Consider the following 68,232-nt stretch of genomic DNA (forward strand, 5'->3'; position numbering starts at 1 on the left):
TGGATCCACGTTGGAAAACAATTTGGCATTATCTAGTAAAGTTCAAGATGTATGTACCCACTATCCATCAATTCCACCCTTGAGAAGGGCTTTCCCAGAGAAACCCTTCTACGAAAATCAGGACAAGAATATTCACTATAATACATCTGTAATAGCAAAAATGTATAAAATATCCAAATGTAACTGAACAGAAGAATAAATCCTGGTCATTATAAAGAAATTACACAGCAGTGAAAATTCATGAACTAAAATTAAACACACAAACATGGATGAATTTCACAAATTTGAATGAAAAATTACACTGCAGAAGAAAAGTACAGTACTGTCTCATTTGTGTAAAGTTTGAAAGCATGTAAAACTAAACACTATTTTGTTTGCTTTTGTGGCTATGTATTAAAATATAAAAGAGAAGCAAATAATTACAAAAACAAACACCTCAATAGAATTAGAGAACAGAGGCATGGAATCTGGGAAGAGAAATAAGAGCTTTCAAATGTTCTGGTAATATTTTATTTCCTGTGCCAAGTTGTTTTTTTAAGTGATCATTCTTTGGTATGTTATCAAGTTATTATCTATATATTCAAAGTCAACCTCACTGAACAATTAAACAAGTAAGGAGAAATCTATGGAAAGATATACAGTAAGCTGTTAACATTACATACCTGAAATGAGGATGAGATGGAGGAAGAAAAAAGCGAGGAAAAAAAATCATCAAAAAATACACTATTTAAAATAAATAGTTACAGAGAGCAAAAGCAAAAAAAGGAGGTTATCTAAAAGAAACATTAGTAAATGAACAAGCTAAAATACACCAGAAAGAGCTAGAAAGTAAAGTGTTTTTCAAAGCAGTGCCTAGTTCCAGAATCATAAAGATAGTAATTACAAAAGAGGTATGTATTATACAAAAAGATAATTAGATAATTAACAGCCAGAAGGAGTGCCCAGTCTTGAGTTAGAAACTGATGCTCAAATTAATGGCAAAGGACATTTTTGAAACAACTGTGAAACTTTGCATAAAAACTAAATAGTAGATAAGATGAAAATGCATTGATGAGAAAGGATGATGATCATTAATTGAAAAAAGCTTATCAAACAGAATTTCAAGAATATTGTTTATAAAAAAATAATGTGTGTATATATCTACACATTTATATATGGAGAGAGAGAGGGATCTAGAAAGACCTTCACTAAGGTGTTAACAGTGATAATTGCTTTCTGGCAGTGGTATCATATTTTTATTTTGTTATTTTTTTTTCTAACTTTCTAAAATATCAGTGCATTGCTTATATGAGCAAAACCGACATAAAGTATTTTAAATGAATACAAAATAGCTTAGTTATATTTACTGAGTTAGGATAAAAGCTTTTTTCCCCGATACCATAAAGTGTCTTTGCTCAGGAACATGAAGCAACAACATGATGATTATAAGTCTGCGGAGGGATCACGTCAAGAAGGTGCAGAGAGGGCGTAAAAAAGCCTCATCCCTTTGCGATGTCAGTGTGACCATGGGCACCAGGCTCCTCGGCTGTGCAGCCCTGTGTCTCCTGGCAGCAGGTGCGCCCCGACCACAAAAGAAAAATCCTTGTCCTCAGCTTGCCAATCCCCAAATACAAGCTTTTGTTTTGTTTTGTTTGTTAAGCTCTTTCCTGGACTGTTTCTACAGCATCTGTTTCTTTCTCTTACAGGCTCTTTTCATGCCAAAGTCACACAGACTCCAGGATATCTGGTCAAAGGAAAAGGACAGAAAACAAAGATGGATTGTACCCCCGAAAAAGGACATACTTTTGTTTATTGGTATCAACAGAATCAGAATAAAGAGTTTACATTTTTGATTTCCTTTCAGAGTGAACAAGTTCTTCAAGAAACGGAGCTGCACAAGAAGCGATTCTCATCTCAATGCCCCAAGAACCCACCTTGCAGCCTGGAAATCCTGTCCTCGGAACCAGGAGACACGGCACTGTATCTCTGTGCCAGCAGTCAATCCACAGCACTGAAATGTCAGTTCCTCTTAGCACACAAACTTGTCACAGGCCCAGTTCAGGAAGCAGGTGATGTATTAGGTTGGAAGGGAGTAATAGAAAGTAACTGGAGCCAATTTAAGCCACAGTGGAATTTAACACAAGGATAAAGGGTGTTTAGCAAAACTCAAGAGGCGATGGACAGCAGTTCTGAAAAGGCACGCTAGGGCTGGGGTCTAGAATGACTATCTCTCCAGCTCTGATTTTTCTTCAATTTTGGCTGCTGCATGCTTTTATCTCCCTGTACACCATCTCTTTCTCTCCAGGCCTCATGGTGAAAATGAGATGGTCACTAAAGATTACAAATTCAGTTGCCATCATTTCCCTACACTGATAAACACTAGCCCAGATCTTTCTAAGCCTGAGTTCAAAATCCCAGGAGAAAAAACCAGATCGGTCATGATCCAGCCATGAACCTTCTCATGGAGCACTCAGCAGTAGGCATGTACGTATGTATTTAAAATCACATAAATGTTACTTTTCCACTCAGCGCAAGCAAGGGAACTGCTCTGTTTTTCTATATGTACATTCGGTCTGTTGCTTCTATATGATAGAGAGTACTCATATCCATTTCTTCAGAAACACATACCCAGATTTTCTCCAGTTTCCTGCCAGAATTGAAAATTCTTGTACAATTTCGATCTTGAAATGAAAAAAAATATTAGACATGGGAAGAACTAGGAAATGTTACACATGGGGAAAAAATAAACAATAAAAACTAAAAACCAACCTTGAAATAACACAAATGTTGGACATTTCAAATGAGAATTTTTGAGCAGTTATTATAGAAATATGTTCAAGAATTTGGAGGAAAATATGGTCATGATTTAATCAACTGATGAAATTGATTAACCCATAGCAATCAAGACAAAAAGGGGAAAGACACAAATTACCATATCAATGATGAAGGAAAGCATATGTCTATAGATACAAAAGACATTAAAATAGTGACAGAATATTGTAAGTATATGCAATACATTATTCAACTTAGATGAAATGAAATTACTTGAATAACACCACCTACCAAAATGATTCAAAATGAAATAAGAAATGTAAAGAACTTCAAATGAAGGAAGCTAAATTTTATTATCAAAACCTTCTCTCAAAGGAAACTACAGATGCAAATTATTTCTTCATGAATTCTATTTAAAATTAAGGAAAAAAGACTATCAATCTTACATAAACATTTTCAAAAAACAGAAGAGGAAGAAACACTTCACAACACTTTTATAAACCCAGCAAAACCCTAATGCCAAAATCTGTCAAATGCATCTTTGCAGTATCTTTTATGGCTGTAAATGAAAGAAAACTTTTCACAATATATTAACAAATTAAATCCAAATATGTCTCAATAAAATACTGGCAAACTGAATCCAGCAGCACATCAAAAACTTATCCACCATGATCAAGTTGGCTTCACTCCCGGGATGCAAGGGTGGTTCAACGTATGCAAATCAATAAACATAATTCATCACATTAACAGATCTAAAGACAAAAACCACACGATTTTCTCAATAGATACAGAGAAGGCCTTCAATAAAATTCAACATTATGTTAAAATCTCTCAATAAACTAGGTATTGAGGAACATACCTCAAAATAATAAGAGCTCTTTATGACAAACCCACAGTCAATATCATACTGAATGGGCAAAAGCTAGAAGCATTCCCCTTGAAAATGAACACAAGACAAGGATGCACTCTCTCATTACTCCTATTCAACATTAGTATTGGAAGTTCTGGCCAGAGCAATCAGGCAGGAGAAAGAAATAAAAGGTATTCAAATAGGAAGGGAGAAAGTCAGATTGTCTTTGTTTGCAGATGACATAATCCTGTATCTAGAAAACCCCATTGTCTCAGCTCAAAAGCTTCTTAAACTGATAAGCAGCTTTAGCAAAATCTCAGGATACAAAATCAAAGTACAGAAGTCACAAGCATTTCAATACATAAACAACAGGCAAGCAGAGAGCAAAATCATGAATGAAATTCCCATTCACAATTGCTACAAAGAGAATAAAATACCTAGGAACATAGCTAACAAGGGAAGTGAAGGACTTCTTCAAGAATAACTACAAACCACTGCTCAAGGAAACCAGAGAGGACACAAACAAACAGAAAAAGATTTAATCCTTATGGATAGGAAGAATCAATATCATGAAAACGGCTATATAGAACATAGTAATTTATAGAGTCAATGCTATTCCCATTAAACTACCATTGACATTCTTCACAGAATTAGGAAAAACTATTTTAAAATTTATATGGAACCAAAAAAGAGCCTGAATAGCTAAGACAATCCTAAGCAAAAAGAACAAAGCTGGAGGCATCATGCTACCGGACTTTAAACTATATTACAAGGCTACAATAACCAAAACAGCATAATACTGGTACAAAAACAGACACATAGACCAATGGAAGAGAGTAGAGAACTCAGAAATGATCACACATCTACACATCTGATCTTCAACAAACCTGACAAAAACAAGCAATGGGGAATGGATCCCCTATTTAATAAAAGGTACGGGGAGAATTGGCTAACCATTTGCAGAAAATTGAAACTGGACCTCTTCCTCACACCTTACACAAAAACTAAATCAAGATGAATTAAAGACTTACATGTAAAACCTAAAACTATAAAATCCCTAGATAAAGTCTAGGCAATATCATTCAGGATATAGGCACAGACATAGATTTCATGATGAAATCGTCAAACGCAATTATAACGAAAGCAAAAAATGACAAAGGGATCTAAAGAGTTTCTGCACAGCAAAAGAAATTATCATCATAGTGAACAGGAAACCTACAGAGTGGGAGAAAATTTTATAGTCTATCCATCTGACAAAGGTCTAATAACCAGAATCTACAAGAAATTCAAACACATTTACAAGAAAAAAACAACCCCATTAAAAAGTGGGCAAAGGACATGAACAGATACTTCTCAAAAGAAGACATTCATGTGGCCAACAAACACACCAAAAAAAATCTCAACACCACTGATCATTAGAGAAATGCAAATCAAAACCACAATGAGATACCATCTCATACCAGTCAGAACAGCCATTATGAAAATGCTGGCAAGGTTGTGGAGAAATAGGAACACTTTTCCATGGTTGGTTAGAACCTAAATTAGTTCAACCATTGTGGAAGACAGTGTGGTGCTTCCTCAAAGATCTAGAACCAGAAATACCATTTGACCCAGCAATCCCATTACTGGGTATATACCCAAAGAAATATAAATCATTCTATTACAAAGATACATGCATGCATATGTTCATTGCAGCACTATTCATAATGGCAAAGACATGGAATCAACCCAAATGCCCATCAACAATAGACTGGATAAAGAAAATGTGGTATATGTACACCATGGAGTACTATGCAGCCATAAAAAGGAATGAGATCATGTCTGTCAGGCCTCTGAGCCCAAGCCAAGCCATCGCATCCCCTGTGACTTGCACGTATATACACCCAGATGGCCTGAAGTAACTGAAGAATCACAAAAGAAGTGCAAATGCCCCGCCTCACCTTAACCAATGACATTCCACCACAAAAGAAGTGAAAATGGCCGGTCCTTGCCTTAAGTGATATTATCTTGTGAAATTCCTTTTCCTGGCTCATCCTGGCTCAAAAGCTCCCCACCGAGCACCTTGTGACCCCACTCCTGCCCGCCAGAGAACAACCCCCCTTTGACTGTAATTTTCCTTTACCTACCCAAATCCTATAAAACGGCCCCACCCTCATCTCCCTTCACTGACTCTCTTTTCGGACTCAGCCCACCTGCACCCAGATGAAATAAACAGCCATGTTGCTCACACAAAGCCTGTTTGGTGGTCTCTTCACAAGGACGCGCATGACAATGTCCTTTGCAGGGACATGGATGAAGCTGGAAGCCATTATCCTTAACAAACTAACCCAGGAACACAAAAACAGACGTTGCATTTTCTCACTTATAAGTGGGAGCTAAACCAAGAAAATACATGGACAAAGGGAGAGGAACAACACACACTGGGGCCTGTTGGGGGGTGGGGTGGGAGGAGGGAGAACATTAGGAAAAATAGGTAATGCATGCTGGACCTAATACCTAGGTGATGGGTTGACAGGTGTAGCAAACCACCATGGCACACATTTCCCTATGTAACAAACCTGCACATCCTGCACATGTACCCCAGAAATAAAAAAAAAGTAGAGCTGCTATAAAGTACATCTATTGGAGTGGGAGGTAACTAGATAATTCACTCAAATTTTGATGAGCAAAAACTTCCAAAAATTAACTTTCTTCAAAAAATAGAAAATATACTTTTGGATCAAAAATAAATAATACATAAATCCAAATATGAATATATGTACATATTTGTGTGCATATACATATGTGTATATGTGAACAATTCTACAACATGACCAAGTGAGTTTATTGCAGGAGAAACAGTGGTTTAGCTTCCAAAATCAATATATTTCACTATATCAGAATAATAAAGAATAATCACTTGACTCTCTCAATAGATTCGGAGAAACCTTTGACAAAATCAATACTTATCCAAAAGACACACTATCAGTAAACTAGTAAGACAGTTATCTTAATCTGATTAAAGTTATAAATGAAAAATTTACAAATAACATCTGATTTAATAGTGTGTCGAGCACTTTCCTCCTATAATATAATAAGACACTGAAGGGGTGGCCTGCCCCTCCACACCTGTGGGTGTTTCTCATTAGGTGGAATGAGAGACTTGAGAAAAGAAATGAGACACAGAGAAAAAGTATAGAGAAAGAAAAAAGTGGGCCCAGGGGACCCGCGCTCAGCCTACAGAGGACCCAGGCTGGCACCGGTCTCTGAGTTCCCTCAGTATTTATTGATCATTATCTTTACCATCTTGGAAAAGGGAAGTGGCAGGATCATAGGATCATAGTAGGGAGAAGGTCAGCAGTAAGACATAGGAATAAAGATCTCTGTGACATGAATACGTTTAAGGAGAAGTGCTGTGCCTTGATATGCATATGCAAACATCTCCATAAACCTTTTTAGTGCATAAAGAGCAGCATTGCCGCTAGCACGTCCCACCTTCAGCACTAAGGTGGTTTTCTCCCATCTTAGTTAATAAAACATACAATCGGGTTTTACACTGAGATGTTCCAATGCCCAGGGACGGGCAGGAGACAGATACTTTTCTCTATCTCAACTGCCAAGAGGCCTTCTTTCCTTTTATACTAGTCCTCCTCGGCATAGACCCTTCACGGGTGTCAGGCTGGGGGACGATCAGGTCTTCCCCTTCCCACGAGGCCATATTTCAGACTATCACATGGGGAGAAACCTTGGACAATACCTAGCTTTCCTAGGCAGAGGTCCCTGTGACCTTCCACAGTGTACGTGTCCCTGGGTACTTGAGATTAAGAGAATGGTGATGACTTTTAACCAGCATACTGCCTTTAGGCACTTGTTTAACAAAGCACACCCTGCACAGCTCCAAATCCTTTAAACCTTGAGTCACCACAGCACATGTCTCTTGCAAGGACAGGGTTGGTGGTAGAGTCACAGATTAACAGCATCTCAAATACAGAACAAAATGGAGTCTCTTATGTCTACTTCTTTCTATATAGATACAGTAACAGTCTGATCTCTCTTTCTTTTNTAGATGAGATCTCACTATATTCCCCCAGTGGGACTTGAATTCTTGGGCTTCATAAATGCTTGCACTAAGCTGCTCACTATTTTTATTCAGTATTATATTGGAGATCTTAACCAGCATGATAAAGCAACAAAAATAAAAGTTTTAAACATCAAAAAGGAAGAAGTCCAATTATTTGAAGATTACATGACTGTTTACATAGAAAATCATAAGAAATCAAGGAACAACTGTAAATAATTAGTGAATTTACCAATATCACAGCATACATCAGTATTTTAAAAACCAAGGTTTTTTTTACTAGTTGAAAACAATTGAAACACAAACTTCAGAAAATAATACCATTTACAATAGTACCAATAACAAATTACTTACGAACAATTTAGCATAGATGTTCAATTAAAACTACAAAACTCCACAAAGGGAAACTAAAGAAAATATTTTAAATGGAGAGATATATCATGTTTATGGATTGGAAGTTTCAATGCATTAAGATGGTAATTTTCAACAAGTTTGTTGGAAAAACTGAATAATCGTATGGAAAAAACAAACCTTTACTATCACCTACCACCATAAAAATGAAAATTAAATTGAGATGTTTCATAGACATAATTATAAAAGCTGAAACCACAAATATTCTAGAAGAAAACATAGAAAAACATCTTTGTGAGTTGAGAGCAGGCAAAATTCTCTTAGGACACCGAAAACTCTATGCAGTAGTAAAGAAATAAAATTACTTATCCTTTGGCAGCCTTTTATACCAGAGGATGTGTGTTATATAGATCAATAACTCACACATGGAATGAGGGGTTCAACAGTCCTTAGAATCATGTGCATACGCACAGCACACAGATGGACATGGTCTGTGGGTAAGACCAAGAAGTCTGTGTCCTGCCTGTGGTAGAGTATAGGTCAGAGAAAATGTGGATTATAAATACGATTTGAGAGGTGCATGAGCCAGCCCAGAGTAGAGAATATATTGGCCTGTGCCATGAAGAACCTTCTCATTTTTCCAGAAATTGGGATGCCTTTTTCAATTTCATTTCCGTGCGAATGTGTGTCTCCTCCATTCATTCCTCTGATAATGGTCACTCACTCCTCCTCGGGCATAGATTCTGCTCCCAGAATGATTTCTGCTTTTTCTTTCCTTGCTCTGCACCTACAAACTTCTGTCAGAAATGCCCAGGAAAACGGTCTCTCAACCACTGGATATCAGTCCTCTTTTCTCTCAACCAACGTGATCACCAAGAATAGTTAATATTCAGCTCCCAATTATTAATTCCACTCAAATTACTGCCCACAGCAGAGGGCACCAAAACAGCATGTTTACTTTAAGAATTGCAAATAAGGGCAATGATTTATTTTTTTACATTGAAGACAAACCCCAAATAAAAGTTCTTATGATCATTTTCTTGTTTATATTCATCAGACCCCTGGCTAAGGAGTTTACTGGAACAAATCCACATTTTTATTCACATTGCTAATGGAGAACTTTAACCAGAAAGAGAAGAAGGGAGGGGACACTGGAATATGTTATCTGGAGTGTAGGCAATGGCTGTAAAATGTACTTGGGTACTCCTAAATAAAGCAACAACTATTCAAAATTACACAGGAGACGCAGAAGTGGTGAAGGAGGTGGTAGATGAACAAGAGAGCCCATGAGGAGTTGGTAATTACTGATGATGACTCATGTGAGGACACGAAGGCTCATCATTTTATTAAGCCTACTTTGTATATGTTTGAAATTTTTAGAATTAAAAGTAAAAATATCTAAAATAAGACTTCACCAATTTGACATGCAGTAGGAATGAGTAGGGTAGGATGCCATGGTGTACCCATGCATGAGGGAGAGCCAGTGATATGGGCAGGAGACAAAAATACTGGGCAGAAGAGGGTAGTTTCCCAGCAAAGGCCCCACCCTCAAGCCTGGCGACCTGCAGCTGTAAATGGGGACAGGCATTCCTGTTTTCATTTCCAAAAAGTTGTCTTTTGACCCACCATGTCCCCTTTCTTGTGCCCATATAAACCCCAAACCTCAGGCTTCAGAGGCAGACAAGCAGGTTAGGAGACAAGCAGAGGGAGGGCAGAATGACGTGGCAGAGAAAAAGAGGAGGAACATCTGAACCCCGAGGAGTTCAACTGGGGGCTGTCAGAGAAGAGTTCAGTCTCCAGATGGCCAAACTTCAAGGGGAAGATCATCTTCTCACTCCATCCCCCCTTCCAGCTCCCCATACATCCTCCTGAGAGTCACCACCACCACTCAGTAAAACCCCACATTCATCCTTCAAGCCCATGTGTGACCCAATTCTTCCAGGATGCTGGGCAAGAGCTCAGGATACAGAGAGCTGTCACATTGGCCCTCTGCCCTTGCAGAAAGGCAGAGGGTCCACTGAGCTGGTTACCACTCAAGCTGTGTGCAGATGGCAGCACTATCTGCCCACTTGGACTCCTGCATCTGTCCATCTGCATGCTCTCTTTCCCCTCAGGGGTTTGAGCAGCTGCAGCAACCGAAGAGGTGAGCAAGGGAATCCTGTCCTTCTTAAAACAAAAAAGTCTCAAACTTTACAAAGAAGGTATTCAAATTGCATAGTTTACCAAGAACTGAAGTAGAATAAATGATTAAATGCAGAAAAAAAGAAGAGTTATATTTTCCTATCATTCAAGTGAGATTAGACTCCCTTTATTCAAAATTCAATTTGGTTTTGAATTTTCTCCAGCCTGTTTTATCAGGAGGATGATGTCTCCTTGAACAACTGAAATAGATATGCCCTGAGAAAGGAGAGAGATACAACTCTCTGATGGTTGTCAGTAAAGCACCACAAAACGAAGAGAAGCGAGTAGAAGAATTTCAGCATCCGCTAAGAACATATAATACATAAGCCAACATGGCATCTTTCTTTAAGACCCAGTACCTTGGGAGGGACAATGACATCACTTCCTGAATCCTCCCAGTTTTCTATTTCCATGCCCTGCTTCCTTCAACATCCAGAGCTTGAAACACCTCCATCCTTCCTCTTCATGCCATGGCCTCCCTGCTCCTCTTCTGCGTGGCCTTTTGTCTCCTGGGAACAGGTGAGTTTGGGAAACAGATGGGGAAATGACTGCCTTAAATTTTCCAGGTTCTGGATTAAGCCTATCCCTAGAGATTGCAGCACGAGGACATTTGCCAGTCTCTGTCTTCAGTTTCTGTCTTATTTCCCCACAGGGTCCATGGATGCTGATGTTACCCAGACCCCAAGGAATATGATCGCAAAGACAGGAAAGAGGATTATGCTGGAATGTTCTCAGACTAAGGGTCATGATCAAATGTACTGGTATCGACAAGACCCAGGACTGGGGCTACGGTTGATCTATTACTCCTTTGATGTCAAAGATATAAACAAAGGAGAGATCTCCGATGGGTACAGTGTCTCTCGACAGGAACAGGCTCAATTCTCCCTGTCCCTAGAGTCTGCCACCCCCAACCAGACAGCTCTTTACTTCTGTGCCACCAGTGATTTGCACAGTGCTTCTTGGCCACCTGCTGTCTACACAGAAAGACAGACACATGGGTGAGTTGTTTGCTCTGAAGGGTACCTGTATGTGGGTTGTGGGATGTGGGATGTTTAGAGCTTTCAGTGGTCTTAGGCAGTGTGAGCCTCAGTGTAAGCTAAGGGCCACTTTCGATCAATGTCCCTAAGCCATGTGATGACTCTGAAACCACAGGCTACACTAAATCAATCTCCCCTATTTTATTTTTCCTAGGGAGCTAGCCCAATGGTGACCTTTCAGGAGAATGAACTTGAGCACTTGACAGAAGCTCATGATTTTCAACAAGAGCATTTCTTATAAGCTCAATACAATGTAGATTTTATAGTCCCTTTGCCATTATCTCCACCCACTTTGCAACATCCCACACTTTGTTCTGTTCCCACTGACAGCTCCTTTATCCTGTCTAACCTTTCTCTGCCCCAGTTCTTCCAAGCTCAACTCCACCATTGAGCTCTATATTTGGTTGCCTTTCTACTAAAAACAAAATAACTAGCCTGTTTTCTACAACTTCACTGTAAGTAAATGTAATTATCATTAAATCTGACTCAGAAGTTAAAGTTCAAGTATCAGAGACTATGATTTACAAAAGTAATTTTTTATCTACTACCCCACGCTTTGATCTCTGCTGAGATTCATTTTTAACCTGCAGGTGCAGATAGACTTCCATTATTATCTGGATGCACTGAATTTCAAAAAATAAAATTCCCTGTCCCTAGCATGAGGTCAAAGCTAGGAGCTTGGAGATGCCCCTTTTCTTTCCAGGCACTGGAATAGTCCCCTGGTTCCCCTGCAGTGGGGATTCTTTTAGGAGCCAGGGAGGCCCAGGCACAAAAATAATTGATCAAGGACTGCCAGAGCTTGATGTAAAAGTCTTTTTGCAAGGAAAATGCTTCCATAGCAAGCAAGATGCAGAAAATGCTTTTCAAGAGTTCGTTGAATTCCAAAGCATAGATTTTTATGCCACAGGAATAAACAAACTTATTTCTCATTGGCAAAAATGTGTTGATTGTAATGGTTCCTATTTTGATTAATAAAGATGTGCTTGAGCCTAGTTATGATTTAAAATTCATCAAAACCGCAATTACTTTTGCACCAACGGAATACCATCGCATCTATATTGCTTTGGCCAGTATGATCATTTTAATGGATATTGATTCTTTCTATCTATGTGCATAGAATGTTTTTCCATTTGTTTGTGTCATCTCTGATTTCTTTGAGCAGTGTTTTGTAATTCCTGTTGCAGAGATCTTTCACTTCTCTGGTTAGCTGTATTCTTAGATATTTGTTGCGTGTGGCAATTACGAATGGAATTATATTCCTGATTTGACTCTTAGCTTGTATGTTTTTTGTGTATTGGAATGCCACTTTTTTAATGTTGATTTTGTATTTTAAAACAAATTGTTTTAAGTTGTTTATCAGATCAACCAGCTTTTGGGCAGAGACTATGGGGTTTTCTAGATATAGAATCATGTCATCTGCAAATAGGGATAGTTTGACTTTCTCTCTTCCTATTTGGATGTCTATTTCTTCCTTCTGCCTGATTGCCCTGACCAGGACTCCCAGTACTATGTTGAATAGGAGTGGCAAAAGAGGGTATCTTTGTCTTGTGCTGGTTTTCTTTTCATACTGGCTCTTCACAAGGTTATAAATTCTTTAGTTAAGAGTAGACATCTCGATGGACCAGTGACTATCACCCTATTAACCAGTCATGGGAGCACTGCCATGCATAACTTTCAGGTATGCTATCACTCAGCATCGTGAAAGGCCTGGTCCCCTCCCCATCACCTGCAGCCGGACCTGTGTTTGATCCCTACCAATCACCTATATTAATCGCACCTAAATTCAATATTCCGACCGGGCATAACCACCCTAAGGTGCTAATTAATTCATGCTTGAAGGACATAGCAGTAATTAACAGACAAACACACATAGCTGTTCCCCTTATTGGACTTTTAAAATAAAATCTGCAACTCCCCTCCCCATCTCTGACTTCATCAGCCCAGGAAAAGAGACACCTTGCTAAACCCCCAAAACAAGAACACCTTAATTCAACTCTGCCAGAGCCCAAAATATTTGTATTGGTATCCCCAACAGCTACACCTCAACTAATGCAAATTTTTTAGGAAACTAACCCCCCACCAATCTAATTATACTTTTACAACAATTATATCTAATATGCACACCCATCTGTTACTAAGCCCATACCCTAAATTTATACACCCCAAAAGGCATCATCTGTTACCCTGTACTACACCAACCACTCACCATTACTAACATCTACTCCACCAGCTCCTGCTAACTCAACTTTAAATCCCTGAATCCTACAACTGTGAATATTGCCTGTATCTTCTTCTATACTCCAATTTTACTCTTAACATATATACAGTTAATGTAGCTTAATTATTTAAAGCAAGACACTGAAAATGTCTAGATGGGCTTATACGGCTCCATAAACAGACAGGTTTGGTCTTGGCCTTTCTATTAACTCTTAGTAAGATTACACATGCAAGCATCCCCATCCCGGTGAAAGTACCCTCTAAATCACCTTGATCAAAAGGAGTAAGTATGAAGCACACACAAATGCAGCTCAACACACTTTGCTCAGTCACACCCCTATGGGAAACAGCACTGATAGACCTTTAGCAATAAACAAAAGTTTAAACTATACTAATATCCAGGGTTGATTAATTTCATGCCAGCCACTGCAGCCGAACTAATAGAACTCGGCATAAAGAGTGTTTTAGATCTATCCTTAATAAAGCTAAGCTTCATCTAAGCTGTAAAAAACCCTAGCTGAAATAAAATAAATTATGAAGGAGGCTTTAATACTTCTGAAGACACAATAGCTAAGACCCAAACTGGAATTAGATACCCCAGTATGCTTAGCCCTAAACTCCAATAGTTAAATCAACAAAACTATTCGCCAGAACACTACAAGCAATAGCTTAAAACTCAAAGGACTTGGTGGTGCTTTATATCCCTCTAGAGGAGCCTGTTTTATAATGGATAAACCCTGATTTACCTCACCACCTTTTGCTCAGCCTATATACCATCATCTTCAGCAAACCCTAGTAAAGGCCGCAAAGTAAGCACAAGTATCTACATAAAAACGTTAGGTCAAAGTGTAGCCTGTGGAGTGGTAAGAAATGGGCTACATTTTCTACACCCAGAAAATCTCACGACAACCCTTATGGAATCTAAAGGCGCAAGGAGGATTTAGCAGTATATTAAGAGCAGAGTGCTTAATTGAATGAGGTCATAAAGCATGCACACACTGCCCGTCACCCTCCTTAAATATGACTTTAAAGATTAATTTAACTAAAACCCCTACATATTTATATAGAGGAGACAAGTCATAACATGGTAAGTATACTGGAAAGTGTACTTGGATGAACCAAGGTGTAGCTTAACACAAAGCATCTGGCTTATACCTGGAAAATTTCACCATAATTTGACCACCTTGAGCCAACTCTAGCCCTAAACTTAACTAATAGTACTATCGAATAACCTTACTCAAACCATTTACCCAAACAAAAGTATAGGTGATAGAAATTTTACCCTGGTGCAATAGACACAGTACCGTAAGGTAAAGATGAAAAAGTTAACCAAGTATAAAATAGCAAAGATAGGCCCTTATGCCTTCTGCATAATGAATTAACTAGAAATAACTTTACATAGAGAACCAAAGTCAAGGCCCCCAAAACCAGACGAGCTACCCAAGAACAGCTAAAAGAGCACACCCATCTATGTAGTAAAATAGTGGGGAGATTCATGAGTAGTGGTGATAAGCCTGCTGAGCCTGGTGATAGCCGGTTGTCCAAGACAGAATCTTAGTTCAACTTTAAATTTACCTACAGAGCCACTTAATCCCCCTGTAAATTTAACTGTTAGTCTAAAGAGGGACAGCTCTTTAGACATTCGGAAACTCTCATGTAGAGAGTAAAAAACATTATCCCCATAGTCGGCCCAAAAGCAGCCATCAATTAAGAAAGTGTTCAAGCTCAACATCCAACCACTCTAAATTCTAATCACACCACTGAACTCCTAACACCACATTGGACTAATCTATTATTTTATAGAAGCAATAATATTAATATAAGTAACATGAAATATCCTCCACTGCATAAGCCTACATCAGACCAGAATAACCCACTGACAATTAATAGCCTAATATTAATAAACAACCCAACAAATTTATTATTACCTATACTGTTAATCCAACACAGGCATGCTCTAAGGAAAGGTTAAAAAAAGGAAAAGGAACTCAGCAAATTTTACCCTGTTTACCAAAAAATCACCTCTAGCATTATTAGTATTAGAGGCACCACCTGCCCAGTGACATATGTTCAACGGCCGCGGTACCCTGACTGTGCAAAGGTAGCATAATCACTTGTTCCTTAAATAGGGACTTGTATGAATGGCCCCATGAGGGTTCAGCTGTCTCTTACTTCCAACCAGTGAAACTGACCTGCCCATGAAGAGGTGTACATGAATAAATAAGATGAGAAGACCCTATGGAGCTTTAATTTATTAATGCAAACAAAGCTTAAATAAGCCCACAGGCCTTAAACTACTGTCCCTGCATTAAAAATTTTGTTTGGGGTGACCTTGGATCATAATTTAACCTTCGAGCAACCTATGCTAAGATACTAAACCAGTTTAAGCGAATTACCATACATATATTGACCCAACAATTTGATCAACGGAACAAATTACCCTAGGGATAATGGCGCAGTCCTATTCTAGAGTCCATATCAACAATAGGGTTTACGACCTCGATGTTAGATCAGGACATCCTAATGATGTAACTGCTATCAAGGGTTCGTATGTTCAATGATTAAAGTCCTATGTGATCTGAGTTCAGACCGTAGCAATCCAGGTCTGGTACATGTGTATTTAAGTCCTCCACATCTCCCATCTACAAGTCTCTTTAAAACAAAGAAATTATGTTTGGTTAAGAGAAGGCTGGAAATGCGAGAGGGGGTTTTACTGGACAAAAAAATGTATACAGACTTCTGTAACAATTATTGTCTGATATTAGTATCTGATGGTAATACATGATTGAGAACTAGGGTGAAGTGACATAATGTCAAACATACATGGGAGAATGTTCGGGGAAATCAAAGCTGTTTTTCTTAATGGAATCTGAGTTTTGAGAAAGAAGACATGCAAAGAATAATGTATATATATGAAAATATATGAAATATTCTGTTTTAATTGTTAACACAAATTTATATACTCATATATTGAAGTGAGTCTATAATATATTCTAATTAGAATATTTAACAAGTTAAGTTTATGCCTGGAGCCCTAGTTTTATTATTATAAGCAAAGAAGCAGAGTTAGAAGGAAGGAGGGGAATGAATTATGTATGCTGTATTTGAGGGCCTTTGGAACTTCCAAATGCTGATAGAGTACATAGTTAACACTCTGTATCAATGGGGTCCTCATTTGTAGATTTAGTCAACCTCAGATAAAAAATATATTTTAAAAATTACAAAACAACACAACAATAAAAATACAAAATTTAAAACAGTGAGGTATACCAACTATTTACATGGCATTTACATTGTATTAGCTATTAAAATTAATCTAGAGTTGATTTAAAGTATACAGGAGGATGTGTCTAGGTTGTATGCAAATACTATGCCATTTTATATAAGAGATTTAAGCATCAGTGGATTTAAACTGATCCCCCATGAATACCAAGGGAACACTTGGTTGAGAACATGGTGCTGAAGCTCATAAAAAACCCTTGCTGTGGGATTCAAACATAAGACACTGCATAAAAGCTCAACATGCATGCCCTACAGTCAGTGTTTGTGATTCTCTGGAATCAACTCTATTCTGTGAAAACAGGAACTGTTATGGTACGGGCTATTCTCGGCATGGGAAGTGAAACCTCAGAGGTAATTCTACTTCCATGTGGTCCCAGAGCCCTGAGCTAGGAGATATTTATCACTGTTTGGGAAACCAGAACCCTCAGCCTTTCTCCCTTCTGCCTCGTCTGAAGACAGGTGAGTCCTTTGCCATAATATGAAGTCTTAATTTAGCATTGCCATATTCTGGTTCCAGATCTTTCCCTCCTAGATGAATATTAAGACTGCATTTTGTCTCTTGTCTTTCTTGGTATCTATTCCCTATGCAAACTTCATGGACACTGGAAGGACTACAAAGTCCTGAGAATCAAGAAGCCTCCATTGAGAAAGGGTGTTTTACTAGGACAAAAATGTATAGAGATATATACAAGAATTATATATAATAATGTTTGTCTTGGTAATTCACACTTAGCAATTCCCAGCACCTTCTCCAGAGACTTCCCTATCTAAACCAGAATGGCAGTCTTTGGGGAAAGTATTTTCATCAATAAAAGGCAAGTTATGCATGAGTTATTCCTGCACTGGGCAGCAAGGAGTGGATAGTTACTTCTGCCTTTGAATACCCCTTCATCTGACTAGGACCTGAGACAATCTCATATCTACTTCCAAACCCAGGTCGAGCAATTCTCTTCATTCCTTTCTTAGTTACTTCTACTGTGAGGTATAGATTTTACATCCAGTCACTGCTGAAGACTTTCATCAACTCATCACTCATCCTTAAGTCATCTCACACTGAGAACAACTGGGAGCCTCCCTCTTTCCTGTTTCTTTAAAATTTGTCAGAATCTCCCCAAACCTCCAACACCTTTTTTTCAGCAGGGGGCAGTAAAACTCAATTTATTTTTTCTGTTCTCAGCACTTACTATTAAGACCAGATTTCATAGTAAAATCTAAGGCCAAATCTCATGAATGATTTTAATGATTACTTTTATCTTAAAGGAGCCCCTGATAGGATAGAGTATTTCAGGGTTTGGTAAATCAAAACTGTTATATTCCTTCATGACACATGACAGAGGAAGAGTAAGCAGGGGCCCACAAGTGTTACATGTAAATACATACAGACTTGAAGACATGGTGTTCAAACACTAGAGATATAATCATAAAAACCCAAACCCCATATCAGCATCATGTGAACAAAAATTTTAGTAAATACCAACAGTAGATCTTAGAGAACTAGGGCAAAGGAAGTGGACAAAGGTGGAAGAAATTCTGGGATTAATCTTTGTATCTCACAATCAAAACCAAAGACTTTTCCGTTAAGAAGAAATGGGGGAAAGGGCGGAGGGAGAATGATACTTGGTTTAGACATTGTTTACTGCAGCAGCACCCAAACAATTTTTAGCAATATTACCAAAGCAAGTATTGGATTGTATTTTCTGTTCTGTCATGATTGATAGTGCAATTAAAAGGCAGATGGACTAAAATCATCCTAGGCAAAGGCTCAGTTGATTAAGCTGATAAAGCCTGAACACCAAGTCAGTGAAAAATGAGACTGAGAAAGTTATTATCACACAAAAACAACACCATATTTTCTGAGGACTCAATGAATTCCAGTTACTGCTCCAAGCTCTTTACATGTGTCTGTATAAATAGATTGCCCCAATTAATGCTCACAAGTTCTCCTATTCCTTGTGTGATCAAGCCACGCTGTTCACTGGTTCCCTCTTCTGCATGTTCTTCTCTCTTGGGTTTGCAGAGTTCATTCCTGTTCATCTTTCAGAACTCAACTCAAATGCCACTTCCTTTCCCAACCTTTTTAATTAGGTAAAATCCCGCTATTATAGGCATTCAAAGCTATGTAGTTTTTATGTTCATAGCTTATAAAACAGTTGCAATAGAATGTTTTGTAAGAATATTAAAGACTTGAGTTAAGATAAGCAAAGCATCAAGCCTACTTTGGATGAAGTGAAAAGGGAAGTGAAAAAAATATTAGTCATTTGATGGGTTAAAAGGATATAGATGAAACTGTTTCAATAGGACGGCTGTGGGACCCAGGAAGTTTGCAGGGGCTGTGTCATCACACACACACAATGACTTTATCAACAGCCCATCCTGCTTCCCCACTACTGGGAGACATCCTCTCCAGCCCCAACTGTGCCATGACTATCAGGCTCCTCTGCCACCTGACCTTTTATTTTCTGGGGGCAGGTAAGTCATAGACACAGTTCATTCCAAAATCTAGAATGAACACTTCCTCTGTGTTGGGTTTGCACCTGGCTCAGCATCAAAGTTCATTGTGAACTCTGTTGCCAGTTTCTGTCTCTTCCCATAGGCCTTATGGAAGCTGATATCTACCAGAACCCAAGACACCGTGTTATAGGGACAGGAAAGAAGATCACTCTGGAATGTTCTCAAACCATGGGCCATGACAAAATGTACTGGTATCAACAAGATCCAGGAATGGAATTACACCTCATCCACTACTCCTATGGGGTTAATTCCACAGAGAGGGGAGATTTTTCCTCTGAGTCAACAGTCTCCAGAATAAGGATAGAGCATTTTCCCCTGACCCTGGAGTCTGCCAGCCCCTCACACACCTCTCAGTACCTCTGTGCCAGCAGTGAATACACAGTGCTACATGGATACCGACACTCTGCACAGAATGGGTCGCCTCTAAGGTAAGGACATCTTGCCTTCAGAAACCTCATCTTAAACTACAGAAACCCCTGCAAATCGTCCCAGTCTCCTCAGCCTTGAGGGACCAGTGTGCTTTAAGTAACAATCTGGACTAAAGACTATCTCTGGCTCAGTCTCTAACAAGCTGAGAAATGACCCAGCCCTGCAGTCATCCTGGCTGACTTCTTCCTTGCATCTAGTTGTTGATGTTCAATTGAGTTTGCACAAATTTTATCCTTCAAGATAAATGTGATGATATTTGACAGTTGCCTTATGGCTAGCTGAAGAAAGTCTTTGTCAGCTAAGAAACAGGAAAAGGATCCTCTGACTTTCTGCACAGGCTGTCTTTATCTCTGGTCCATGGTTCCTTCCTCATGTTAAACTTGTTCCTTCATACACAGCCACACAAAGTCCCTGCCCTTTCCTGACCCCAGTCCTGCACCTGATGACTTTAGTTCCTCAATCCATGACTTTGAACTTGGAATACATTTTTATTTTCATTTGAAATAAGTGATTAATGATTATTTTCACTAATCTCCCTCTAAATAAATTTAATTTTAGCTAAATCTGCATGAGGCCTAAGGAAGAGAAAAGCCTCCAAATTTGGCAAAGAATAGTCTTCAACAAAGAGATTCAGCCCTAAATCTCTTTGGAGACTACCCTAACCATTGGGAGACTATCCTACAGATAGATGATTCTTCTGTCTTGGATATGCTGAATCTCAGGGAAGTGTTCTCTATCCATGTGAGATCAGACCCTGGGACCTTGAATAGATTGATTGATTTTTCACAAAAGCATAGACTGCTGTGGAGCCTTGGGTGCTGAGCTCAGATGCGCAATCTCTGTTTTGAGGTTACCAAAAAGTAAAGTCACAGAGTCTCTGATTTTGGATGTCAAGCCAATCTTGACCTGGTGGGATAAATCCCACTTGGTCATAGTATATAACCTTCTCACATATTGCTAATTATATAATCTTTTCACATATTGCTAAATGAGGTTTGCTAATATTTTATGGAGACCATAGACATACTAGTTTGTAGTTTTCTTGTGATTTCTTTTTATTTAGTATCAAAGTAATTCTGACCTGTTAGGCTGGACTAGGAAATTGTAGACTGACCTGGGATAAATTTAGGGATAATCTTATTCTTTATTTTGTGAAAGTTATTTTTTGTAGGAGTGGTATTATTATTTAAATATTTGATAGAATTTACCAGTAAAGTCAGCTAGTCCTGAGCTTTTCTCTATGACATGGACTCACAGACTATTGCTCACATGTTAAAATCAAGCCATGGCCTATATTTGTATGACTCATGAACTAAGAATAAATTTTATGCTTTTAAAATGTTAGAAGATGGAATAGGAGGAATAGGAGAAAAAGAACTGACAGAGGTTGCATATGGCCCAAAATATTTACTATCTAGCGCCTTACAGAAAAATTTTGCTGACCTCTGCTCTGTAAGGTGTTATTTTCTAAAATACTTCTTTACTTTTAATATGTCTATCCAGACATGTGGCTTTCTTTTTTTCTCAAGTTACTCTTATGTCTTTCTAGGAATATGTCTGCTTCATCCAAGCTGTCAAATTCATTGACATAGTGTTGTTCATAACATTTCCATATATTTCTATAGGGTTAGTAATTGTATTCTCCATTTTCACTCCTGATGTTGCAATTTTGATTTTCTTGCTTTTTATCTTGTTCAGTATGACTAAAGCATTATCAATTTTATAGCATTTCAAGTAACCCGGTTGTAGTTCCATTGATTTTCTCTATTGTTTTTCTATTCTCTATTGAATAGATTTTTAATTTGAACTTTATTATTTCTCCTTTATGTTTACTTTTGGTTGACTTTTCTCTTATTTTTCCAGTGTCTTCAGGTAGAAGTTTAGATTATGATGGAAACTTTTGTGGTTGTTTTCCTGATGTAGTTATTTAAAGCTATACATTTCCCTTTAATCATGGCTGCATTCCATGTACATTGATATATTTTTGGTTTTTTAGTTAAAAGCATAATTACTCTAGAAATTCCTTCTGAAGCCCATGAGTTATTTAGGAATGTGATGTTTAATTTCCAAATATATGTGATTTTTTCAGCCTCTTTCTGTTGTTTATTTCTAATTAAATCCCTCTGTGATGAGAGAATATACTTTGAGTTATTTTAATCCTCTTACCTGTATGTTATTATTTAATATATAATCTATATGGGGAAATACTCTATGAGCACTTGAAAACTGTACATTCTGTTGCTGCTGAATAGAGTGTTCTAAAATCATCAATTAAGTCAAATAGTTTAGTAGTGTTTTTCAGGTCTCTTTTACCCTTATTTATTTTCTGTCTAGTTGGTGTAATCAATTTTCAGACTGAAGGATTTAAATCACCAACTATAATTTTGATATGTTTATTTTTGTTTCATTTCTGTCATTTTTATTTTATATATTTTGGGACTCTATAGTTAGGCTCCAGGACTTACTCCACAGTGCTGTACAGGCACATGGTTTCTGCACTAAAAGTAACTAAACTTAGAGATTTGTGGGATACCATCAAGCATACCCACATATGTAAAATTGGAGTCTCAGAAAGACAGAAGTGAGATAAAGCTAAGAAAAAGGCCACAAACTTCTCAAACTTGATGAAAAACATTAATCAAAAGAACCTAGAAGCTTAACATCTCTCAAACACAGTAAACACAAAGATATCTATGTCTAGATACATTATAGTTAAACCTCAGAAAGTCAAAATTCCACAAATAATATATGGAAATCAGTATTTTTTCTCAAGAGAAAAATGACTCATCATGTGAAAGAGAAGAGCAATACAATTAACCCGACTTTAAATCAGAAGTCATTGTTTCTGACTTTAAATCAGAAACAATGGAGAGGCACTGAAAGAAAAAAAGAATCCACCCAAAATTCTATATCCAGCAAAACTATCCTCTATAAATGAAAATGAAATAAAGACTTTCCCAGATAAGCAAAGGCTACAGAACTTTGTGGTTAGCAGAACTGTCTTACAAGAAATATTAAAGGAAGTCATCAGGCTGAGAGAAAATGACATTGTTAGTAACTAAAATCCATAGTAAGAAATTGAAAGCACCTTAAAGAATAAATATATGTGTGAATAAATATAAAAAATACGTACACACATACAAACACAGATAGAAGGAATATATATTTTGTATATGTTTTTCATAGCATTTGATATACATATGTAGGTTGAAACTTTAAACATTATGAAGTGTTCGTTTTCTCTAATAATAATTTTTGCTTTAAAATGTATTTTAAAATGTATTTCTCTGATATTAATATAGCCACTCAAGCTTTTGTGGTTACTACTTATATGACATACACTTTTCCATACTTTACTTTCAATATATTTGTGTCTAAAAATAAAATCTAAAGTGATTTTCCCATAGTCAGAAAAGAGTTGGAGTTTGGTTTTTCTATTTTACAACATAAAATCAACTCAAAATGAATTAAAGACATAAGCATAAGACCTGAAATCTTAAAAATACTATTAGAAAACATAGGGAAAATGTTTCTTAATACTAGTCTTGGCAAATAATNCTACTTATATGACATACACTTTTCCATACTTTACTTTCAATATATTTGTGTCTAAAAATAAAATCTAAAGTGATTTTCCCATAGTCAGAAAAGAGTTGGAGTTTGGTTTTTCTATTTTACAACATAAAATCAACTCAAAATGAATTAAAGACATAAGCATAAGACCTGAAATCTTAAAAATACTATTAGAAAACACAGGGAAAATGTTTCTTAATACTAGTCTTGGCAAATAATTTTTAGATATTACTGCGAAAGCACAAGCAACAAAAGCCAAAATAGACAAGTGGGATTACATCAAACTGAAAAGCTTCTGCACAGGAAAGGAAAGGAAATAATAAACAGAATAAAAAGACAAGTTACAAAATGGGAGAAAATATTTGCAAACCACACATCTGAAAAAGGATTAATATCCAAAATACATAAGAAACTCAAACAACTCATTATCAAGAAAACAACCCAATTAACATATGGCCAAATGACCTGAATAGACATTTATCAAGAGAAAGCATACAAATGAAGAAATGTTCATCATCGCTAATTATCAGAGAAATATAAATTAAAGCCATAATGAGATATCACTTCACAACTGTTACATTGGCTAATACTACAAAGACAAAAGATAACAAGCATTGATAAAGATGTGGAGAAAAGGGATGCATGTACATTGTTGGTAGAAATGTGTGATGGTTGATACTGAGTGTCAACTTGGTTGGACTGAAGGATGCAAACTATTGTTCCTGGGTGTGTCTATGATGGTGTTGCCAAAGGAGATTAACATTTGAATCAGTGGACTGGGAAAGGCAGACCACTCTCAGTCTGGGTGAGCACAATCTAATCAGCTGCCAGCACGCGTAGAATAAAAGCAGAAGAATGTGGAAGGACTGGCTAAGTCTTCTGGCCTTCATCTTTCTCCCAAGCTGGATGATTCCTGCTCTTAAGCATCAGATTCCAAGTTCTTCAGTTTTTGGACTCTTGGACTTAAACCAGTGATTTGCCAGGGGCTCTTGGACTTTCAGCCACAGAATGAAGGCTGCACTCTCAACTTCCCTACTTTTGATGTTTTGGGACTCATACTGGCTTCCTGGCTCCGCAGCTTGCAGAAGACCTATTGTGGGACTTTACCTTATGTTTGTGTGAGTAAATACTCTTTAATAAACTCCTCTTCATCTATCCTATTAGTTCTGTCCCTTTAGAGAACCCTGACTAATACAGAATGTAAATTAGTACAGCCATTTTGACAAACAGTATGGAGGTTCCTCAGAAAATTAAAAATAGAACTACCATATAGTCTAGCAATTCCAGTTCTAGATATAAATCCAAAGGATATGAAATTTGTATATTGAAGAGATATATGCACGCTTATATTCCTTGAAGCATTATTCACATAGCCAAAATACAGAATTAACCTAGGTTTCCACCAACGGATGACTAGATGAAGAATATATGATATATATTCTGTGTATGTGTGTATATATGTATTCTCTCTCTATATATGTGTGTACATACACATACACACACACAGAGAGAAAGAGAGAGAGAGAGAGAGAGAAAATGGAATACTACTGAGCCCTACAGAAAAAGGAAATCATATAATTTGCAACAACATGTTTGGACCTGGAGACATTATGCTAAGTGAAAAAATCCAGGCACAGAAAGACAAATAATGCATGGCCTCACTTATTCATGGAATCCAGCAAAGTCGAACCCACAGAAGCAGAGAGTAGAAGGGTAATTGCCAAGCACCACGATGGGGTTTGAGGAATGGAGGCATGGGAAATAGGGAAATGTTGGTCAAAGGGTACATGTTTTAATCAGACAGAAAGAAGTTCAAGAGATCTATTATGCAGCGTGATTACTAGAGTTAATAATATATGTACTCTTGAAAATTGCTAAGAATGTGGATTTTAAATGTTCCTACAAAAAAAAGACAAAACAAAATAAGTATGTGAGGTGATGCATATGTTAATTAGCTTGATTTAATTATTCCACAATGTATACATACATCAAAATGTCACAGTATCACATTGTATACCATAAATATATATAATTTCTATTTGTCCATTTTAAATAAATAAATAAATAAATGAGAGAGCTTTCAACTAAGCTTATATAGTGGTATAATAAAAATTTTGTTGCAGTAACAAAACTATAGTAATTTTGGCTTATATGGAAATGTGCATTAAACAAGTGTTGGCATAAAATTTAAATTCAAATTACTGTTCACAGCCCACAGAAACCCACGAAAACATGTGTGCCTTACTCTTGGTACAGAAACAAATAGCTTGTACTCCTAAGGAAAAAGAAAATTCCTGCCTTTTGATGAGAATTGTTTGAGTTTTATATTTATTTTATGGGTAGTTTTGCTGACCTCTTCTTTCCACCATAGCTGGATATTCCTCCCTTGCATGTACTTTTGTTTCCTGGGGGCAGTGAGTCTTGGAAACATTTGGGAAATTCTTATTCTGAGCTTGCCTGGCCACAGCCCAGGTTCCTTCCTGGACACTGCAGCATCAGGCTCGCTCCTCAGCTTTCTATCTTCTGTCCCCTCAGCTCATAAACCCCAGCTCATAGAAGCTGACGTCACCTAGACTCCAAGACACCTGATTGTAGAGACAAGAAAGGAGTTCTCAGGATATGTGCCATAATTTCATACTGGTTTCTACAAGAATCAGGGTTGGATTATTCAGTTAACATTGACATTGTTGATTAGAGACATATCCCTGTTGAAAATATTTCCCGGCAAAAAGTAGAAGTTCCCTTTGGCTCTGAAATCTGCAAAGTCCTTTCAGATGTCCCTGTGTCCTTGTGCCGTCACTCCACAGCACTGCACAGGCATGTGCTTACTGCACAAAATGGCAGTCTCAAAGGGAGGAGTGTCCACCCACATGAGGCTCCACCCTATTCTGAGAAAGAACCTCTTTCACAGAAGGAGAGAATAGACCTTTCCAGAACCTTTAACATGAGATTTTTTGTGTGTGAAGTCTGACCTGAGCAGCAACCTTGCATCAGATTTCAAAAGTCAATATTTCCCATATCTCCTTGTGCTGTACTAGTGGGTACAGAAGTCAAGAAAACTTTCCTAAGTCTACGGCCAGTTCAAATGGCATCATTTTCTATTTCTGAGATTAAATTATGAGTATTAAGATCCTTACTCTGCCCTTTCAGGTTTACTGCTCCTCAGACAAGATATCCCCTTTTCAGGCCCCAAACACATTCATTGCAATCCCTTTCCTCATCCTGGTCCCAGTTCTGGCTCTTTAGCTTCTTGAGACAATAACCCACCCTAAGGCATGTTGTGACATGCATCTTCTGCGTCACTGGGATCGCTAAGTGGTACAGGCATTCACTCAATTGCTTTAGCTAAAGTCCCCAGAATATCTGCACCTCCTCTGTCACACTCTTCTTCCACATTGGTGCATAACCACATCTTTAACATTTCTGTGTATTAAAACCTCTCAGATTCGACCACCATTTTCTATCCCAACCAATACTGCCTTAGCTCAGGCAACCACTGTTTTTCACCTGAACTACTTCAACACCTTCCAAATATCCACCTACCTGATGTCTTACTCTCTATTCTAACTCAGTTCATTCTCTGCAACCGAAAACAATTCCTTTCCATTGACTTTAGTGTTATGACCAGTCTTCTTTATATGTACATGTTAACCTTTAAGTTATTTTTTTAAAAAAAAAAAAAAAAAAAAATCTTCCAAACTACAAATTCTTATAACCGTCCATGATTTGGCCCTTGCATACCTATCCAGTCTTGTGAAATTCACCTACTCTTTACCCACTTTTTGCATACTTATGCTCTAATAATATTCATAATCCCTCAGCTCTCCCAAAGCTCCATATGCACTTTCTCACTCACTCCTGAGCCTTTACATATGCTGTTCACACTACCTAGAATAATCTTTCTCTCCTTATTTATCTGTACTCCTAATCCTTCATGTTCAAATGGCATAATCATCATGCCTGAGTCTCTGACTGTGGTAAATATCCCATGGTACCCAGAGCTTCTACAATCATAGTGTATCACACACTTCATTGTTTAACTTATTATGATAGTTTTCAAAATCATTATTACAAAATATGCTCAACGAGGCCAAGGACCATGTCCAAGGTTTTAATTTTTGTATCTTCAACAGTATTACAGGCTTTGAATAAAGTAGGCACTGTGTAAATATTTATTGAATAAACCAGGGCTGTATCAGGTCTTGCCTCCCCAGCTGAGATATGATCTCAGCTATCTAAACATTTCTCTCTCAAAAGCATTGCTGCAATTATTTGGAGATTTTCACATTGGGGTAGACTGAATAATCATCTCCCAAAATGTTCAGATCTGAATCCTTGAAAATTGTGAATATGTTCTCTTATGTTGCTGAAAGGATTTTGCAGATGTGATTAAGTTAAGGATCTTGAAATGGGGAGGTTTTGCTTGATTAGCTGAGTGGGCCCAATATCGTCACATCCTTTCCTAAAAAATCTTACCTAAAACCACACCACCTCTGTGAAGCCCTCTCTCTTTTCCCAGACAGATACAGAGGTTTCTTTCTTTATGTGTTTATAACAAATTAAAGAAACTTCAACTTCTATCACTATGTTATGGTATTTATGGTCATGTCTGACTCTTCCTAGACTAGTATGGTTTTTGAGGGATTGGACTATATATTCGTTTACCTTTGTAAATCCAGTATGTAGGACTTGGTACAATATATTGGATACAGAATTATAAGCCCAATGGGAGCAGAAATCTTTATTTGTTGTTCATGCTTGTATCCCAGAATCTAGTACTATGTCTGGTGCATATAGTAAGAGTGAGGCAAGAGGATGCAAGTCAGAAAAAGGCTATGTGACAATGGAAGTAGAGATCGGAATGACAGACACACTTTGAAGATGGAGGAAGGGCCCTGAGCCCAGTAGCGCAGATGGCACCTAGAAGCTGGAAAAGGCAAAGAAATGGATTCTCCCATAAAGCCTACAAAAGGAACACCACCTGCCAATACCTTGATTTTTAGCCCCATAAGACTCATTTCAGACTTTTATCCTGAACAGGATGGAAGCAAAAAAAATGGAATTGATCAACATGAAAGCAGAAGTTAATAAGGTAGAAAATTTTTTAATCATAGAACTAAGAAATAAGCAAATGAGATAACTGTTTGGAAAAAATAGAAAGCCACTTGCCAGCCAAGAGACAAAGAGGACAAATATACTAAAACACAAGTGACAAAGGGAAGTATTATGATAAAGTCTATTTTTAAAAACAATATTTTGTATAATTCTCTGCAAACAACCTAAAAGCCTAAATGAAGTGGCTCACACTTTAGGAAGATAAAATTTAACAAAACTGACCCTAATGTGGATAAAAAGCCTAAACAAAACAATGGCTACAAAAGAAACAAATAAATTTGTAATAGAATTTCCTCACAGAAAAGTGCCACTCCCATATAGTTTCTTATAGGGGTTTTTCCCACACCTTTTAAAATCAGGGACTTTGAGAATACCTAAAGCATTGCAAAGTACAGAACAGTAGGGGAAATTTCTAAATTATTTTCATGACATTAGCTTAACATTTATACCAAAACTCAACAAAACTGCACTTTAAAAAAAAATCTATAGACTAACCAGGCATGATGGCTCACGCCTGTAATCCCAACACTTTGGGAGGCCGAGTGGGGGTGGATCATGAGGTCAGGAGATCAAGACCATCCTGGCTAACACAGTGAAACCCCGTCTCTACTAAAAATACAAAAAATTAGCTGGGCGTGGCAGCACGTGCCTGTAGTCCCAGCTACTCGGGAGGCTGAGGCAGGAGAATTGCTTGAACCTGGGAGGCAGAGGTTTCAGTGAGCCAAGATTGCACCACTGCATTCCAGCCTGGGCAACAGAGCGAGACTCCGTATCAAAAAAAAGAAAAAAAAGAAAAAAAAAATCTATAGACTAACATCACTGATTAGTATTGATAAAAAAGTATTCAATAATAGAGAATCAAACAATGACACTAGAAAATAATCTACAAATTGGTGTTTGCTCCAGGATGGTAAGGGTAGTTCAATATTAGTAAACTTACTCATCGAATCCATTATATTAGTCAATGGGGTTGGCCTGAGCACTGGGAAACAGGTGGGTAGAAAATACTGTCTCAGAAAGGCATTTAGAGAGAACACATCCTAATCCTATCTGGAAATTTATGCTCCTCTTCAGCCATTCACGTCTCTTCTTAACGATACTCTCCAGCTTTGCTGAATTATTTGCAAACTCCAAAAATATCATATTCTCTTAGATGTTGCATAGGCTGGTCCCCTAGCCTAGTCTACCAGGAAATTATTTATTTTCCTAAAAATCTTACCTAAACCCACACTACCTCTGTGAAGTCCTTTCTTCCCAGGGAGATATAGAGGTTTCTCTTCCTATGTGCTTACAACAATTTAAAGTCTGTTGCTACATTATGGCTTTTTGGTCATGTCTGACTCCTTCTAGGCAAGTATGGTCTTTGAAAGATGGGACTGTATGTCTTTTTACCTTTGTAACTGCAGTAGTAGGACTAGGAATGATATATAGAATACAGAATTATAAGCCCCCATGGGAGAAGAGACCTTCTTTTTGTTATTCATGCTTGTATCCCAGAGTCTAGTACTATGGTGCACATAGATGTATATTTGTTCAATAATATGAAAGACTCAAATATGCCTTTATGGAAGTGACCCTGCACTTACACCTCACCATCTCCTACTTACTCTGGAATTTTTTAATAACAATCTCATGTCTCAGGTCTCATCCCCCTTCCCTAGTCAAGAGTGGGCCCTATTGCTAAGCAAGTTAAAATAGGAGGCTGACGAAGAAAATCTCTGTGGAAAATGCTGAAGAGGAACACAGGAATAAAAATACCCTTACTCTGATGATGCCATATGTAAGGCCAGGTGCAGTTGGTTTAAACTTCTACATTGGCTAATTTCTACGAATGTCATACCTCTCAACTTCAGGGACTTCCAGTGAGGGGCTTCACAACAATCTCTGGCCTCAGTGGGGAGCTATTCCCTTGGCGAATCGCCTTACTGTCACTCAATGGGCCATCAGGGTGGGCCTTCGCCTCTGCTAAGCCACAGGAATACACCACATCCTGCTCCTGAAAGGAAGGGAAAGACAAAGGATCACAGGAAGTAAACCCCTTGAGGAAATTTCAATTTGGAATTTATTCTATTTATAACAAGGCTCAAGTAGCATATTATTTTTCCCATCTCAGACCCTAACCTCAAGTGAACTTACTCCCAGATTCACACACATAAACATGCACCAGCACCATCCCAGCAAGGAGGCAGCTGCAACAAAAAGAAGCAGGTGGGAGAATATTATATTACATTTTTAACTACAGGATCACTCCAAGAATTACATTCCCTAAAATTATTCCCTCCATTGGAAGCAGACGAGTAGCCAATAGGAAGAGAAATTGCTAAAACAAAAATGTGTTCGGTTGGATGAAATATTTACTTAAAACAGAAATGTAGTTATGAAGACATAATTCTTCAAAATTATATTATAACCAAAAAATAAAATCCTATACCCACCAACTGACAGAAAGAACCATCTCTGGGACAAGGACACCCCAGAGTAACCTTGAACATCGAGTTCTTGGCCAGGACAGGATGGAGGGGTCAGACACACCTTATTATACCTCTCCCTTGGAGCTGTGATGAGGTTTTCTTGCCTAAAGGCTAAACACAAACCAGCCCTTTCAAGACTCTGCCGCTAAAAGCAACAGAAAGTCTGATGCTGGTAAGAGGCCACCAAACGGTATTTCTGGCCAGTCTATGGAGGACGTGTAGTGAGGCTTTTGGTGTCCTTTGCTTCACCTTTTGATGTCAGAGAGCTGAAAACTCCACCCCCAGATCATGCTAACATGGCCTTTTTTTTTTTTTTTACAGGGGTCCCATGAAGGGGCAAGAAACTCAATTGTGATGCACGTGTTTTTCCCTTTATTAATGTTCATGACTCCTCCTATAGCTTATTGAATATCTATATTTGGCCATTCCACTCAGTATGTATTTCTTTTCCCTTTGCCCCTCCTTAGATGTGTCTGTTTCTGGCTTCTGGCCAGAGGCTGTGCTTCCCAGCCTCTCAGAATGGCCACACTGCAGGCTGCAACCCTTTATGAGAAATAAAGCTCTCCCTTCCAAATTTGAACCTCCTCATTCTTCAGTTGACAATATCATCATTCTTCTAAGATACCAATGAAGTTTCAAGGATGATTCAGCATGATAATGAACTGTTTGTAATCATTCAAGATATACTGAATGCTGAAGGAAGTCAGTTTAGAAATAAGTAGGAAAACCAAAGGATAGAACCTAGAAGAGGACAAAGAAAGGATTTTACGGAAACCACTCATGAAAAGAGATCCACCAATTCTGAGATAAAAGAACTGGGTTTGAGTAAGCCAGTTGTTATAAGAGTGCTCAAGGTTTTCAGAAAAAAAATAAACAGAGCTAGTCAATGATACCTGGCAATAAAAGATATTTTGAATTTCAGGTCATTGAGGGTAGCATGCTAAGTGTGGTTTTAGTTTTGGGAATTAGAGTAAAATGAAAATAATTTCTGAGGAAGGCTACAGCCAAACTTTAAAAAGTAAAAGGAAAAAATGCAAGGTATAGAATATTTGAAAAATTATTACTAGTTGAAAGTATATATTTTAGAACTGGACTGATCAGGTCACCGTCTAGTTTTGCCATGTTGCTTAACCTCTCTAAAATAGTTTCCTAGTCTATAAAATGGAAATAGTCACACATGGCTCCAAGAGGTTTTATTTAGTTGAGAAAATATATGTAAATTGCCTGACACAATCCCTAGCACAAGAATAAGACTCAATAATAACTAATGGTGGTAGCAGTAAGAGTGCTACTACTAGCTGACCATTCTGAAAATTGAGCCTGAGTGATTACTATACACTGTGCAGTTGTAACTTAAAACATTAATTCATTTAATCTTCACAGCAAATCTGTAAGGTTCATTATTAGTACAACTTACAGAGAGTAAAACTGAAGCATTCACAGTTAACTTACTTGCCTAAAATGAGCTTACGTGGCAGAACCCATATTTAAACCCAGGCCCTCTCTCTCCAGAGCCTTCTTTGTTAGCCACTAACCTTGTGGTAGCACTATCAAGTAAATGGGTTTACTGTCTGATGTGCTCAGAAGCCAAAAACCATGGCACCAGCTTTTGAGAAAAGAAAGGTTTTACTGCAAAACTGGTCAGCAAGGAGACATGAGCCGGCTCAAATCTGTCTTCCTGATTTGGGGTCTTGGGCAAGTTTTTAAGGGACTGAGAGAAAGGATTTAGTAATACTGGGTTGATAGGGTCTGATTGGAGGGCTTCAGATTTATGGTAGAGTAGGCTGAGGTAGATTTGAGCCCAGATCTTCCTGTCCAATGAACCCATTGCTTCTGAAAGAGTTTTGGCATCTAGGTTTCAGGTATCTTCCTGTCTTCTTGGTTCTGAAGGGAGGAATCATTCATTTCAGGTGTTGTTCGAGGTCAAAGCTTTTGGCTCTGTTGTGCCTACAATCGAACTTAACATTTTGTTATCCACATAATAGACCCAGCTTGGGCTGATCCTGCAGTTATAAATCCCTCCCTTTTTGTTTAGTTTAGTTCTCAATCTTGAAGGAATTGAATGTCCACTCTAGCTACTTTTTGTTGAGAAGGGACATAGGTCTGTGTTTGAGGAATAAAACTGTTTCATAATTAATTGCAAATATTCATGGGTCCTGGGGTGAGGTCAAACAGGTGGGTCAGGGAATTCTTTTGATATTTAATAATTATTTCATGAGCAGGGGAATTGATTTAAAAGACAAGATAGAAGGCAAGAGACCTTGAGAGAAGGGAGAGAAATCTCAACATATACAGAAATACAATTTTCGTTTAAGTAGACTCTCAAAATAGATCTTATTCCTGAAGAAAACATGTTGTTTACATATTATATCCAGGTTTGTTAGAGAACACTAGATGGAGTCAAGTAGCTTTTGGTCTATTGTTATTTGGGTAGGTCTCAACTTTTTTAGAAGTATTAATGCAAACACAGCATGACATATTAAAGCATAAACACCTCTTTGTTTAGCCAGTATACAATCTAGAGTAATTTTATTATCTAATATTACTTTAGCCAAGGCACCTGGCTCTCTCTGTTGAGCCGCCCTGGCCATTGTGGTCTCCTTGGCAAGATTTTTCAGGGTGATGGGAAGCTTTTAAATCATATTTATGAGAAGCAACTCCCCACCATGGCAACAGAGTTTGTCTAAAGAAATATCCTACACCATCTGGTGAGCCACCTGGTAAATATTTACCTGGGAGGAGAGTTAGCATAGATCTTTTGTGAACAGTTGTATGGTGTTAATCTAATGCCTAGCATCACTAATGTCATAGACAGAGAAGGGAATGACTAAGTACCCTAGTAAACAGATGTCTTTTGGGCATCAGCTGTCAAGGCATTCATAGTCCCAGAGCTGTTTGTTTCATAGACAAAGACATATCCTGAGGAGGCACATAGAATACGGAATATGTTAACATTTAAGTTCTCAGTTTGAGGAATTTTACTTAGGACTTGGTCAAAGTAGGAATCAGAGTATAGAGGAGTCTAGAAGGAGTTATCTAACTTACAAATTGGTAGGAAAGAGGGCAGTCCTTGAAGGTATACTAGATTCTTTTTATTTAAATCTTGACATAAAATCATGTAGATCTACAGTTTGAGGACATACCAGTGTATCTCTCCTAGACCAGAGGATAGAAAACAGTAAGTGGAAAGTAGGTGTGTCAAGTAAACAGGTGATTTCCATGTCTGCGTTAGCCAATGTCTGGCTTCTGTGGGCCTAGGCCCCTTTATCCTCACAGTTTTATAGCTGTTAACGTAAGTGTCTTTGCAGGGGATGTTAATGGAAAACAGGGAACTAATGATCCTCCACCAGCAAATCTGACCCTATAGGTTATACCTGTGGATTTTTTATCATAGGTGACCAGAAAATTAGGCACTTTAGAGAAGTTAGTCGCAGAGACAAGCAGCAGATCAGTGTGATCAAGTGCAGAGGGGGTTTTGATGACATCTCTAACATTTAGACAGATTTCGTGAGGTAGGTAGGGATTTTGACATTTTTATCAAGAAATTATCCGTTTGGCTGGACGTGGTGGCTCATGCCTGTAATCCCAGCACTTTGGGAGGCTGAGGTGGGTGGATCACTTGAGGTCAGGAGTTTGAGAGCAGCCTGGTCAACATGGTAAAACCCTGTCTCTACTAAAAGTACAAAATTTAGCCAGATGTGTTCACTTGAACTCAGGAGGCAGAGGTTGCAGTGAGCAGAGATAGTGCCACTGCACTCCAACCTGCATGACAGAATGAGACTCTGTCTGAAAAAAGAAAAGAAAAAAAAAAAAAAGGAAAGAAATTATTATCCTTTTATGTTGAGGTTAAGGCAAGCAAAAGGATATAAAAGGATATAATAGAGGAAAATTGTGGGCATTTTTAACACAGGAAATCGTTCTGTTTCCCTGAGAGGAGATATTTGGCTGATAGAAGAAAAAGGATCAGAAAAAAATAAACTCTATCCAAGGAAGGGCTATAAGGTCCTAAATAGTATTTTTGAGGTTAAATCCAGGAGGTAGAGATGATTAATTTAATAGCATAGAATGATATATATGACAACAAGGTAAAAATTAAATTGCATTAATACAGACCTCACCCGATATCTTGGGCAAGCTGTCTCCTTTAGTTGTTTCCTGTTTCTGCCCTCACAGTTCCATCAGGTGGAGGCTAGTTTTAGACACAGAAATGGATTCTCACTTATCTGGAGAGCCAGGAGCCCTTTTTGGTCTTACTGGGTTTTTTAAAAAGTAACTTAGGATCAATTAGGGGTTTCCAAGTGTGTTCCTGGGTGGGAAAGCTGGTTGTGGGCCTCCACAGCCATCTGGTATATAGTCAGTCTGGTCCTTTGGTTTTTCTTATCTGTGAGGGGCATGACCTGTTTGGGAATTTTATAGGGGCCAAGAGGAATCTTCTGAAAATGGGAATAACTTTTACCCATGAATGATGAATTTAGGGCCTCAACCCTTTTAACTTTATTGCTGAATGCATCACTAAAGGAACTTCATAGGGCCTAATCTATTTGAACTGTAGTTGGTCTTCAGGGTGGTGATTTTTCCAGGTCTTATGTTGTACTCGGTTTCCTAGATTTAGACAATGTAAAGGAACATCTATAGGAAACATTAAAATAACTAGAAGCGTAATTATGTATAGCAGACAAAGTTATGCCCAGAGACTGTACACATTTTATAGCATCTAACACATTTACATCATGATCATTTTCAATATTAAAATAATATTTTGTCTTAAGAAGGGTTGTCCCACATAGAACTTTGTAGGGGCTAAACTGGTGCTTGCTTTTAGGGGTCATTCTTACTCTAAGCAGGGCAAGTGGCAAGACCTTATCCTATGTTAAATTGGGTTTTTGACACATTCTGGCAAGTATATTTTTTAAGACATTGTTTATCTTTTCAGTCTTTCTAGTAGACTGGAGCTTCTAAGAGATGCGTCATTTCCACTGTATCCTAAGAGCTCCATAAATTTTTTAGGTAAGTCTGGTATCTCTATTGTCACTATGAATTGAAATTGACAATGCGAAGTAAGGAATTATGTCTTTTAATAAAGCTTAAGTTACCTCAGATGCTTTTTGTTTGACATGGAAAGACCCTGACCCGACTAGTGAAGGTGTCTACAAGTACCAACAGGTATCTATAGTTTCCTCCAGCTCCTGGCAAAACTGCAAAGTCTATTTGACAATCTTGTCTTGTTTCTGTTCCTCAGGTTTAGACCCCTTTGCCTACTGGAAGTGGTTCTGTCTTTGGATTCCTTGTAGCACCAATAAAACAATTTTGGAAGACCTTTTGGATAATCTTTTGTATGTGCAGCCTGACAACAAACTTTGGTTAACTAATGACATGTTGTGTTTCTTCTATGAGTTCTTTGATGTAACTGGGAAACAATCCTTTATCAAATGCTCAGGAACAAGAACTATTCCTTGTTCATTGTAAATCTAGACTTCTTTAGTTGTTTTACACTGTTCCCTTTCCAAGTCATGAGTATGAGTATGAAAATCTCTACTGGTTTGCTCTTTTTAGATTTACCTTTGAGTACTGCATTTAAATAAGGACAGATTCATACTTGGAATAAGTACCAGAGCCTTTGTTTTAGGCTCTTTTGTCCTGGCTGTATGTTTTTCTGCCTGATCAGCTAGATTTTTGCACTTAGTTTTCTAGCTATCAGTCTCTTGGTGTGCCAGTCAGTGCATTACGGCCATTTTTTTGACAGCAAAATTGAGTCTAGTAAGTCTAATATCTCTCTCGTATGTTTAATTTTATTTTTTATGAGGTTAGTGAGTCTCTGTCTTTTCTGTGGCTCCATTTACATGCACTACCAAAAAGACATATTTGGAGTCTGTATAAATGGTTACCTTTTTATTTGTACTGAGGTGTGAAGCTCGTGTGAGGGCAATAAGTTCTGCCTTTTGGGCAGAGATACCTGGTGGGAAAACCTCACCTTTCAAGATTTTCTGGTAAGTCACTATGTGTATATCTGGCTTTTCAGAGACCCTGATCCATGAAGCTGTTCACACTGGTAAACAATCTCAGGTCTGGGTATTTCAAAAACTGATTTGTCAAGTCAGGCCTGTTTTTGTAGAGCCTCTTTAGGGATTTCAGGCAGTGGTCCTTCTTCTAATTGTAATAAGGCAACTTGGAGGGTACAGTCTTGTTTAGGAGATACCCTAACATTTACTCATTCTGGTGAAAAATTACCTGTGCATTTAATTTTATTAGCAAGTCTTATCCCAACAAAGATATTGGACATTCAGGCATATATAGGAAGCTATGTTTAAATAGGTTTAATAGGTTTTTCCTCTATGGCATTTGAGTGGCTGAAGGAAAGGCTTGCAAGGATGTTTCCCCAGATACTCCAGTAATAGCAGTGGTCTTTGGGAAGACAGGGACTTGTCTTTGTTTGGGATAGAGTATACAGCTCCATGGTCAACTAGAAAGTCTATGCATCACTTTTCCACACCAATTGTCATCTGCACTTCTTTGAGGGAAATGTTGATAGAGCTAATAGAGTGTATAGAAGTCCCTGGGTCTCATCATTACTGGTTGCTATCAGTAAGCTGTGGCATGTGGTGTGTTGATTTGGGGCGAATTTTATCTTAAAAGACCATGGACAAGTATGTTATTAAAGTTTCCCATTTTGTATAGAGTTTTATCTGAAATGACTGGAACAACATCCTGTACAAAGGTCTGGGTCTATGATGTGGTGATTATGGGGATTCCTCTTCAGAGAATCGTCAATGGGCTAGATATTCCCTCTTACATGTCTCAGAGAGTCCTAAACACCAAACGGTATTGGGCCACTAGAAATGTTAGCGTTACCAAGGCCCCTTATGTGCTCCTCCTGGACGAGCTGTTGAAGTGCTTTCTAACCCAGGATTGGGGTAGGTTTTTCTGGTGGGATTACCTGTAAAATCACCTTATGTCATAAACCAGTGGTCTTAACAACTCTGCCAGACTCTTAGTCACCTAGGAACACCCTAAAAGGGCAGGAGAAAGCAATGTATTTCATCTTTGGAATCCAAGGACTTTCATTTAAATAAACTTCTAATGAGATTCTTGTCACAACCATCAAAATTTTAACCTCTGTTAGGATGAATAATTATGCAAACCAAAATCTCAGAAACACAAAGGAAAACCAAAACCAAGCCAAATTGAGTACTCTAACAGTTACAGCATCTTACTATTGCACTTATTCTTTTGGACCCTAACCCAAAGCCAGGACTGAAATAATCTAACCAGGATCTCCCTAGGGTAGGATTCAAACCTATGAAGCTACACAAAAATAGGACTCTAATCTACAGTCCTAGACCAAAAACAATTTAAGGTGTAAGTGCATATTAAGAAGGTACTGACTCCAAAAGACATCTTATCCAGAAGCAATTTCTTTCCTCAAAAGAGAAAGTAGCACTCAAAGGGCCTGAAATGTCATGACAGAGAATAAGGACCTCATAGCTAAGCCTCTGTATAAACTGGTCTAGGTAGCACCACTCAGGGTCAGTGAAGAAACTTTAGTTCTCACTGAGGGACTACAGTGCCTTGGCAGGCACTGGCCTCACATGGGGCACCTATATTTGTTATCAAGCAAATGGGTTTGCACAAAACCAATAACTATGGCACCAGCTTTTGAGAAAAGAAAAGGCTTTATTGAAAAAACAGCAAAAAGAAAGTAGTAGGCTCAAATCTGTTTCCCTGATTTGGGGTCTAGGGCAGGTTTTAAGGGATTAGAGAGCAAGGGAAAAGATTTAGGAATGTTGATTTGGTAAAGTCTGATTGGAGGGTTTCAAATATGACCATCTATGGTAAGATATGTTGAGACACATTTTAGCCCGGGATCTTCTGGGCCAATGGACCCCTCACTACTGAAAGAGGTCTGGCTTTCAGGTTCTACTCATGTCTTGGTCTTCTTGTTTCTAAGGGGAGGAATCTTTGGTTCTGGGTATTGTTAGAGGTCAAAGCTTTTACTATGTCACATGCCTGGGCTACATGATTTGCAGTTATGTAGCTGTTGGCAGTGTGAGACAAGTGTTGTTTCTCTGGCCAGGAAGTAAATGAAAAGTGCTGGTATCAGAGACTAAATTCATCACAACACCAAGCAACATCCTACTTTTGGTGTTGCCATGAGCAACAGGCTTCTCTGCTGTGTGATCATTTTTCTCCTAAGAGCAGGTGAGTCCTGGGCATAGGTGAGGAATCCCTATTACTGAATTCACAGGATCTAACTACAAAATGTTTCTTCATAAAAGTCACATTAGTCTCCTCTTTCCCAGGCCCTGTCTTTAGTTGATCACTCATTGTTCCCCCCAACCGGCCTCAAGGATGCTGTAGTTACACAATTCTCAAGACACAGAATCACTGGGACAGGAAAAGAATTCATTCTACAGTGTTCGCAGAATATGAATCATGTTGCAATGTAGTGGTATCGACAGGACCCAGGACTTGGACCGAAGCTGGTCTATTATTCACCTGGCCCTGGGATCATTGAAAAAGGAGATATCTCTGAGGAGTATCACGTTTCTCGAAATTCTATAGTATCTTCTCCCTGACCCTGAAGTCTGCCAGCACCAACCAGACATCTGTGTATCTCTGCGCCAGCAGTTCATCCACAGCACCACATAACCACATCCTCTCCACACACAAAAAGGTGCATACCAAAGAGGAAAAACCTGCCCTCAAAATTCCTCTCCCCAAATAAGAGACATTTCCTCACAAGTATTGACAAAAAGAGCCAAACTCTTTGAAATATTTGAAGAGATTTATTCTGAGCCAAACATGAGTGAACATGGCCAGAGGCAGAGGCTCAAGAGGGCCTAAGAACACGTGTCCAAGGTGATCAGGGTACAGCTTGGTTTTATACCTTTTTGGAGACATCAGACAGCAACCAATACATGTAAGCTGTACATTGTTTCAATTTGGAAAGGTGGGACAACTCAAAGAGGGGGCTTCCAGGTCATAGGTGGACTCAGAGAGTTTTCAGACTGGCAGTTGGTTGAAAGAGTTAAGTTACTATCTAAAAACTTGAAATCAATATAAAGGAGTGTCTGGGTTGTAGGGACCAAGGTTCTTATTATGCAGATGAAGTCTCCAGGGAGCAGGCTTCAGAAAGAATAGATTGTGCTTCTTAATCAGACTTTTAAAAGGTGCCAGACTCATAATTCTCCTCTGGATAAGGGAAAAAACTGAAAAGGAAAGAGAATTATCTACAGAATGTAGATTTTCCTCATGATAGACAGCTTTGCAGGGCCATTAAAAAATATGTCAAAAATATACTTTGGGGTAAAATATTTTTATTTTTTTCAGGGCCTGATATGAGTCATGTTGGTGTCTTATTGCTACAAAGGGTCTGTTCTGTCATTCCTAAGGTCTCCATTCTAATGTTAATCCTGGTTGGTTGTGCCTGAATTCTAAAGTGAAGAGGGTATAATGAGGCGTGCCTGACCCCACTTCCCACTAAGACCTGAACTGGTTTTTCACGTTATCTTTGGAAGGCTCTTGGCCAAGAGAAGGGGTCCACACAGTTGGTTGTGGGGCTTAGGATTTTATTTTGGTTTATACAAGATTATACCAAAGCCTTTCCAAAGTTTGATATTCCCTGCTTCCCTCTTTCCATTTTTGTTCTTCTAGGACACCTTTTTGGTTGTGATTAAACCCTTCATTTCTTGTCAATATCCCACTAGACTATAGGGCATCAACAAAATATGGACACTCGTCTTGGTTTATTTATGCTACTATAGCAAAATAACTGAGATTGAATAATTTATATATATAAATTTGTCACAGTTCTGTAGGCTCGGAAGCCCAAGAACAAAGCACCTCAGGTTCAATGTCTGGTGAGGACCTTGGTCTCTGCTTCCAAGATGGCACCTTGAGTGCTATGTCATCACATGAGAAAAGGGCCTAAGCTACTTCTCCAGCCCTTTTATGAGTCACTAATCCATTCATGAGAGCAGAACCCTCATGATCACTTCCCACCTGTTAATGCGGCCACAATGGGGATCACATTTCAAAATGAATTTTAGAAGAAACACATTCAAACCACAGCACATTTATAGACAAACTTTCAGACACAGATACAGGGAAATTTTAATGAAATTGAATTTTAACCAAGTAAAGACAAATAACCCACAGATTTACAAATACCCTTCAAAGATTCTTCAAAGGGATCTCAATGGTTAATCACATTGTTTAGGAAAATGAGAACAGTGACAGCAAGACCTCCTCAGTGGTACAATGGCCTCAGCAGCAGTAAAAGAGGGTAGTAAACATTATGCAGATTTTGTGTGGGCTCAGGATCACCCACAGAGAAGAAAGTTATTTTGTATGTATGTGTGTTTAAGAGAAATGAACAATTTTTATTTACAGGGATTATTGAGGAGCAGAACCTCACTTGGATAGATGCAGGTATAACTTTTAAGATCAATATCCATGGCTTTGAATAGATAGGCTAGAGATACAGCAGATTTACTGAGTAGTTCCCCAAAGATGTATGTTGTGTGATAACCACCTATATTAGTTTTCCAATTACTGCAAATTCAGCAGGTTAAAGTAACAATTGTCTTATCTCGCAGTTCTGTATGTCTGAAGTCCAGGAAAGTGTGGCTGGATTTTTCTCAGGGTCTCACAAGGTGGAAATCAAGGGATCAGCTATCTGCATTCTCATCAGGAGATTGACTTCTCCTCCCAGATTATTCCTAGTATTGGTAGAATTTGGTTCCTGTGACTGCAGGTCTAGGGTCTTCATTTTTTATTGGCTGTCACAGACAGCCAATGAGATTGGCCATTAGCTCCTTGCAGTTTCTTTCTGGTCCCCCTTGATCTTCAAATGCACATCAAATCTGTCTCATGTTTAAAATCCCTCTGATATCCACTTCTGCTTCAAGACAGAAATCTCTGCATTTAAAGGGCTCCGGTGATTAGGTTAGGCCAACCTGAATAGTATTTATTTTGTCAAATAATGTAACGCAATCGTTGGAGTGACATCTCATCATATTTTTAGGTTCCACTCATGCTGAATGTGAAGGACATTATACATAGACATGAGTCATTGGAGGTCATTCTTGGAATTCTGCCTACCATACCAATGGAGATCAAATGCCAGGAAAGTCAGGAATAGAAATTCAGAGGGCATACAATCAAATACATTAAATTAGAATTCAAAACTATTCAAGAGATGGTTCAGAGTTTTGGCCATGCAGTGGATCAAATTTTCTTACTACTGCTTAATCAAGGACACAGTACAGAAGTAGAATGAATTGGTCTTTGTTAAAATGGAGCAAAGACCAGGTCTAGTAAGGAAAGGCAAGAATGTGGAATAGATTTGGCTCTTACTGGAAGAATGCTGGAGATTCAAGACAAGAAACAGAATTGTTTTAGTCCCTGAGTTAACAAAAGAGAAGAAAGATGAGACCAGAACAGTTGTCAATGAAGGAGCAGTGAAGTGGAAAGCAGAATGGCGTGAGTGTGTAGATCACTTTTCTGAAGAGAATAAACTTAGTTGTCAGATGAAAAGAGATATATAATTAGCTTTGTCCTTATAAATTTTGAGGTAGCTTACCATGGAAATACTTTTTCTTATCAGTTGATTAATTTGGGGGGAGGTAGCACAAACCTTCAAAATTTCAGTTAATAGAAAACTAGGCTTGACCTCAAGATGAAGCCTTGAAAAAGAAATGTCTGTTAGAATCCAGTTAACAGGAGAACGTCTACTGTGACTTTATTATCAGCAACTTGGTGAAAACTTCCTGAAGAAGAAATGTGGGATGATACAGAAACCGATTAAAGTCTCAGAACAACAAATAGTTTCTCCTCTTGTGAATTAATTCACCTTCCACAATTACACAGAGATAATTACACAGAGATAATTCAGAGATAATAACACAGAGATGATTTGAGGGTACCTCAAATACTGATGAACTTCACAGAAATGAATTGCCACCCAATTCCATTGATGGAAAACGATAAAAAATGAGCAAAGAAAAGGTACTTTCAGGGAGAAGAATTGTTGAGAAGGTAGCAGTCCTTTCTCCTTTCTCTTTCCATGAGGTAGTTGCTATTCATTACTTTATGATGGGGACTGGGAACACATGAATCACCACTCATGGATTAATGAATTCAAGATCTATACCTTCCATTTTGATTCCAAATTTGAACTTAAATTTATTCAGGACACCAACTGAACACTTCTACCTAAAGGTAAAACTCATATCATATTTCCCTCCCAAGATGCATTTCTTCTGAGTTCCTGACTTGATGGAGTAATTTATTTGTAAAATATATGAACATTGAGAATCATGCCACATTTGTTTCTCTTTTGCCCTGGACTATGCAAGCACTTTCATTTCTAACTCCTAAATATCTTAGTTATTTGTTTACTCTCTCAATCACTGCAACCACTGACATGTTTATGCCCTTTTTACTAGCTTACCAAATAAATATAAAAGTCTCGTTAATCTCTCTAGTTCCTTGTTAATCCTCATTTCATCTAATCTAGTATTAGTATAGTACCCAAGTATAATCTTCCAAATTGCAAAAATCTGTTTCTATCACTCTTTCTGCAGCATCCTTCAGTGGCTCCCCCATGGTCTACAATGTATACAATCTAAGTTTATTAAAATGAAAAAAAACTTATTACTATCCCTTTAATATTTTGAAAAAAGGAAAATTAGTCCTTTACCAGAAAAAATAGCACTGTATTATAATGTCAAGTTCACACTAGAGTCTAGGATGGTATCAAAGAGCTCTATATTTTTCTTCTGGAGTCACTTTCATATCCTCCCACAGACCATTACAGTTGGTGTATTAGTCTGTTCTCGCACACTGCTGTGAAGAAATACCCTAGACTGTGTAATTTATAAAGCAAAGAGGGTTAATTGATTCACAGTTCCACATTGGTGGGGAGGCCTCAGAAAACTTACAATCATGGTGGAAGGCAAAAGAGGCAGGCACCTTCTTCACAGGGTGGCAAGACGGAGTGTGTGCCAGCAGGGGAAATGCCAGATACTTATAAAACCATCAGATCTCATGAGACTCACTTCTTATCATGAGAACAGCATGGGGGAACCGCGCCCATGATTTAATTACCTACACCTGGTGCCACCCTTGACACCTGTGGATTATGGAGATTATAATTCAAGGTAAGATTTAGGTGGGGACACAGAGCCAAACCATATCAGTTGGGTACTGAGGAGGACATACTGTATTAATCATGCCTTCTTATTGTCTGTATTTTCTAATGTTTTGACATGCATATTTCCTGATATTTTGACATCTGGGGACTTGCTGATCTTGGAGGGACTAACCCTCTCAGGGTTAACTCATTCCTAGGGATAGCAAACTACTTTCCCTAGAGCATGCCTTTCATATCAAATCAACCAATCCAAAGCCTCTACTCCAAACCACCTCCTTTATTGGGCTCTCATACACTGAGCCCCTATTCTCCTACCCTAATTACCGAAGGGCCAGGTACTAAACAACTTGAGATAATCCCTACACTTTGAAGCCTGCTCAAATTTTTAAACTAGCCAATGCTAAACCTACTTAGCCCACGTACCCTGCCTCACTCATTCGTTCAGTGAAAACCACAATAAAAGTTCTTGCCAATGCTTCCTGTCACTCCTTCTATCTTCCAATCCACTGTTGTGATTCTTATTGCTATGATTTTTTTCTAACTTGGTCTTGAGGTCTCTTTTTAGACTAGCCATAAACCAATATGGCCACTCTCTAGAAGACCTCTGACTCAGGGGAGGGGGAGTTAGATTCAGGTGTGAGTGTCAGGTGAGACACAGTGGAGAAAGTGAAAGCAAAATGCATGAAAGGAAGAAATTTATTACTCATAGAACCCAAAGAGGTTAGAGAGGCCTGAGAGAAGTGTGAGGATGGCAGGGAGCTCATCCAGTTGGGGAGGGAAGGGAGGGTACAGGCAAGGGCAGGAGCAGGTGGGTGAGGGCTGGTGAAATATTCCTTAGGCTTTCCTATGGGGGTTATAGGTCAGCTACTATAAACATTTCAGAAGGGGAAGCTTACTTGCAGGACTCTAGCATTGGCCATTAGGCTTTATCATGGTCAGTAGCTCTGGAGTGTGCTGGGTTTTGGGTTAGGGGAATGAGAAATAGACCATATAGCTGACAACCACACAGGGAGAAGTTTCAACTGGGGCAAAGGTGACAGTGTATGACTGGGTTAACAATTGTTAATTAAAATCATTGCGTGCCACAGAGGCAACCACATTTTTCTAGTCAATTTTGGCTTTAATTGTGGCTGTCCTAAGACTTTTGGTCATCCACAGACAATTGTTGTCTCGTTTTGGTTCTCTTTAAAAGGTGGTTTAGAATTAACTGTAGGGCTCTACTGGTGCTTTTAAATGCAGATTTTCTGATAAGTTTGGACACTGTGACATCAGAACAGAGGAAAACCTTTCAGGACTCATGGAGAGCTGAAATGTTCATGAATATCAAGCAGAACAGAAGTTAACTGCATGGACTAAACTAGCAAAAGTCTAAAGTAACCATTTTAACTTTCTGGGTAAAATGTTGATCTTTTGTGTTTCAGAGTCAAGGAAACTTTTGAGCTATTATAGCTTTCAGCAATTGAGTAAAGTATACTTGTGTTAACAAAATTGAGAGCATATTTTTTTCTCTTTACCTGATTTCTCCAGACTTTGGAAACTAGTTGTGAGTATTCTTAATTTATGGCAATAAAGTTACTTGCATGAGTGTAATAAGAATCTGCTGTGTTTGTTTATTATTATTATTATTATTATTATTATTAGTAACAAGACACAATTGGGGAAGCTAGTTATTTTACCAAGACTTTGATGGAATGGTATACTCTCCTCTAAGGAATCAAACTTGACTTTCCAAGTCAATAAAAGCTCCTTGGGGAAGTCTCTGTACGTGATTTCTGACCTGGGGTAAGTAAACAATGTCACCTTCTAACAGGTCCAGGAGCCCCAAGTTATCTGGGACCCCAAGAGGAGAGGAATTTACTCAACTCATAGGTAGTTGAGAGTACCAACCCATAGTAGGGCTCAGCTCAAAAAGAGTCTTATCTAAGATTCCTTCTAAGAAACAAAGTTCCATCAAACCCAGTGTTAGAAGTCTATGTGAAAAACAATTATTCTTGCTGCACATTTTACAAATAATCAGGCCAAGTATAATAAAGCAAATTGGTCTTACCATGACTTATCTTTAGTGAAAATGGAAAACAGGGAGATAATATTGTTTCAAGACCTATGTTACACTTGTTATTAAATTCTAGTCTCATCAGTTGTTAAGTTTGTTTCTGCAGTTTAGGCTAACCCTGCTTATTCTTGTGAACCAACTGGTGATCTTTGCCTGCTACTCTGAAAACACAAGACATTTTGGTAATGTAAAAATCTGGATCAGTATTCTAATTCTAGGCATGTATTGGCTAGTCTCATTCTAGGCATGAGGCTAGCCACCTCATGTCAGCTTGGTTCCAGTAGTTGCCCAGTTCATAAAGAGCCTTCTAATTTAGTTTACTTGGGATAATTTTGCTTATTTTGTTATATTGCTGTTTTACTCTTTGTGTAGGAATGCAGACTAAGCTTACTAAATGTTTTCTTAAACTGAATACTTATTAATCTTTCAGATATCACCTTTTGTCAGGACTTAAGAATTCTGAATGGCCTTCATCATACTGGACCTTTCTGACTGAGCTCCTCTCTACCCTGAACACAAATGACCCTAATAGTTAGGCAGGAATATCATTGCCCCTATTCAGCCTGAAGAAGTTACAGAAGATGAATCTTTGTCCCTCTACAAAATTAGGATTAAGGGTTCTCTTACAAAAAGGGAGGGAGGAAATGTCTAAGACATGTGAACTAGAACAACTTCATCCTGAACAGGAGCTGAGTAAAATAAGGCTGAAACCTACTGGGCTGCATTCTCAGACAGTTAAGGCATTCTGAGTCACAGGATGAGATAGGAGGTCAGCACAAGATACAGGTCCTTAAAACATTGCTGATAAAACAGGTTGCAGTAAAGAAACCGGCCAAAAACCACCAAAACCAATATGGCCATGAGAGTGACCTCTGGTCGTCCTCACTGCTACACTCCCACCAGCACCATAACAGTTCACAAATGCCATAGCAACATCAGGATGTAACCGCATATGGCCTAAAAAGGGGAGGCATAAATAATGCACCCCTTGTTTAGCATATAATCAAGAAATGACCGTAAAAATAGGCAACCAGCAGCCCTCTGGGCTGCTGTGTCTTTGGAGTAGCCATTCACTTATTCCTCTATTTTCTTAACAAACTTGCTTTCACTTTGCTCAGACTCCCCATTAATTCTTTCTTGCACAAGATCCAAGAACCCTCTCGGCATCTGATTGAGACCTTTTTCTTGTGACAGATTCTGCCAGTCTCTGTTTTTGGCAAGTTCCATTTCTACAAATTCCTCATCTCTACAGGTTTAGGATCGGAATGTTCCAGCCGGGAGCACTACAGCTGTTTCAATCCTCAGGGAGACTACTCATCCGGGGAATAACTCCTTCCTTTGTCCTGCCAGCATAATATATGTGGGCCCTGCTAAGTAGCACCAAGTTATGAAGGTGCTGCCACTGAGGAAGTTAAGGAGGTTGTGACAAAAACCACAGAATGACAAAAAACACAGCAGGAGACAAAAAACAGCCAGAGAGTACACACCATTCTTGTCATCAGAAATTTCAGAGAGGAAGCTCACTCACTGTCCAGCTTCCATCCCACACAATTGAAGCACAAAAATGGAAAGCCATTTTGCACAAGAAATTAGCATGTTGCCCCTCAAGAGAATTATATCCTATGATATTTGTTTCTGTAGGAGCGTCTAGATAAACAGTTAAAACCATGTACCATTCACAAAAATCTATAAATAAAACATGAATGTTTAGAAAGTGAACACATTTAGAATGGTATTTGTTTCAATTTAAGATGCCAACCTGGATACAAGTACACATTCAGTTTGACTAAAATTGCTGTAATAATGTAATCATCTAAAAGCAAAACTAAAGAAGGGTCGAAAAAGAAAGGTAACAGATTCTTGCCGTTGATATGGAAATCATACTTTTAGCATGAAAACAAAGACAATCCTGCTTGGGAGGTTCATCCTGAGCCTACAAGGAATGTGGGGAGATAGCATGGGGCACCCGGATATTACAGGTAGTTAGTTAGGCATGAGTGGGGCAGGAGAGGACTCCCTTCCCCCCACCGACCAGGAATGTCAGACAATCTGGCATTGGTTCAGAGATAACGTTGCCTCTCTGAAAAGAATGCATAATTCAGCAGGCTCAGCCAGGGAGAGACAATCCCCTGCTGATCCACAGCTGTTAACATTAAAGTGTCAGTTGAATGCAGGCACCAGGGAGAAGCAAAGAGGGTTTCCAATAAAATCTCAGGATTGGGCAAGTAAACTCATGCATGTGCATTGAGAGACAAAAAGGTGGCGCATGACCTTCCAGGGGCACTCCAGCAGAAACAGGAAGAAAGCCTCAGATGGGCATGCATACAACTTTCTAAACACACTGCGCATGCTCACTTCCAAGCGTAAGGAGGGCTCTGTGCATTTGGGCAGCCTATCCTAAGAGGAGAATCATGAGAAAGGGGCACAAAATGGCTGTCTGTGAAGTCCCAGGATCAAGGTTAAATGCCACACTTGTTCTTCAAGTCACCTGCTTGGATCTTTTCCAAGTGTTCTTTCTTTTCTTTTCTGTTCTGAAGCCTTTTTAATAAGCTTCCACTCCTGCTCTAAAACTTGCCTTGGTCTCTTTTTCTGTCGTGTGACCCTCAGTGGAATTTTCTTCTGAGGAGGCAAGAACTGAGGTTGCTGCAGACCAGCAGGGATTCACTGCTGATAACTCACATACCTTCCACCAGTAACTTGGGGATGACAGCAAGAAACAACACAGGCAAAGGAAAATGTATTAATTCAGTTTTAGGTGTGGAAATTGGAGTGATTGGAAAATAATTCCTAAAAGAAATTGAAAAGTCAAACTGTTGAATGGTAAATTCACCATCACATTTACCATAAAGCATGTAGAAAAATGGAAATGTTTACACATCATGGTTGAGAATGCAGGATTTGCAGTCAGTTTCTGGCACTTACTAGCTTTAGAAAGTGACTTAAGCCCTCAGTTTTCACATCTATAAAATGAAGTAAATAATATAAGCCTCTCAGAAGTGGGGTGAGGGTTGAACGAAACAGTGAGTAGTTTAACACAGAGACTGGCACTGACATAAGAAAGTATTGTGATAGAAGCAGCAGTAGAGGAAATATTTTGAATGGTTGGAAGCATGGCAATCTTTTAACCTCTTCATTCATGGCAACTCATTTCATTGCCACAACAAATATGTAAGGTAAGTTCTTTTATTATTTCCATTGTTATGGTCTGAGTTGTGCTACCCTCTTCATTTCATATGCTGATGTCCTAAACCCTAGGGCCCCATAATGTGGCTAATTATATTTGGAGATGGGGGTCTTTACATAGATAATTAAGTTAAAATTAGGTCATTAGGGCTGGCCCTACTTCAATATGGCTGGTGTCCTTATCAGGAGGTTAGGACACAGACATGCATAGAGTGAAGACCAGAAAAAAGGGTATACGAAAAAAAAAAATGGTTATCTACAAGCCAAGGAGAGAGGCCTCAGAAGAAACCAACTCAACAAATTTTAAAAGATGTATTTTGGAGAACAAAACTGTTAGAAAACATTTAGAACAGAAAAAAACGATTTCTTCTAGAACTGAGTTGGTCTAAAAGTGCATATCTTGGTAAGGCTCTGTGAGGAAACCACATAATCTGGAGAGAAGTTGTTGGGACACTCATCTGTGGGCCTGTGGCTCAGATGGGCGGGTATTCTCAGAAAGCACATGGGAAAATCACCATCCTGGTGTGTCCAGGCTCTGGGAACAGGCTGTTCCTTGTGGCTTTCACATGGGTTTCCTGGTGGGCTATGCAGTCACTTTCTGCATCCTCCTTTTAAGGGCTCATGAATGTCAAAGTAACACAGACCCTGAGATACCTGGTGAGAGAAGCAGGAAAGTTGTATCGGAATGTTTTCAGATTATCAACCAGACCAAACGTTCTGGAATCCATAAGAACCAGGGCTGGGGGGATAAATTTAATCTATTATTCTTCTGAAGTCGGCAGCTTTGAAAAACATGCACTGAGTCAACATAGTCATTCCAACAACAACAAAAAAGGGGGGAAATATAATCATCTTTCCCAACCCTTAAATCATCCAGCACTAACCAGACTCTGAGACCCTCTGCAGCAGCAGTCTATCAGTGCATTCACGTCCTCTCTGAGCAGATATGACAAACCCCAGGGGTGCAGCGACCTGACTTACGAGCCCCCACACATGCTCAAGATGCTCCAGAGACTCTGCACTCCGATATTACTCGTTCCTTTACTGTTTTCATCCTAATTGCTCTTTTACACATTTTTTATCTTGGTGGTTGTATTGGTTTTCTGTTGCTACTATACAAATTACCACCCATTTAGCGGCTTAAATCAATACAAATGTATCATCTTAAGGCTCTGTAGTTCAGAAACCAACATAGGTATCACCCGGCCGAAATCAAGGTGTCGGCAGATCTGGGTTCCTTTCTTAAGTCTCCAGGGGAGAATCGATTTTCTTACCTTATGGCTCGCTTTCCTCTATCTTCAAAGGCAGCACGTTCTGTTGCTCTCACCCTACTTCTGTACTCACAGCTCCCTCTAAACACTGCCAGGAAAGGCTCTCCAGATTTAAGGACTTGCGTGATTACATTGGACCCACCTGGATAGTCCAGGCACTGCTTCCTGTCTATTAGCAGCCCTAATTGCACCTGCAGCTTTAATTCCCATTTGCCGTCTAACTGAACATCCACAGCTGTTATGGGTTGAGGGGATTATTAGCACTTGGACATCTTTAAGGAACCATTCTGCCCACCACTCCGATATTCCACTAGAGGGCACTAACATATTCCTGTAATATAAACACTAAAATTCAGATAATGGTGGGAGGGGAAGTTTGATAAATTTTAACACTGTATTATGAATTTAAAAACATGATATATAAATATCTCTCATTGGGGTCTTTCAAAATTTAATCATATAGTACAAGAAAATACACAAACTAGAATGACTTTCTTAGAACTGAAATGACCTGAGTATAAGTGAAATAGAATTTGAAGTGTGGTGAGAATTCTGCAGTCTATTCCTGGGCTCAATATCATGTAGAAAAAAAAAAAGATTGCTTTATATTTAAAGGGACAGGGCATGGGTTCTCTTACAGGGGTTTTTAGGAAATGGTTCATCAGTTTAGTAGGTGTTAGCTTAATTACCTTTATCGTGATACTGTTGCCCCGGTTGGGTGGATGAGCAGTCCCTAAAAGAGAAGGAAGAGAGCAAAGACCGAAAAGTATGAAGGAGAGGAAGGGATGGCACGGCATAGAATGAAATGCTTCCCATTAAAATGCAAAGGTGAAGGGAGATGTTTCAGAGTGACCAGCCGTCTAGAGGGTTCTGTTTATTTTCCATTCCCACTGTTAAGGACATAGGAGTCTGCCCTATATTAGGGAAGTAGAATAGAATAAGTTTTCAGAATTCCTAAATATGGTGGAATTGGGTAGAAAAGATCAGAGGGAAAGTTGTAGGAAGGAAGGGTGGGAAAATCAAACAACTGGCTCCTACTGTAAGGCTATTGGGGCCTCAGGCTAACAGCATCATTTTAGTACCTTGGTTGATGTAGAAAAGGAAACAAGAGAGCAGAATAGCCTCATAGTCAAAGGAACAGGGAGGAAGAAGTCGCATAGCTGAGGAGAGTGAATTAGCTGGTAGACGGACAGAATATAGAATTAGCTACCTCCTAAATTTTGAATTAATCTAATATGAAAAGAGATTGGGGAAAATTATAATACTCTGAAGTGTAATTATGCACTTGTTCAACTTTGGAAACACCACAGAATGTGGGGAAATCCAATATCCCCTAATAGTGAGCATAGCTATGTGGGTGTGAGTAAATTCTGAAAGATTTTGCCATTTGGGATGGCAAGGTTCACTAAGTAACATGAAATTATTTACCTGTGGTGGGTTTTTAGAATGAAAGCTGTTTTCCCTCTCTTAACACCCAAATTCACAGCTAGGATATGGAGGATTTGCTAGGACAATGCAAACACCTGTGGCTGAAGTAGAGCCAAGCTCTCTCCCTACATTTTTTTCCAGAAAGGAGTGGTCCAGAAATAGAAAAAGAGAGAATACTCCTCCTTAGGTCAGAGCTAAGGTCCTGATAGCAATCACTCCTTCCTCTATGCATGGAATGGAAACTGCTTATAGCTGCACCTATCACCGTGAAGGGGTCTGAGGGCAAGGAACTCATCTCTGAGCTTTGAGGGTAGCCCTGAAAACTGGCAGGAGGCCCCTTCTTGTCTGGAGATGACAATGATTTGGCAAAACAATGACGGGCTCTGTGAGACTCTACCTGTGGTAGGAAACAATTGAGAAGAAAGGGGTAGCCTCCTTCCATTCCACCATCCAGGAATGCATTGGTTCCTACAAAGTACAAGAAGGATTCAAAGGTATACAAGTGTCAAAAATCACAATGAGCACTGTAAATAGATGCAATTTTTATTCGTCAACTATTTAAAAAATTAAGAAAAGCTCAAAGACGTTCAAGGAGGAAGACATTCTGGGGAAACCTAGGAAAGTCACCTTAATGCAGGAAGAACATACTTAGGCAGAAAAGAGAGCAGTACCAGCAGCTGCTGGAAGAGCTAAGAGAAGCTTGACACTCCTGGCCCCAAACACTGCCTGGCTACAACGCAATATCCACGGACAGACACCTTCCATGTGCAGCAAGCTGTGGCATGGCAAGAAAGCAAACATACACCAAAAGCAGGCAGGAAGCAGAGCTGGCTGGTGAGACTCTGAGGTTGTTGCAGGAAGCAGATGTTACCTCTGCCTTTCACCAGCTTCTTCTGGGGAAAAGAAGATGCTCCAGATGCTGTCTTTGGTGGAAACAGCTGCTAGGTCTAGCAACGATGACTAAGTCAATTTTGCTAAACAGAAAAGAAGCTGTGTGTCTTGGATTTTAAACAGCATTATAGACTAGCAAAATAATCTATGATGTGAATCTGAGATTTTACACCTTAGACTCTTTTAAAAGGTAGTGACTAAAGATACATACCAGTGGATAAATGAAGTCAGGGATATACTTGGAATTTTTTCTGCCAGAGTAGAAATGACTTCAAAAAACATCATAATGCAGCTTTCATGTAATCCCAGCTATTGGGAAGGCTGAGGCAGGAGTATTGCTTGAACCAGGGAGGCGGAGGTTGCAGTGAGCCAAGATCATACCACCACACTCCAGCCTGGGTGACAGAGTGAGACTCAGTCTCAAAAAAAAAAAAAGAAAAGAAAAGAAGAAGAAGAAAATGCCGCTTCCAATAGCATAAGCTTTATGTTCTCACACTTCTAAGTGATAATCAAATGTGTTACACCACTTTATACCCTGAGATCCAAAATACATAAATATTTGACAATTTGTACATGACTATATTAATAAGAAAATGTAGCACATGTATAAAGAGAAGCAGCCTCACACAGATTAAGGAAAATGACATTGATCACAAATGTCCTCAGCCTGGGTTGGCTTTGTTGCCTTTGTACACTTCAGCCCTCTGAGCTGAAGTGGGAGTGGTTTCTCTCCTGAAAGCGTTTCTGAAGCCCAAATAGCTGAAGAGGTGGAGACATTACAGAAACCAACTGGAGCCCCCAGAACTGGCAGACACATGCCTGATGCTGCCATGGGCCCCCAGCTCCTTGGCTATGTGGTCCTTTGCCTTCTAGGAGCAGGTGAGTCCCAGAACACATGGGCAACTTTTGGCCTTATTTTGTAGGCCTCAGCCCAAGGTGTCTCCTAAAGGCTTCAGCATTGGAGATCCCCCTCAGCTCTGCCTCTAACTCTGTCCCCTTCCTTTACAGGCCCCTTGGAAGCCCAAGTGACCCAGAACCCAAGACACCTCATCACAGTGACTGGAAAGAAGTTGACAGTCACTTGTTCTCAGAATATGAACCATGAGTATATGTCCTGGTATCGACAAGACCCAGGGCTGGGCCTAAGGCAGATCTACTATTCAATTAATGTTGAGGTGATTGACAAGGGAGATATTCCTGAAGGGTACAACGTCTCTCGAAAAGAGAAGACGAATTTCCCCCTGATCCTGGAGTCGCCCAGCCCCAGCCAGACCTCTCTGTACCTCTGTGCCAGCAGTTTATCCACAGTGCTGCACAGCCAGCTGCTCTTTGCACAAAAACAGAGGGTAGCTGCAAGAACAAGGAGACTCCTCCTTCAGGAGACCCCTCGCCGACCAACAGGATAAACTTCTTCCATCATCCCACAGAAGCCCTTCCCCACTCCCCAGCCTCAGGGACTCTGCAGTGCAGCCACTCTGCAGAACCAGGGGTCCATCCTCTACCTGCTGTACCAGTGAGGTTTCAAAGTTGGGCAGGACAAGCTAACTGAGTTAGGTCTACTGCTAGGGTACTCTCCAATCCTTTCTTCTTGTGGAGCTTAAATCTTTAAATTTAACTAAGCTGTTGCCCAAAATGAAGACTCCATTTACAATCAAATGGGTCTCAACAATATTTGGTCCTGTATGAGGTCCTGAATAGGACCTCCAGGTCCTATTCCGGAGATTTTGTCACTTGGGGGAACATCATGTTTGGAGTTATTTATGAAACCCGACACCTCCTATTTTCTTCCTCTCAGCAGATGGTCCAAATGCCCAAGTCAGAGATGCAAGACTGATCTTCACTGTCTCTCTGACTTTCCCCTTCCACACTGAATCCACCACCCATCCTGCATTTTCCTTAGTACTAAATTCCTCACAAATTTTCCTAACTTCACTGATCTCACCTGGATCCCTCTAGCCACCTTCCAAGTAGCCACCCCACCTGCAAACCTGCAACCTACCCCCACCCACAATCACTCCCTCAAGCTAACCCTTTGGCTTCTTTCTATTAACTAGCTCAAGTCTCAAGTTCATGTTAGTTTGCAAGTCTCTCAGTCCCTCCATGATGTGACCTTTGCAAATCTGCCCACCTTTCTAACACTGACTTCCCCTATCCTTCAACTACCACAACTGCCTGCATCTACTCCAGAACTATCCCGCTTCTCACAGGTCTGCAAATATGTCCACTGCTGACTCACTCCTGGGTCTTCATCTACAATGGTCACTCTACCCAGAATACCATTTCTCTCTCTGGTATTCATCTGTTTTTACAGATGCTCTTTTTGTGCAGACTGCAGCTGACTGTGCAGCGCTGTGGATAAACTGCTGGCACAAACGTACAGAGAGGTCTGGACTGGGTGACTCCAAGATGGGGGGAGATTCTCCTTCATAGACCAATTTAGAAGTCACTTCCTCCAACACGATTTCCTTGAATCATTGACTGGGTTATTTCTCTGCCGTGTGTTCTTCTAATAGCCTGAACAGAGCTAACACCAACACTGAGACACCACCATGAACTCACCAGCCGTTGACTTCTCTGTTCTATAGCTTTTTGCCTCTTTGGAATTGGTAGGTCATGGTTACAGGTATGATGTCCTTGAACTTGGTTTGCTAGACCGTACATTAAGCCTTTTTCTGGTGGTTACACATCAGTATATTTCCTAAGTTCTCTCTTTTTAGCCACAATGTCCATGAATGCTGGTGTCACTGAAATTTCAGTTTATCAAGTTTCAGAGTCAGAAAAGAAAGTTCTTTAATACAATCAGAATATGTTTTATGACCCATATGTGCTGAGCCAGACAAGAACCAGGAATGAAGCTCCAACTAATCTATGTCTCAGTTGGTGCTTAGAATACAAACAAATAGAAAGTCTCTAATAGACCTGTGTCTCTTGAGATAAGACTGAGCATTTCTTTTTCTTCTTCTTCTTCTTCTTCTTTTTTCTTTTTTCTTTTTTTTTTTTTTTAATATATATACTTTAAGTCCTATTTCTTGCAGTCTACAGACATCCAGCTCTTCGCAGACACGGCCAGCCATTAACCCGAAGCACTGCACAGCCACTTCCTTTCTGCACAGAAAAGGCTGCCACAAGGGGAGAGATGGTCTTACCTTCCGGAGCCTGCCCTTACCAGAGGAAGTCACTGCCACCACAGAAACACTTAGGGGCCTTTCCCAGCTCCTTGCACTGAGACTTATGGAGCTCTGAGGGCCCCAGTCTGTAAAAGTCCATCCCTGGCCTGGCGCAGTTGCTCACGCCTGTAATCCCAGCACTTTGGGAGGCTGAGGTGGGTGGATCACGAGGTCAGGAGTTCGAGACCAGCCTGGCCAACATGGTGAAACCCTGTCTCTACTAAAGATACAAAAAATTAGTCAGTCATGGTGGTGCACACCTATAGTCCCAGCTACTTGGGAGGCTGAGGCAGGAGAATCGCTTGAACCCAGGAGGTGGAGGTTGCAATGAGCCAAGATCGCACCACTGTACTCCATTCTGGGTGATAGGATGAGACTCCATCTCAAAAAAAAAAAACAAAAAAACAAAAAGAAGTCTATCCCCAGATCACAGTGCACCTGTGAGATGGAGCTGTCAATGTCCTCCTTCCCTTCCTTCTCATTTGCTGTTTCAATAGGGCTTCCTCAGCCTGGGCTCTTTATTAGAATTGACCTGCATCAATCCAGTGCCCCCTCACACCACCTACTAGAGAAGGCTGCATTCTACATTACGGTCTTCAGGGATCCTCTCTGGGGCCCCACATGCTTCCCTTTTTGTTTACCTGTGTCTCAGGGGACAATTTTAATCTTAGTCTTATACTTTTCATTTAAGTAGGTTAAGGCTACACTATGCACTTACAGATTTCACCAGTAGAAACTTTGAGACTTCACATCTTGTAAAATTTAAAAAAAAAAATTGTACTAAAGATAAGAATGTTTATGAATGTAAAGCTCTTTGTGTAAGCAAATAGTCTGGTGAAACTGAAGTTCAAAGGTGTTTGTGTGGGGTAGCTGTGTCAGTATGCTTGATTTATGGTAAGGCCAACTCTGTTGGATTAGACATTAGATGTTAACAGTAAAGTCAAAACTAAGGAATATAGTCTGAATAATTATGATAACTATTTTATATTATCACAAACAACTTGAAAACTATTATATGACTATGATTGATTCATACTATGCATGGACACAATTTCAAAACCTGTTTGGACCATTAGAAAGTTTTAATGAATAATGTTAGCAAAATAACCACAAGTAAAGTGTTACCGGAACATGCAGTATAAGTATAAGCATCACACTGACAGTTGTAGCTCACCCTTTTGTTTTGATCAGTGGTTCTCTATGTGTACCAAAATTACTTGGTGAGATTTCTTTTTATTGTGGGAATAACACTCAGCATGAAATCTAACCTTTAAACAAAACCAATGTGCAATATGATATTGTTAACTACAGGGACAATGTTGTATAGCAGATTTCTAGAATGTAATTATCTTGTATAATGGAAACTTTACGCCAGTTGAATGGCAACTCAGCACGTCCTTCTCTCACTTTCCTGGCAATTATCATTCTGCTCTCTGCTTGTCTGTGTTTGACATAATGCTAAGTGAAATAAGCCAGTCCCAGAAGGACAAATGTTGCATTGAAGGAGTCTTTTATCACCAAACTATTTAGAATTCCTGGACTTGGTGATAATAAAAGCAAAACCATTTCACCTGGGTTTTATGATTGTTTTAAAATGCTTTGCACCCTTTATCGCTTGCACCTGGGGCTGAACACATCTACCACCCCATTATTGGTATACCACCTTCTCCCCAACCCCATCAGGTAAACCTACACATGTGAGCACTCACATGAACCTACACACATGGATTTGAAACAGGTTCAAACCCAGGCAGCATAGTTCCAAAGCCTGCCCTGTTAACCAATATGCTACTTGTAGTAATTATTAAGTATATTGTATGAGAAACTAAGACTGCTCTCAATAAAATATATTTTGAGAGTGAGGGGAGAGAGAGAGACAGAGAGAGAGAGAGAGAGAGAGAGAGAGAGAGACAGAGAGAGAGAGACACACAGAGAGAGAGAGAGACAGAGAGAGACAGAGAGAGAGAGAGAGAGAAAGAGAGACAGAGAGAGAGAGAGAGACAGAGAGAGAGAGAGAGAAAGAGAGACAGAGAGAGAGAGAGACAGAGAGAGAGAATGGTAAGGCTGGTCAGGAGAAAAATTACCTTCACTTTCAAAGACTGAGACTCACCAGAAGAACTCATTGGACCTTGTGCTTGTACTCATAGCAAAGATGTATCACAGAGATGTAGTAAGAATACTATGATAACAAGGAACAAAGACATGGTGGAGTTTAGAGAAACTCCAAACTCCACCATGTTCTCTTATGTTCTCTTCTTCCACGAGAGAGCACACTCTCACCCCAACAGTAACAATGCAGCAACGTAAGAACAACCTTTCTGCCCAGGGAAGCTCATTAGAGATTCAGCACCTCCAATACTTTTGGTGGCTGGTGTTAGGTGCTGAATTGTGTCATTAAACATTCATATGTTGAAATCCCAGCCTCCAGTACTTAAGAATAGGATTATGTTTGGAGATAAGGATTTTACAGAGGTGGTTAAGGTTTTAAATGAGGTCCTCACTAATACGACTGGGATCCTTATAAGAGGAGATTAGGACACAAACATGCATAGAGGGAAGACGATGTGCAGACACAGGGGAAAGCCATCTACAAGCCAAGGAGAGAGGCTCCACGAGAAACCAACTCTGCTGACACCCCGATCTTGGATGTCTAGCCTCCAGAAATGTGAGAAAATACATTTCTGTTGTTTAAATGACCAGGTCTGTGGTGACTTATGGCAGCCCTCGCAAAATAATTCAGCTGATCACATTGGCACCCTCTGCCTATCATGCAGCAGAATTCCAGACTTGCAGTAAAGCAGGTGTTCAGCCTACCCCACATGGTTTGTGCAAGTAGTCTAGGCACACTAAGCCATGCGTACCAGTTACTGATGGTGGGAACACTCCCAAAATTCAAGTTCACAGATGCAAATCAAGAGCCAACCATGCAAGCAGGCCCTTCTAAGGATGGCAGTCTCAGGCCCACTGTGTCAACTCTTTTCTATATGTGCACACACACACAGTGACACTTCCGTGAGCACAAGGGGTGCCCTTCACTCTCTAGTACCTCTAGACCCTTTCTAGTCTAGTCAATGGCTGAGGGAATATGAGTGTGGGCCGGGACAATGACATCACAAACCATCAACCCACAGCCTGGTCCTGGGAGAAGACCTATTATTTCTTCAAAGCAGCCATGGGAATCAGGCTCCTCTGTTATGTGGCCTTTTGTTTCCTGGCTGTAGGTGAGTGCTGGGAGTCGTTGGGTCTGGGGAGTTGGTGGCAACTCCTGTCCTACTATTTCCAGGTCTTGTATACAAAGTTTTTCTCTCCTCAGGCTCCCTGGTGGCCTGTTTTTTCACCCTTGCTTTCTGCCTCTCACAGGCCTCGTGGATGTGAAAGTAACCCAGAGCTCAAGACATCTAATCAAAAGGATGGGAGAGAAAGTTTTTCTGGAATGTGTCCAGGATATGGACCATGAAAGAATGTTCTGGTATCGACAAGACCCAGGTCTGGGGCTACAGCTGATCTATTTCTCATATGATGTTAAAGTGAACGAAAAAGGGGATATTCCTGAGGGGTACAGTGTCTCTAGAGAGAAGAAGGAGCGCTTCTTCCTGATTCTGGGGTCCGCCAGCACCAACCAGACATCTATGTACCTCTGTGCCAGCAGTTTATCCACAGCGCAGCACAGCCACATACTCTCTGCACAAAAAGAGCAGATGTAAGAGAGAAGAGGCCCTAACTCAGGGCAGGTGCTGACTCCAATGGCACATTCGTGCTAAATAGAAAAAAGGGGCCGCTACGGAGAAACTAGCTCCATAAGCATACTTCTTTGCAAGGAGAGAATGAGGTATTATTTTTCACCCAATACCAGTGAGGGACTGTTCTGGATTTAATCCCCCCAGTCCAACGTGTTGTAAATTCACGAGTCCCAACAAGGAGGAGAAGTCCTCTCGCGTATTCACACCGTAGCCCTGTTCTACCATTTCGTTAATTAATTTTACCTGCCCTTTTCTGTCCTTGTCTCTCTCACTGTGATTTTCTACTTTGCTTAGTATTTTGTTCTTGGTTGATATTTCACTATCACTAAGTGGTGTTTCACTTAGTAATTTCACTTAGTAATTTGCTCTTGGTTGAATTTAACATATTCTAAATTCTTTAGATGATTTTTACTGTCCATGTGCTGATTCAAGAGAAAGGTTGTGGAATTTGAATTCTGTTCATTCAATTTTGAAAGAGAACTCTGATTACAACAAATCTTCTTCCAGGTTCTCTGATCAATCTTATTTTGCTGGAAAAAAATTCTGATCACAGAAGGTTTAAACTATGCTGCAGAAGGTGGTAGGAATTTGGCTATAACTGCACTCATACTCTTCTGGAAAAAGTGTGTATTTGTTTTGAAGAATAAAACACATGCTCTTCTGTCAGTAAAAATTAACAGTGTTTTGGAAATACAAATAAATGTAAAGCGTATTAGAAATCCCAAACTGCAGAGCACTTGCACAATTATTATTGGCAAGACAAAACAGGCATCTGAAAACATATTTTGATTCAGTGCTAAACTTTTGTGTGGCCTCCAACATAGCCTCACCTTGCTAAGAAAATGCAGCCCAGGGAGAGAGGAAGAACACATAAAAAATGAAAATGAAAATAGGCAGAGATGGCATATCAAACATCAAAGTGAGTAAGAGAAGACATCTAAAGAGGGCGAAAGGATTGTAGATTGGAATAGGTGGTTTGAATTTAGAAAACGAATGAAAAGTGTTCACTAGGGAGAGTTCACAGTTTAGAGAATAGACTTTTTTTTTTTATTGGGGTCTCGCTCTGTTGCTGAGGCTGGAGTGCAGTGGCACAATCTTGGCTAATCACAAACTCCTCCTCCCAGGTTCAAGTGATTCTCCTGCTTCAGCCTCCCGAGTAGCTGGGATTACAGGTGCATGCCACTATGCCTGGCTAAATTTTGTTATTTTTAGTAGAGATGGAGTTTCACTATGTTGGTCAGGCCAGTCTCGAACGCCTGACCTCGTGATCCGCCCACCTTGGCCTCCTGAAGTTCTGGGATTACAAGCATAAGCCGCCGTGCCCGGCCCACAGAATAGACTTTTAAAAGCACATAAAAGATCATGGATGTTTACCATGAGGGTACAGAGAATAATTAAGAAAATGTAAACCATTATTTCACTAAACATACATTAACATACATCACATTAGGAGACCAACAAATTCACAGAACATAAAAATTGATACTCTAAATCTCCAAGTAAGCAATGTTTATTTGTTTGTTTAGTTTTACTTTAAGTTTGGGGATAGATGCACAGAATGTGCAGGTTTGTTACATAGGCATAACATGTGCCATGGTGGTTTGCTGCATCTGTCAACCTGTCATCTAGGTTTTAAGTCCTATAAGCATTAGCTGTTTGTCTTGATGCTCTCTCTCCCCTGGTCCCCCACCTGCAACAGGCTCTAGTGTGTGTTGTATATTGTTCCCCTCCCTGTATCCATGAGTTCTCACTGTTAAACTCCCACTTATGAGTGAGAACATGCAGTATCCGATTTTCTGTTCCTGTGTTAGTTTGCTGAGGATGATGCCTTCCAGCTTCATCCATGTCCCTGGAAAGGACATGATCTCATTCCTTTTTATGGCTGCACAGTATTCCATGGTGTATACATGCCACATTTTCTTTATCCAGTCTATCACTGATGGGCATTTGGGTTGGTTCTATGTCTTTTAAGTAATGTTTTAAATTATGTAATTTGGGAAAATATAACAAAATAAATTAATTTTTGTTGAATGGTGGTATTAACAGGGCTCTTTGCTGGGACATGGCTGGGAAGAAATCTGGCCTCTTCCTGCAGGGAACAAGGAAAATTTAGAGAAGGAAGCAATTTTTTTTCTCTAGAGACTACTACAATATCACAGGTAGTTTATATGTATAACATACAACAACCCTGACATATAGGTATTATTTTCTCCTAACTAAAAATAAATTTAAATAAGTGAAGTGTAATTAAACCTAAATTTAAATGACTTGCCTACAGCCACACAGCTGAAAAGTTAGTGGAAAAGGCATGTTTCTATATATTTTTTAAAATAATAAGATAATTGAATCTAAGATAGGCATATTTCCATCCTCAGCTGAATGGGTTCTAAACCCAACCATTAGGGCAAAGATGTAATCCACACAGCCAGAGAAGGGGACCTTCTAACTTCGTGCCAGCAGTATAGCCATAGCACCAATGACATTTTTCATATCTTAGCACAAACTTCTAACACCTCCGTTTTGAAGTAGAAGGATAAAGGCTTAAGAGCAGAAACTGGGTCTTGTTAGTCGTGGACAAGTGGACATAGTCATATTAATTGTAAGTGTTTTACAACATTCTTTGATAATCACTATCAAACCAGCTGTAGATGCACTGTATCATCATTTATTCCCCATGTTACCATCATATCATAAGATTAACATTGACAACTTTGAAAACTTGTTGCTAAAATTAAATTATCTCAATTTTCCAGTATCCTCCTAATTGACCTCGCCAATTTTGTATGGCTTGAAAAATTGGGAAATGTCTTCTCATCTGTGCTAGATCTTCTTCAATTAATTTCAATTCATTAAAACAGAAATAGCAAGAAACTAACAGTCAAAGGGGTTTCTTCATCCCATCATTCCCTATAAAAGGCAGTGACAAGCATCTAGATATAACATAGATCTCTTCTGCCCTCTGTTGAGGGCATCAGAACTGGCTCAGTTCACTCAGATATCAGTGGCAGAAAGTTGAGGGAGATTTCCTGTATGCTCGAACTTTCGGTTTGAATAAACTGGCACCTGTTCTATCCAATGGATGCTGTCTTATTTAACCTGGGACCCTGAAGGGGTACTATTCACTAATGAAAACATTAAAAAGCAAGCCACAAGATATCTTTAAAGAAAGAGAAAATGTAATGAGGGATGTATAATCATTACATAATGTATCAGTCTGTTTTCACACTGATGATAAAGACATACCTGAGACTGGGAAGAAAGAGAGGTTTAATTGGACTTAACAGTTCCACATGGCTGAGGAGGGCTCAGAATCATGGCAGGAGGTGAAAGGCACTTCTTACATGGTGGCAGCAAGAGAAAAATGAGAAAGAAGCAAAAGCGGAAACCACCGATAAACCCTTCATATCTCATTAGACTTATTCACTAGCATGAGAATAGTATGGGAAGGGCTGGCCTTCATGATTCAGTTACCTCCCTCTGGGTGTTGTAACTCCTACAACACGTGGGAATTCTGGGCGATACAATTCAAGTAGAGATTTGAGTGAGGACACAGTCAAACCATATCATTCTGTCCCTGACCCCTCCAAATCTGATGTCCTCACATTTTAAAACCAGTCATGCCTTCCCAACAGTCTCCAGAATTCTTAATTCATTTCAGCAATTACCCAAAAGTCCACAGTCCAAAGTCTCATCTGAGACAAGGCAAGTCCCTTACACCTATGAGCCTGTAAAATCAAAAGCAAGCTAGTTACTTCCTAGATACAATGGGAGTACAGGGATTAGGTAAATACAGCCATCCCAAATGGGAGAAATGGGCAAAAACAAAGGAGTTATAGTCCCTACGAAAGTCTGAAATCCAGTGGGGCAGGCAAATTTTAAAGCTCTAAAATGCTCTCCTTTGACTCCAGGTCTGATATCCAGGTCATGCTGGTATAAGAGTGGGGTTCCCATGGTCTTGGGCAGCTCCACTCATGTGGCTTTCCAGGGTACAGCTTCCCTTCTGGTTGCTTTCACAGGCTGGCATTGACAGTGTGTGGCTTTTCCAGGTACATGGTGCAAGCTGTCAGTGGATCTACCATTCTGGGGTCTGGAGAACAGTGACCCTCTTCCCACAGCTCCACTAGGCAGTACCCCAGTAGGGACTCTGTGTGGGGGCTCCAACCCCATATTTCCCTTCTTCCCTAGCAGAGGTTCTCTATGAGAGCCCCACCCCTGCAGCAAACTTTTGCCTGGGCGTCCATGCATTTCCATACATCTTCTGAAATACAGGCGGAGGTTCCCAAACCTCAATTCTTGACTTCTGTGTACCCACAGGCTCAACATCATATGAAAGGTGCCAAGGCTTCCACCCTCTGAAGCTACAGCTGGTGCTCTATTTTGGCCCCTTTCATACAGGCTGGAGCAGCTGGGACACAGGGCACCAAGTCCCTAGGCTGCACATGGCATGGGGAGGCTGGGACCCACCTATGAAACCATTTCTTCCTCCTGGACCTCTGGGCCTGTAATGGGAAGGGCTGCCATGAAGGTCTCTGACATGGGCTGGAGACATTTTCCCCGTGGTCTTGGGGATTAACATTAGGCTCCTTGCGACTTACGCAAATTTCTGCAGCTGGCTTGTATTTCTCCTCAGAAAATCAGTTTTTCTTTTCTACTGCATCATCAGGTTGCAAATTTTCTAAACTTTTATGTTCTGTTTCCCTTTTAAAATTGAATGCTTTTAAATAGCACCCAAGTCACCTTTTGAATCCTTTGCTGCTTAGAAATTTCTTCTGCTAAATACCCTAAATCATCTCTCTCAAGTTCAAAGTTCCATAAATCTCTAGGGTGGGGACAAAATGTTACCTGTCTCTTTTCTAAAACATAACAGGAGTCACCTTTGCCTTAGTTCCCAACAACTTCCTCATCTCCATCTGAAACCACCTCAGCCTGGACATTATTGTTCATATCCATATCCCTATCAGCGTTTTTGTCAAAGCCACTCAACAAGTCTCTAGGAGGTTCCAAACTTTCCCACATTTTCCTGCTTCTTCTGAGTCCTCCAAACTGTTCCAACTTCTGCCTGTTACCCAGTTCCAAAGTTGCTGCCACATTTTTGGGTATCTTTTCAGCAACACCGCATTCTACTGGTACCAATTTACTGTATTAGTCCATTTTCATGCTGTTGATAAAGACATACCTGTCACTGGGAAGAAAAAGAAATTTAATTGGACTTACAGTTCCACATGGCTGGGGTGGCCTCAGAATCATGACAGGAGGTAAAAAGCACTTCTTTCATGGTGGCAGCAAGACAAAATGGGAAAGAAGCAAAAGTGGAAACCCCCAATAAATCCATCTGATCTCGTGAGACTTACTATCACGGGAATAGCACAGGAAAGACCAGGCCCCATGATTCAATTACCTCCCCCTGGGTCCCTCCCACAACACATGGGAAATCCGGGAGATATAATTCAAGTTGAGATTTGGATGGGGACACAGCCAAACCATATCACATAGTATATATTGAAAATGTATAGTCAAGTATCTTGGATGAGATACATATTGCCAGATACCACACAGTTACCTACCTAAGAAAAGAAATCAATAATTACAGTCTATTAATGGTCACATTAGACAGACAAATACTTACAAAATGCCAGAGCCCATGGTTTGAGATGCTCTGAAATGTGATGGTTCTCATACATCACATTCTTGTCTAAAAATAATAGATAAGTGTTCAGAAGACCTTGCCCTCAATGAACTCGTATTACTTCTTAATTATTGCCATTCTGCTTTACAAATGCTCAAGAATCTATATATTTAATATTCAGTTATGAATATATTTTATGCATGTGTAGGGTGGTAGGGTAAGAAGAGGGCTGATGTTAAATTTACTAACTTACAGTTTCTAGGTGTAGAACTATTGCTTGCCCATATCTGAACATTAAAGCTATATTCTTTCTTTGAATTTTGATTATATGCTTTTCCATTTTATTTATTAAAAATTATGACCAGAGAGAGTGTGTGTAGTTGATACCCAAAGCAGAAAATTGAGTTACAGATGACTAGTTTATAAATTAAACAGAAATCTCTTACCCTCACCCTTCACAGACCATCTAAGCAATACATCAAATGCTAGTAGCCAACATTCTTTTTTTTGACAGGAAACTAAAAGTTTATTCTAAGAAACTAAATAAGAAGATCTCAAGCCTTGGAATTACATGGCATATCAAGAGTGATATGAGATATAGGGCTAAAGACAAAGAGAATAATTGATATATAAATATATAGTCTCATATAGTCAATTATCCAGTTTCTCTTGCTAAGAACTGCTAATGGTATGAGATTTTACCACACTTGCAAGCTAAGAGGTTAGCTTGACAGCATTCCATGAACGCTAGCAGAAGACAAGAGACTACTGATTACAAAGCTTTTTTAATACTCTCAACACAACAGGCAGCATGAGCTTCATATGTTGGGCAGTGGAACTAATTAGCAACTGGCCCAGACTAAAGCAAAGGGACTCCAGGGTTGCATTTTCAAATAACGCCAAAATGCAGACTATGGATGTATTAAATGAGACATCTGAGTAACTCATCCACAATTTTGTAGCATTAGTTGACATGGCCTGTTAAAAATCCAGATCCATCCTGGAGAAGGTGATCCCAATCCAGATTATTCAGCAACATCAAATATAGGTAGAAACCAAAAGACAAAATCTGCTGATTTTCAAGCCGTTAAAAAGATTGATACAGTTCTGGTAATGGCATCATAATTCTTGAAAGACCCATGCCACAAATAACAAATATAAACTCAGGACAAGCATTTTTAAAGCCTACCTTAAGGGACAGCAAAGCAACCAATAGTAGGTAGAAACTACAGGGAAGTCAATACTTGAATGAAAGGTAAGTTTTCTGTTTTTGTAGCTTTTTGCTGAAAAGTAGTTCCCAGTCAAATAGAAACCCATTAAAAAGCCAGCTGTAGAGTTAGGAAAGACAGCCAAGAAAGGGAAAGTCCAAAAAATAACAACCCAATGTTCTCCAGACAAACTCTGTTTGAATCTCAGGTTGAGGCCTAAACTATGCATGTGAGAGGAATACTGTAATCAGCAGTGCTAAACCTGAAACAACCAGATAGAGATTTCGGCTGTTGCCCACTGTAGGAAACAGAATTTGAAGTATAAATCCAACTAAGTTAAATGCCTATTAAAACAAAATCCAACCATCCTTAGAAGGATAAAACAAAATCTAGATATATTGTGGACGATGTCCAAGATATAATGCAAAAATTACTAGGCATATGAAGAAAAGAAATCACATGGCCTAATTTGAATGAAGAGGCCATTAGTGGATACAAATTGAGTTTACCTGGATGCTGGAATTAGTAGACTGAAATTTAAAGTAGCTATTATAATCATGTTTAAGGATATAAAAGAAAATGTTCTTAAAATGAATATAATAGGAACGTTTATAACAATAATGAAAACTATTAAAAATAAATGAAAATTTTAAAATGTAAACTGCAATATTTGAAAATTAAATAAAATCTCACTAAATGAAATTTGAGCAGATTAGAGATGGCAGAAGAAAGATTCAGAAACTTGGTGTTATATCCATAGAAATTACAAAATCTAGAGAACAGGAGAAAAAAATATGAAAAAATTAATACCCTCAGTGATCTTTAGAAAAATGTCAAAAGGTACAAAATGTGTGCAATTGGAGTAAGAGTGAAAGAAGAGGAGATATAAATATTTAAAAGCATGGATAAAAACCAATTTTTTAAAAAATAGCCTAATTTAAAAGTATATTGAAAGACATAAAAGAACTTCAGAAAATAATCTGTAGAACACCTACCTAGGCACATCCCAGTCAAATTGTCCAAAACTAGAAAATAAGACAAAATCTTCAAACAGCTAGAGAAAAATTGTACATACCAGGAACAATGACATGAATAACGATAATTTTTCATTTTAAAAAACTGAATACCAGAAGAGAAGGGAACTGTAGCTTTAAAGTGCTACAAGAAATAGAAAAAGTCAACTCAGAATTTGATATAAAATATTCAGCAAAAAATTAAAATACCACAGTAAAGTCATCTGAATATAAATAAAATTAAAATATTCATTGACAGTAGAACTACATGATAGTAAATGGCAATGGAATTCTCTTAGGTAAAAAAGAAATAATACCAGTTGGAAGCTTGGATTGTGAGGAAGAAACGAAGAGCACAAGAAATAGTGAAATGTAGTCAGATATTAAAGAGTCTTAAAAATTCTATATAATATGTAAGACTAGTTAAAGTAAAAACTTCATCATTGTACTATAGGATATATAAAATATATATAATACAGAATGACACTAAAACTTAAAGGATGGAAATAGGAAAAACAGATCTATTAGTTGCAATTTCTTATATTTTAAGTAAACTTCTACAATACAGTAAGTAGACAAATAGTTTTAAATGTATCATTCTTTATTTTCCAGAATAGCCCTGAAAATATTAAAGAAGTGTAGCTAAAAGCCAATAAATAAAAATCAAAACAGAA

The 68,232-nt window shown here is 39.1% G+C and overlaps 5 gene segments (V, D, J or C); all 5 read left to right on the top strand.

Annotated features, from left to right (window-relative positions):
* Positions 1-1,475: 1,475 nt before the first annotated feature.
* On the top strand, positions 1,476-9,134 carry LOC108541509 (T-cell receptor beta chain V region 3H.25-like). The segment is given in 3 exon segments: positions 1,476-1,554; positions 1,686-2,048; positions 9,067-9,134. Coding segments are annotated over 3 exon segments (480 nt in total).
* A 1,311-nt stretch (positions 9,135-10,445) lies between these two features.
* Positions 10,446-11,192, top strand: LOC108541510 (T-cell receptor beta chain V region PHDS203-like). The segment is given in 2 exon segments: positions 10,446-10,709; positions 10,843-11,192. Coding segments are annotated over 2 exon segments (399 nt in total).
* Positions 11,193-19,089: 7,897 nt separating this feature from the next.
* On the top strand, positions 19,090-47,360 carry LOC108541511 (T-cell receptor beta chain V region CTL-F3-like). The segment is given in 4 exon segments: positions 19,090-19,195; positions 19,320-19,665; positions 37,501-37,736; positions 47,284-47,360. Coding segments are annotated over 4 exon segments (708 nt in total).
* A 6,190-nt stretch (positions 47,361-53,550) lies between these two features.
* Positions 53,551-54,210, top strand: LOC108541526 (T-cell receptor beta chain V region PHDS203-like). The segment is given in 2 exon segments: positions 53,551-53,683; positions 53,813-54,210. Coding segments are annotated over 2 exon segments (462 nt in total).
* Positions 54,211-58,939: 4,729 nt separating this feature from the next.
* Positions 58,940-60,308, top strand: LOC108541556 (T-cell receptor beta chain V region PHDS203-like). The segment is given in 3 exon segments: positions 58,940-59,192; positions 59,332-59,800; positions 60,219-60,308. Coding segments are annotated over 2 exon segments (480 nt in total).
* The last annotated feature ends 7,924 nt before the right edge of the window (positions 60,309-68,232 follow it).

Source organism: Rhinopithecus bieti, unplaced genomic scaffold, assembly GCF_001698545.2.
Source record: "Rhinopithecus bieti isolate Rb0 unplaced genomic scaffold, ASM169854v2 scaffold_20175, whole genome shotgun sequence".
NCBI lineage: Eukaryota > Metazoa > Chordata > Mammalia > Primates > Cercopithecidae > Rhinopithecus > Rhinopithecus bieti.